Source organism: Lolium rigidum, chromosome 7, assembly GCF_022539505.1.
Source record: "Lolium rigidum isolate FL_2022 chromosome 7, APGP_CSIRO_Lrig_0.1, whole genome shotgun sequence".
Lineage (NCBI taxonomy): Eukaryota > Viridiplantae > Streptophyta > Magnoliopsida > Poales > Poaceae > Lolium > Lolium rigidum.
The window spans coordinates 192,332,417-192,394,630 of record NC_061514.1 but is presented as its reverse complement, the minus strand read 5'-3'; the positions used below and the strand labels follow the sequence as shown (position 1 = coordinate 192,394,630).

Sequence of the window (62,214 nt, the reverse complement as noted above, 5' to 3'; positions counted from 1 at the left end):
AAAAAACAATGCCAGAGAGGCTGCCATCTGGACCCTACATCCCTCGGCGGTGCGGATTTGCGTTGACTCGGCCGGCGAACCCGAGAATTCGCGATGCACCACGTCACGGGCCACCATACGCGACGTTTTGGCCGCTTTCGTCGGGCTAGGTGGCCTCAAAAACGAGAAAAAAAAAGTTTTGACATGCACCACGGAGGGACCAAAATCGTCGGCCATGGTACACCAGCAACCACGGCGCGACTTCAACTTCGTCGGCCATGGCAACTTTTCTTGTAGTGTCAGGGCATCAAGCATGAGTTTTCATCTCCATACACCCCTCAACAAAATGGTGTTGTTGAAAGGAAGAACCGTACTATTATTGAGATGGCAAGAACTATGTTGAGTGAATTCAATTCACCCCATAACTTTTGGGGAGAAGTCATCTCTACAGCTGTCCACTACTCCAACCGGCTCTTCCTTCGCCCCCTGCATAATAAAACTCCATATGAGCTTCTTACAGGTAACAAGCCTAATGTCATGTACATTCATGTCTTTGGATGCAAATGCCTTGTTAAGAACAATAATGGGAAGCTCGGTAAATTTGAAACTAGAACTATAGAGGGTGCATTTGTTGGATATGCGGAGAACTCTCACGCCTATAGATACTACAATGAGTCCACTGGGGCTATTTAAGTATCTTGTGACGTGGTGTTCTTAGAGGATAATGGCTCCCAAGTGGAGCAAGTTGTTCCATATGTTGCATGTAATGATGATGATCCTTCTAGTGCCATCAAGCTTATGGGCATTGGACACATCCGGCCCACAGAAGTTCATAATGATGATCAAGATGATGGAATAGAAGTATCAAGCTCAGCCCAAGTAGAGCCTATCTCAACTCAAGTTGAGCCATCAAGTGCAACTCAAGATTTATCCTCTACTCAAGATGAGCCACATTCCGAAGAACAAGAAGAAAGCCCTCAACCCACAGAGCAAGACCATGATGTTGATCAAGAAACATCCTCAACTCATGTTCAAGCTCAAGTTGTCCCTCATGATCGAGTACTAGTAAGAGATGAATTTGTTGATCATGAAGGAACCATTCGGAAGATCAAGGCTGCTACAAGGGCAAGTGACATGAAAGTAGATCAAGTCCTTGTTAGCATATCTCGAAAGGAGTGGTAACTCGTAGACACCATGCATTACTTATCACTTATTGTCAACACCATGCTTTTTTGTCTAGTTTTGAGCCACTCAAGGTACATGAAGCCTTGGTTGATCCGGATTGGGTAATTTCCATGCAAGAAGAATTGGAGTGTTTCACTCGTAATGAAGTATGGTCTCTAGTTGAGAGACCCAAGGATCATCGCATCAATGTCATTGGGACCAAATGGGTATTCAAGAACAAGCAATATGAGAATGGCATTGTCATAAGAAATAAAGCAAGGTTAGTGGCGCAAGGGTTTGCCCAAATAGAAGGTATGGATTTTGAGGATACCTTTGCGTCGGTAGCCCGTCTTGCAACTATTCTCCTTTTGCTTGCATTTGCATCTTTCCACAATTTCAAACTATATCAAATGGATGTGAAAAGTGCATTTTTGAATGGTCCCCTAAAAGAAACTGCATATGTGGCTCAACCCCCGGGTTTCGAAGACCCACGCCGACCCAACCATGTGTATCTACTCCATAAGGCACTCTACGGTCTCAAGCAAGAACGTGCTTGGTATGAGTTCCTTAGGGATTTCTTACTACATGATCGGTTTTACATGGGTACGGTCGATTCCACCCTTTTCACCAAGAGGGTTAAAGGGGATGGCTTATTTATATGTCAAATATATTTGATGATATTATCTTTGGTGGAACTAACCCCAATCATAACAAAGCTTTTGAGCTATTGATGTTGAGATGTCCATGATGGGAGAGTTGAAGTTCTTAGGCGTCCAAGTGAGGCAACTTGCAAAAGGCACCTTCATCTCTCAAGAAAAGTATGTGAAGGACATGCTCAAGAAGTTCAACATGACCAATGCAAGCCCAATGAAGACACCCATGCCCGTAAAGGGGCAACTTGGCTCATGTGACGGTGAGAAGGATGTGGATATAAAGGTATACCGCTCCATGATAGGATCCTTGCTCTACCTTTGTGCCTCTAGGCCGGATATCATGCTAAGTGTAGGGATGTGTGCTCGTTTTCAATCTGCTCCTAAGGAGAGCCATTTGATGGCGGTCAAACGGATTCTAAGATACCTTGTTCTCACTCCTACTCTCGGGCTATGGTATCCAAAGGGGTCAACCTTTGAACTCATTGGCTACTCGGATTCCGATTGGGCCGGTGATAAGGTTGACCGGAAGTCTACCTCCGGGGCTTGCCAATTTATTGGCCGATCATTGGTGAGTTGGTCATCCAAGAAACAAAACTCCACCGCTTTATCCACCGCCGAAGCCGGATATATATCCGCGGCATCTTGTTGCACTCAATTGTTATGGATGAAGCAAACCTTGAAAGACTATGGTATTTCTCTTGGTACGGTGCCTCTTCTATGTGACAATGAAAGTGCAATAAAGATCGCCAATAACCCGGTTCAACATTGTCGCACCAAACACATTGACATTCGCCATCACTTCCTACGTGACCATGTTGCCAATGGGGACATTGATCTCACTCATGTGGGGACAACATATCAATTGGCGGATATTTTCACTAAGCCTTTGGATGAAGCCCGGTTTGTTAACTTGAGAGGAGAACTTGGTATTCTTGATCCTAAAAACTTAGATTGAATAACTTCTTGCACTATATTCTTGCATTTATCTTGCTATCTAGCTTAGAGGCACATCACATATGGGGATAGTCATCTTACCATGTCTTGGTATGATGCATACCTATGTGTGCAACATAAATAGACCCAATGTCATTATATGGACCCAAGCATGTCTCTTCGAGGTCTCATGACATTTGCGCTTTCACATAGGGGGAGTAATCCCCCGCCTCTCATTAAGCCTCAATTGCAAATTGATTTCACTATATAAGGCTAAATGATCTTATTGCAAAAACATTTCAAAATAATCTATGACTCTTGATGTATTAATTCTTGCATTTAACTTCTTGCACTATATTAATTCTTGCATTTAACTTGCTATTTAGCTTAGTTGTGCAGCACATATAGTCATCTTACCATGTCTTGGTATGATGCATACCTATGTGTGCAACATTAATAGAACCAATGTCAAAATATGGACTCAAGCATGTCTCTTCGAGGTCTCATGACATTTGCGCTTTCACATAAGGGGAGAAATCCCCCGCCCTTTTATTTGCCTCTTATGCTATTTAGCCTACTCATCTTTTGGGGCCACATGATCTTAAGTGACATATCTTATCTCTTTGGTTTATGCTTAGTTCAAAACCATGCTCATTGTTGCAATTTGATCTTCTTTTTCCTACCAATGAGCATGTATAGAATCCAAACTGTCTCTAATCAAACCTACTCTATCCTTCATCTATGAATGTGCATGCCCGTCTTGAAACTTTAGCAAAAAGAGGTCATTTTTGAAGTTTCGGTTTCTGAGCCGGCAGACCGGGTGTTGTTACCAGAATTTCCGGTAGCCAGCCCGGTCCACCGGGCTGTGTACCGGGTGGGTCGGCAGCTGGTCCGGTGGTAACGGGTTGATTACCGGGTTCGTTCGCGAAAAGGGGGTACTTACTCCCTGGGAAGTTAGGGATACCTCTTGGATCCCCTTTCTTCCCCATGTCATCTCTCCACCATAGCCACCATTACCACACCTCCCTCCTCTCCAAGTGGTTGATTCAACCCTTGGAACTCTAGATCCATCCACTCCCCTTGCTCCCCTCATCATTTGGACCATCTCCACCTAAGGGATTCACGATTGGTCAAGCCATTTGGGAAGAATTTGGATTTCCACCCACCAAAGCTTCCTCCATTAGAAGCTCTTCTCCGCCAAGTTTGGGCAAGGAGAGCATGTCTTCGGGTAACTTCATCTTGTCTTCATCCCCCTCCTCAAGTGTTCTTCTTTTTGTTACCCAACATATGAACTTGAGGATTTAGGTTTAGAACTTATGCCATTGGGGAGTCAACCACTTCTATTCATGACTCTCACTTCATCATGAGTTAGTTTTGCAGAAGTATTGAGAAATTTTTGGAGCAAACAAGAGAAAATACTAGTTGGGGATTTTTCCTCGAATTTTTCGGTAGGTGACCCGGTGGACCGGACTACCTGCCGAGTTACCCGGTACCTAACCCGACCTGCCGGGTGCTGCTACCGGGTAATCCGGTATCTGGTCCGGCCCTACTGGGCCCCCTGCCGAGTTTCTCTGTTACCTCCAAACGTTCACTTTTGCCAAACTTTCTTCGTCTTTGGCCTCCGTTTTTCGGGCATGTACACTTATCCTTGCTGCTCCTCTATGCTCTCTTGTTCACAGGTGATGAGGCAAATGACTCGGACTTTGTTCCTCCAGAGACTCATAGGGGCAAAGGATCCATGGTTGAGACAGGTGGCAATCGAGGTACTGGTCGTAGCAAGAGGAATGCCAAAAGAAAGAAGGCCCCAACTCCTAGAGCTAGTTCCGGGGAAGATGCATATGAAGAGTTTGCTGAAGAAGGTGAGCGGTATGATCCCAACTATGTTCCCCCGGTTGATTTGAAGACATGTGAGCTGCACATTTGGACCAACATGCGGTAGGATGACCCATATGTGAATGACGAGCAACCATTCACCGAAGATAGACACTTTTGGACAAGAGCCCAATTTGCCATGTGGGAAAAGTTTTATGAGCCAGCTGTGCCAGAACCATCTGTGAAGCCCACACGCCTCAATGTTGAATTTCATAATATGGATATGAATGATGACTTCAAATATGTTGACATGGCTCTGAAGAAGATGAATCTATGGACGCTTGTCACCATTGAGCAAGATTATCTGCCAGACCTTGTCAGCCAGTTTTTCTGCACAACCTACTTCCACCCCACACCTTAGAGGCACATTACTTGGATGCCAGCTACACATCAGTGCAGTATTTCCTATGACCAGTTCCAGACTGCCCTTGGAAACACGGGAGATCTGCGTGGCGGCTTTCGCATTCATGGTGAAGGGTCTATGCAAGATGCCTCCATTGCCTTCTGCTACCCATCATCCGCTCCAGTTCCTGCTATACCACAGATCACTTCTATGTACTACTTCTACAACACCATGGCCAAGATTTACCGTTGCACTATTGTCAGCAAGGGGGGTGACTTTGGGGCTTGCCGTAGGTATGCCAAGAATCTCATGCTTTACACCCATCCAAATAATCAGCAGAAGATTGATGTGCCAGATTTTATCTACCATGAGATGAAGAGGGCAGTAGAGAAAAGGATGTTACCCAACTATGCTGCCTATGTCCAGTGTTTGCTTTGTCTGCCGCTCCTGCCACTGTGTTGGTCGGGCGTCGTGAGCGGCATGCACTTCTTGACTTGCCACTTCGTCGTGATGCTCCTGAGGTTCCATCTATGCGCCCGGTTGTAGGTTACTCGGAGGCCGCCAAGAAGCACCATCATGACCCCTTGATGGCCTCTAGCTCCAGCTCTGTGAAGCCCAAAAAGGGGCTGCCAAGTTCTTCAAGATTCTCTTTCAGATGTGCAAGCATTCCTATGATGTGAACTCCAAGGCTCTTCGGTTGGCTCAAAGCAACCGTGAGCTCACTGTTGAGGACTTCTGTGCTCGTGGCCTCGAAGTGCCAGAGGATCCACCTGAGATGGCCCCTCTTGCTAATTTCAACTATCGTATGCCACCTCTCGATGATGCCATGTTTGCTGGATATAGTGGTGCTGACATTGAAGAAGAAGAGGAGGAAACTTCTGAGGAGTCCTAGTCCTCTCCTTGGTCGTCGATGCAGCTGATCGTCACTTGGGATGCGCTAGTACCCATCTCACTCTGTCTCTCCTTTTCGGTGTTCCGATGCCAAAGGGGGAGAAGGGAGTAGAGTCTTAGTAGGTTTACGGGTTCCTTAACTTGCCGGGGTTTTTCTGGGGTTCTCTGTATGCACAAGCCTTGGCTTTTCCACTTGATTCTTATTGGCTTGTGCTACTATTTGCTACTTTCAGTTGGAACAATTTGCTTTAAATTTGTGTGATGGACAAGTATGTATTATGCTATGTATCTTGGATATCTATCTATGCTATGCTATATCTTTATGTCATAGATATCCTAGCTTTATCTTGTCCATGCCATGCATGTTTTCTAAAGATATTGGGGGAGTGCTGGCGTGCAGTTGACGTGGGAGTTAGAAATCTCTGTAGTGTAATTTTCCTTCACGTCCCCGGCAACGGCGCCAGAAAATATGCTTGATACGCGTGAAGCACACGTCCGTTGGGAACCCCAAGAGGAAGGTGTGATGCGTACAGTAGCAAGTTTTCCCTCAGTAAGAAACCAAGGTTATCGAACCAGTAGGAGTCAAGGAACACGTGAAGGTTGTTGGTGGCGGAGTGTAGTGCGGCGCAACACCAGGGATTCCGGCGCCAACGTGGAACCTGCACAACACAATCAAAGTACTTTGCCCCAACGTAACAGTGAGGTTGTTAATCTCACCGGCTTGCTGTAAACAAAGGATTAAATGTATAGTGTGGAAGATGATGTTTGTTTGTGAAGAACAGTAAAGAACAAGTATTGCAGTAGATTGTATTTCAGATGTAAAAGAATGGACCGGGGTCCACAGTTCACTAGTGGTGTCTCTCCAATAAGATAAATAGCATGTTGGGTGAACAAATTACAGTTGGGCAATTGACAAATAAAGAGGGCATAACAATGCACATACATATCATGATGACTACTATGAGATTTAATTAGGGCATTACGACAAAGTAAATAGACCGCTATCCAGCATGCATCTATGCCTAAAAAGTCCACCTTCGGGTTAGCATCCGCACCCCTTCCAGTATTAAGTTGCAAACAACAGACAATTGCATTAAGTATGGTGCGTAATGTAATTAACACAAATATCCTTAGACAAAGCATTGATGTTTTATCCCTAGTGGCAACAGCACATCCACAACCTTAGAACTTTCTGTCACTATCCCGCGATTCAATGGAGGCATGAACCCACTATCGAGCATAAATACTCCCACTTGGAGTTACAAGTATCAACTTGGCCGGAGCCTCTACTAGCAACGGAGAGCATGCAAGAACATAAACAACACATATATGATAGATTGATAATCAACTTGACATAGTATTCCATATTCATCGGATCCCAACAAACACAACATGTAGCATTACAAATAGATGATCTTGATCATGATAGGCAGCTCACAAGATCTAAACATGATAGCACATGAGGAGAAGACAACCATCTAGCTACTGCTATGGACCCATAGTCCAAGGGTGAACTACTCACACATCAGTCCGGAGGCGATCATGGTGATGAAGAGTCCTCCGGGAGATGATTCCCCTCTCCGGCAGGGTGCCGGAGGCGATCTCCTGAATCCCCCGAGATGGGATTGGCGGCGGCTGCGTCTCTGGAAGTATTTCCGTATCGTGGCTCTCGGTAATAGGGTTTTCGCGACGGAGGGAATAAGTAGGCGGAAGGGCAGCGTCGGTGGAGGCACGAGGGCCCCACACCATAGGGCGGCGCGGGCCCCACCCAGGCCGCGCGGCCCTGTGGTCTGGGCGCCTCGTCGCCCCACTTCGTATCCCCTTCGGTCTTCTGGAAGCTTCGTGGAAAAATAAGACCCTGGGCGTTGATTTCGTCCAATTCCGAGAATATTTCCTTTGTAGGATTTCTGAAACCAAAAACAGCGAGAAAACAACAGAATCGGCTCTTCGGCATCTCGTCAATAGGTTAGTGCCGGAAAATACATACAAATGATGTAAAGTGTGTATAAAACATGTGAGTATCATCATAAAAGTAGCATGGAACATAAGAAATTATAGATACGTTTGAGACGTATCAAGCATCCCCAAGCTTAGTTCCTACTCGCCCTCGAGTAGGTAAACGATAACAAAGATAATTTCTGAAGTGACATGCTATCATAATCTTGATCAATACTATCGTAAAGCATATGAGATGAATGTAGCGATTCGAAGCAATGGTAAAGACAATGATTAAACAACTGAATCATATAGCAAAGACTTTTTATGAATAGTACTTTCAAGACAAGCATCTATAAGACTTGCATAAGAGTTAACTCATAAAGCAATAAATTCTTAGTAGAGAGTTTTGAAGCAACACAAAGGAAGATATAAGTTTCAGCGAGCTTGCTTTCAACTTCAACATGTATATCTCATGGATAATTGTCAACACAAAGTAATATGATGAATGCAAATAAGCAAGTATGTAGGAATTAATGCACACAGTTGACACAAGTGTTTGCTTCTAAGATAGAAAGAAGTAGGTAAACTGACTCAACATAAAGTAAAAGATAGGCCCTTCGCGAGAGGAAGCATGGATTACTATTTTTGTGCTAGAGCTTTTCATTTTGAAAACATAGAAACAATTTTGTTAACGGTAGTAATAAATCATATGTGTTATGCATAAGACATCTTATAAGTTGCAAGCCTCATGCATAGATTACCAATAGTGCTCACACCGTGTCCTAATTAGCTTGGATTTACATGGATTATCATTGCATAACATATGTTTCAACCAAGTGTCACAAAGGGGTACCTCTATGTCGCATGTACAAGGGTCTAAGGAGATAGATCGCATTTGATTTCTCGTTTTTGATAGATCTCAACTTAGACATCCATACCGGGACAACATAGACAACAGATAATGGACTCCTCTTTAATGCATAAGCATTCAACAACAGATAATATTCTCATAAGAGATTGAGGATTGATGTCCAAACTGAAACTTCCACCATGATTCATGGCTTTAGTTAGCGGCCCAATGTTCTTCTCTAACAATATGCATACTCAAACCATTTGATCATGATAAATCACCCTTACTTCAGACAAGACGAACATGCATAGCAACTCACATGATATTCAATAAAGGTGTAATAGTTGGTGGCGTCCCTAGAAACATGGTTACCGCTCAACAAGCAACTTATAAGAAATAAGATACATAAGCTACATATTCTTTACCACAATAGTTATTAAGGCTATTTTCCCATGAGCTATATATTGCAAAGACAAAGAATAGAATTTTAAAGGTAGCACTCAAGTAATTTACTTTGGAATGGCAGACAAATACCATGTAGTAGGTAGGTATGGTGGACACAAATGGCATAGTTTTTGGCTCAAGGATTTGGATGCACGAGAAGTAATCCCTCTCAATAAAAGGCTTTGGCTAGCAAGGTTGTTTGAAGCAAACACAAGTATGAATCGGCACAGCAAAACTTACATAAGAACATATTGCAAGCATTATAAGACTCTACATTGTCTTCCTTGTTGTTCAAACACCTCACCAGAAAATATCTAGACTCTAGAGAGACCAATCATGCAAACCAAATTTTAACAAGCTCTATGTAGTTCTTCATTAATAGGTGCAAAGTACATGGTGCAAGAGCTTAAACATGATCTATATGAGCACAACAATTGCCAAGTATCAAATTATTCAAGACATTATACCAATTACCACATGAAGCATTTTCTGTTTCCAACCATAATAATGATGAACGAAGCAGTTTCATCCTTCGCCATGAACATTAAAAGTAAAGCTAAGAACACATGTGTTCATATGCAACAGCGGAGCATGTCTCTCTCCCAAACAAAGAATGCTAGGATCCGATTTTATTCAAACAAAAACAAAAACAAACAGACGCTCCAAGTAATGCACATAAGATGTGATGGAATAAAAATATAGTTTCACTAGAGGTGACCTGATAAGTTGTCGATGAAGAAGGGATGGCTTGGGCATCCCCAAGCTTAGATGCTTGAGTCTTCTTAAAATATGCAGGGATGAACCACGGGGGCATCCCCAAGGTTAGACTTTTAACTCTTCTTGATCATGTTGTATCATCCTCCTCTCTTGATCCTTGAAAACTTCCTCCACACCAAACTCAAAACAAACTCATTAGAGGGTTAGTGCATAATCAAAAATTCACATATTCAGAGGTGACATAATCATTCTTAACACTTCTGGACATTGCACAAAGCTACTGAAAGTTAATGGAACAAAGAAATCCATCAAACATAGCAAAATAGGCAATGTGAAATAAAAGGCAGAATCTGTCAAAACAGAACAGTCCGTAAAAACGAATTTTTCTGGGGAACTTAACTTGCTCAGATGAAAAAGCTCAAATTGAATGAAAGTTGCGTACATATCTGAGGATCACGCATGTAAATTGGCATATTTTTCTAAATTACCTACAGACGGGGCTGCTCAATTTCGTGACAGTAAGAAATCTGTTTCTGCGCAGTAATCCAAATCTAGTATCAACCCTACTATCAAAGACTTTACTTGGCACAACAATGCGATAAAATAAAGATAAGGAGAGTTTGCTACAGTAGTAACAACTTCCAAGACTCAAATATAAAACAAAAGTGCAGAAGTAAAATAATGGGTTGTCTCCCATAAGCGCTTTTCTTTAACGCCTTTCAGCTAGGCGCAGAAAGTGTGAATCAAGTAACATCAAGAGATGAAGCATCAACATCATAAATTGTTCTAATAATAGAATCATAAGGTAACTTCATTCTCTTTCTAGGGAAGTGTTCCATACATTTCTTGAGAGGAAATTGATACTTAATATTACCTTCCTTCATATCAATAATAGCACCAACAGTTCGAAGAAAAGGTCTTCCCAAAATAATGGGACAAGATGCATTGCATTCAATATCCAAGACAACAAAATCAACGGGGACAAGGTTATTGTTAACCGTAATGCGAACATTATCAATCCTCCCCAAAGGTTTCTTTATAGAATTATCAGCAAGATTAACATCCAAATAACAATTTTTCAATGGTGGCAAGTCAAGCATATCATAGATTTTCTTAGGCATAACAGAAATACTTGCACCAAGATCACATAAAGCATTACAATTAAAATCATTGACCCTCATCTTAATAATAGGCTCCCAACCATCTTCTAACTTCCTAGGAATAGAAGTTTCAAGTTTTAATTTCTCTTCTCTAGCTTTTATGAGAGCATTTGTAATATGTTTTGTAAAGGCCAAATTTATAGCACTAGCATTGGGACTTCTAGCAAGTTTTTGTAAGAACTTAATAACTTCAGAGATATGGAAATCATCAAAATCTAAACCATTATGATCTACAGCAATGGGATCATTGTCCCCAATATTTTGAAAAATTTCAGCAATTTTATCACAAGCAGTTTCAGCAGTTTTAGCAGTTTCAGGCAATTTTGCACGCTTTGCACTAGGAGTAGAAACATTCATAACACCAATTATTTTACCATTGATAGTAGGAGGTTTAGCAACATGTGAAGCATCAACATTACTAGTGGTGGTAATAGTCCAAACTTTAGCTACATTGTTCTCTTTAGCTAGTTTTTCTTCTCTTTCCCACCTAGCATGTAATTCAGCCATCAATCTAATATTCTCATTAATTCGAACTTGGATGGCGTTTGCTGTAGAAAATGACTTAATATCTTTATCTTCTTTAGGCATAACTTTCAATTTTAAAATATCAACATCAGAGGCAAGACTATCAACCTTAGAAGCAAGACCATCAATTTTATCAAGCTTTTCTTCAACAGATTTGTTAAAAGTAATTTGTGTACTAATAAATTCTTTAAGCATGGCTTCAAGACCAGGGGGTACACTCCTATTATTGTTGTAAGAATTCCCATAAGAATTACCATAACCATTACCATTATTAGAAGGATATGACCTATAGTTGTTATCAGAATTATTCCTATAAGCATTGTTGTTGAAATTATTATTTTTAATGAAGTTCACATCAACATGCTCTTCTTGAGCAACCAATGAAGCTAAAGGAATATTATTAGGATCAACATTAGATCTACCATTCACAAGCATAGACATAATAGCATCCATCTTATCACTCAAGGAGGGGGTTTCTTCAACAGAATTTACCTTCTTACCTTGTGGAGCCCTTTCAGTGTGCCATTCAGAGTAATTGATCATCATATCATCAAGAAGCTTTGTTGCTGCGCCTAAGGTGATGGACATAAAAGTACCTCCAGCAGCTGAATCCAATAGGTTCTGCGAAGAAAAATTCAGTCCTGCATAAAAGGTTTGGATGATCATCCAAGTAGTCAGTCCATGAGTAGGGCAATTCTTTACCAAAGATTTCATTCTTTCCCATGCTTGGGCAACATTTTCATTATCCAATTGCTTAAAATTCATTATGCTACTTCTCAAAGATATAATTTTAGCAGGAGGATAATATCTACCAATGAAAGCATCCTTACATTTAGTCCATGAATCAATACTATTTTTAGGCAAAGATAGCAACCAATATTTGGCTCTTCCTCTTAAAGAGAAAGGAAACAATTTTAATTTTATAATGTCACCATCTACATCCTTATACTTTTGCATTTCACAAAGTTCAACAAAATTATTAAGATGGGCAGCAGCATCATCAGAACTAACACCAGAAAATTGCTCTCTCATAACAAAATTTAGTAAAGCATGTTTAATTTCATAAAATTCTGCTGTAGTAGCAGGTGGAGCAATAGGTGTGCATAGGAAATCATTATTATTTGTGCTAGTGAAGTCACACAACTTAGTATTCTCAGGAGTATTCATTTTAACAGTAGTAAATAAAGAAAACTAAATAAAGTACAGTAAATGCAAGTAACTATTTTTTTTGTGTTTTCAATATAGAGAACGCAAACAAGATAGTAAATAAAGTAAAGCAAGTAACTAATTTTTTTGTATTTTTGATATAGAGAGCAAACAAAGCAGTAAATAAAATAAAGTAAAGCAAGACAAAAACAAAGTAAAGAGATTGGATGTGGGAGACTCCCCTTGCAGTGTGTCTTGATCTCCCCGGCAACGGCGCCAGAAAATATGCTGCTGGCGTGCAGTTGACGTGGGAGTTAGAAATCTCTGTAGTGTAATTTTCCTTCACGTCCCCGGCAACGGCGCCAGAAAATATGCTTGATACGCGTGAAGCACACGTCCGTTGGGAACCCCAAGAGGAAGGTGTGATGCGTACGACGAGCAAGTTTTCCCTCGATAAGAAACCAAGGTTATTGAACCGAGTAGGAGTCAAGGAACACGTGAAGGTTGTTGGTGGCGGAGTGTAGTGCGGCGCAACACCGGGGATTCCAGCGCCAACGTGGAACCTGCACAACACAATCAAAGTACTTTGCCCCAACGTAACGAGTGAGGTTGTCAATCTCACCGGCTTGCTCGTAAACAAAGGATTAAATGTATAGTGTGGAAGATGATGTTTGTTTGCGAAGAACAGTAAAGAACAAGTATTGCAGTAGATTGTATTTCAGATGTAAAAGAATGGACCGGGGTCCACAGTTCACTAGTGGTGTCTCTCCAATAAGATAAATAGCATGTTGGGTGAACAAATTACAGTTGGGCAATTGACAAATAAAGAGGGCATAACAATGCACATACATATCATGATGACTACTATGAGATTTAATTAGGGCATTACGACAAAGTACATAGACCGCTATCCAGCATGCATCTATGCCTAAAGAGTCCACCTTCGGGTTAGCATTGAAAGGATCGTATGCCGCACCTAGAGGGGGGGGTGAATAGGTGCTAACCAATTTTTAGTTCTTTTTCAATTTAGGCTTGACACAAAAGGTAAATTCTCTAGATATGCAACTAAGTGAATTTACCTATATGACAAGGATATCAACTAAGCAAGGTATAGCTACGCAATAGGAGATAGAGTGGGATAGAGGTAACCGAGAGTGGAGCACGCGATGACACGGAGATGATTCCCGTAGTTCCCTTCCTTTGCAAGAAGGTACGTCTACGTTTGGAGGAGTGTGGTTGCTACGCAAGCCAAACCAACAGCCCACGAAGGCTTCACTCGGATCTCCCGTGAGCAACGCCACGAAGGCCTAGCCCACTTCCACTAAGGGATTTCCTCGAGGCGGAAACCGGGCCTTTACAAAGTTCTTGGGGCACACATCCACAACCAAATTGGAGGCTCCCAAATCCGTAACAATACAACAATCAACAACAACACATCAACAACAAATCAACTAGGGAACCAAATAGGAACACTAGCATGAGATCCCTCAAACAAGAGAGGGGGAAATGAAGAACGCTTCGGTGAGGATGTAGATCGGTGTATTCTCCTTCGAATCTCCAAAGATCAAGAGCTTTGGTTGGGGGAGGAAGGAGATCTTGCAAATCTTGTGTTCTTGAGGTGGCTCTAATGGTGGTGAAGCTTGGCAGATTTTTCTTGCAATGATTGAGCAACTTGTCCCTTTGGAGAAGAAAGCTATTTATATGGGTGGAGCTTTCAGATCTGACCGTTGGGGACGAAATTCACTTACACCGGAAGTTCCGCCCAGGATGGCCGGAAGTTCCGGCTTCCACCGGAAGTACCGGCCGTTTGGGCCGGAAGTTCCGCTTCTGATAAAATTCCTGCAAAGCACAAAAGGGGGAGGAACTTGGGCGGAACTTCCGGTGACCGGAAGTTCCGACCAAGTTCCGGAATTGCCCGAAAACCTTACTGGACTATACTGAGCCACAAAACCGCATTTCCGGAACTTGCCCGGAAGTTGGGCGGAAGTTCCGCCGACCGGAACTTCCGGCCAACTTCACCGGAACTTCCGGTCAGGAAGAAAAGAGTTGTGGCCAAACTGCGCTGGGGAGCTTCTGCTGAAAACGCCAGGGCGGAACTTCCGCCTGCTGAGGCCGGAACTTCCGCCAGACTCATAAAAACTGCAGAACTTCAGAACAGCTAAAGCAATTCACCGAACCAACATAATTTTTGATAGCTTGTACCTGTCTACATCAACACACATAAAAATATACATAGTGTTGACGTCAAACACACAAAACCCAAAAGGGCGGGAAATGTTCTTTCAAGCATCCGCACCCCTTCCAGTATTAAGTTGCAAACAACAGACAATTGCATTAAGTATGGTGCGTAATGTAATCAACACAAATATCCTTAGACAAAGCATTGATGTTTTATCCCTAGTGGCAACAACACATCCACAACCTTAGAACTTTCACGTCACTTGTCCTGCATTCAATGGAGGCATGAACCCACTATCGAGCATAAATACTCCCTCTTGGAGTTACAAGTATCAACTTGGCCAGAGCCTCTACTAGCAACGGAGAGCATGCAAGAACATAAACAACACATATATGATAAATTGATAATCAACTTGACATAGTATTCCATATTCATCGGATCCCAACAAACACAACATGTAGCATTACAAATAGATGATCTTGATCATGATAGGCAGCTCACAAGATCTAAACATGATAGCACATGAGGAGAAGACAACCATCTAGCTATCTGCTATGGACCCATAGTCCAAGGGTGAACTACTCACACATCAGTCCGGAGGCGATCATGGTGATGAAGAGTCCTCCGGGAGATGATTCCCCTCTCGCGCGGGTGCCGGAGGCGATCTCCCGAATCCCCGAGATGGGATTGGCGGCGGCTGCGTCTCTGGAAGTATTTCCGTATCGTGGCTCTCGGTAATAGGGTTTTCGCGACGGAGGGAATAAGTAGGCGGAAGGGCAGCGCCGGTGGAGGCACGAGGGCCCCCCAATTGTTGTTCTCAACTTGTGACGTTGTGTTGGCCATTTGTTTATAAAGAGGATTTCGCCAAAGTCACATGTACACATAATCTTCACACCAAAAATGTTGAGAGGAAGAAATGCCGAGGAGAAGAGGATGTTCCGAAGCTCCAGGAAAAATCGGCACACAACCCGACAGACTAAGTGCTGCTGCTGGGCAGCTAGGCGCACCAGCCCGATCCACTGGGTGCTGCTGCCGGGAAAGTCGGCAGCCAGCCCGGTCCACCGGGTGCTGCTGCCGGACTGCCGAAATGAGCCGAAGCTCAGAAGATTCCAGCACACAGCCCGGTCCACCGGGTGCTGCTGCCGGAAAGGTCAGCTGCCAGCCCGGTGTACCGGGTGCTGCTACTGGACTGCAAAGAGGAACCAGAGCACATGAGCTTCCGGCAGTCAGCCCGGTCCACCGGGTGCTGCTGCCGGGCTGTCCGGCATGTGGCCCGGTACCACCGGGTCAGCTACCGGGTGGCTCGACTCTGAGGTGAAAAACAGCTACTTTTCCGGGACGACTATATAAGCCCCTTCTTCTTCATTGAAGGGGTAAGGAGACCAGTGCAAAAGCTCAAGACATTTCTCTCTCTCATACTCCATTGTTGAGCTCCAAATCCTTCGGATCTCCCTCCTCCTCCACCCAAACTCAAATCCCTCCGGGGAAAAGCTAGAGGGGGTCTTGATCTATAGTTCCACCAAGGAAAATCTTGTTCCCCCTTGTTTTCATCAAGATACTTGCTCTCTAGGGTTCCTTGGAAACCCTAGGTGGGCAAGAGTGGTCCGGAAGCATCCGGGCTGTGGATTTGCTCCTGACAAGATTGTGAAGGTTTGGAGGCTACCTCAAAGTCTACCACAAGTGAGTGAGCTATTCCTTCGTGGGATAGGCTCCGGAGAATAGGGTGAGTCTTCGTGGCGTTGGGGAATCCTTAGTGGGACCTCCACCCCTCCAAATGTGACATACCTTCTTGCAAAGGAAGGGAACACGGGAATAAACCCTCGTCTCCGCGTGCTATCGGTTATCTCTAACCGAACTCCTTACTTGTGATATAATTTCCTGTGAGAGCCTTCGTGCTTGAGTTACTTGTATCATCATATAGGTTGCCTCACCTAGTTTGCATTAGGCTCACCGTTATATTCCGCAAAGCCTAATATTGCAAAGAAAGAATTAAAATTTGTATAAACCTATTCACCCACCCTCTAGGTTTACCATCTCTGAACTTTCACATACAAATTGCATTTTCGATGAACCCGGGCTTTTTAAGAAGCTAGCAACAAGCTCAAGAACCAAGACGAAACAGGAATAACGAGTAGTAGTAAGATTTTTGTATTTCACCGCGCTACCACGCCCTTTTATGCTTGTCTACACAGGATCTTGAAATAATAAGGAACGATGAAATATCAATGAAAAATGTCATTTTCTAGCATTTTGACGTGATAGAAATCATTTTAGCATTTAATTATGCACCTGGGCGATAGGACAATGCGAGGACAACTTCCAGTAATTTTAACGGGCATTGGTACGGGCAAGGCCCGCCCGTACTGTAGAGCACCACGGCCTTCTAGAAGCACCACCTCGTCAAATACTTTCACCAGGCGCAGAGCTCCAAGACACACAGCTCCGAAAAACAGAGAAACAACACCCCAGATCAGATCTAGAGAAGGAACTTTGGAGAAGACAAAATCCGAGCTGCTACTTGGATCCTCGGAGGACAAGGCATCATCCCCTTCATCGTCATCAACCGCTGCACCACCATCATCATCCACTTCCAACCATAGTTGTAATCTTGATTGTTATTGTGGATTTGTATTCTAATTCATTCCATTCCTTTAATCCCCTCCATAACAGATTATGATGATGTTCTTGATTGCTTCCATGTGTGAGTAGTCCCATTAGTTCTTGGGGAGATGGAGAAACCTTAGCATGAATATGAGATGAATCTAAGATGATTTATTGTTTAAGTATTAATGTGTGTTAGTTCTCTCTCTTGATATTGTGTGTTGTGCACCGGCCATGTAATATTTGCCTTATGCATGGTCTCGAGAGGGAACTACCCTTTGAAGTGTGGTAAAGTGAATGGCGAGAAGTGACATTACCGTATCGGCACTTTAACACATGGATGAGGGGGATAAGAGGGACTCACCAAGCTCATATCGATAACCACGAGATAAAACCCTTAATAGCAATAGTCAGTATGTGGCTTGCAGAAGACTAGCTGCTGTGCTTATTTAGAGATGCGATGACCGATGACTTTCTGGGCGCATCTTATTACGGAGCTCTCCCACACAATATATGATTAAAAGCATACTTTATCTTGATTAACATGAATCCTAATGCTAGAGGTGGATCCAATAATCCCTGAGAACACTTTGTCTTATTAAGTTTCAACCCACTTCTTCTTATAATGCTTTTACTACTTTATTTACTTTACACTCAACCATTTACAACACCCCCGTTAAAAACATTTTGAGATTAGAAAACAATTTATAAGTAATATTTAGTAGATAGTAGCAAAGGGCATTAAGACCGTAACTACTAGCTCCTCATGGTTCGATACTCTTATTTCGAAACTAGCTACAGTTGATCTGTGTTCTTCCATTTATCAAGCTCCCTAAGACGATGCGATCAAGTTACCCAACCGAAAGCCCCTCTGGATAGTGCGGCTATCTAACCTATAACCCGGTCTCCCAACAACCACCTTGAAACCTGTAAAATAAAAACCTAGCAAGGCCATACCTTTGCCTTGCACATCCCGCTTGATCTGGATGATGATGCTTCATGCTTCATTCAAGCTGGAAAGCACCACTTGATCATTGTTGCTTCGTGAAGATTCGCAATTAGTTCCCCCATACACCGCTATGGGATAGCTTCATTAAGGCACATCTTCACAAGTTCATTATCATCAAATGGACGAAAAGGTTCACGCATGTGATCTTCGGTAGATGCTTATCTTGAACTTTCTCTTCTCAACCTTGATGACCATCAACACTTGACGCCATCCTCTCATGGGCTCGACGGGAAGCTCCTCCTCTTCTTCTGGCACGTGGAGGGGCTCGTCCTCAACCACGGCGGTGTCAGCTTCGGCTTCCTCCCGTCGCCGCCCCGTTATAAATTAAGGAGGAGGATCTGTTGCTGTCGAGGAAGCGGACGGGCGGTGCCCGCGGCAGAGGTGGCATCGTCATCCGCGAGCCGTGGGCACCACGCGAGGCATCGGTTCCGCGTGGTCACATCCGCCTCGTCAAGCCGGAGCCGGAGGAGTGGGTGTTGCCGCCGTAGTACGCCGCCACCTAGATCTCTCTCTGATCGGAGGAGTTCCTGGGGCAGCGTATGGCGATGCGCGCCTCCTCCAAGGACGTGCCACCGGCGTCCCTCGAATTCGCGCTCGATTGGTCCCGGCGGGAGCGGAGGCGAAGCAGTGGCACCACTAGATCGAGGATGCGTAACTGCTCGGTCTCATCATGGACGTCGACGACTACGGGCAAGGCAACAACAGCGGTGGTGATCCCGAGCAGGGCAGCAACCGCCGTGGTGATCCAGGCCAGGGGAGCAGCAGTGGCGCCGGTGGCTAGCCGAAGCCCAGCTGTGACGAGAGCGACGAGGAAGACTACACCGCCTTCTACCGCCGCCTCAGCGGCATGTAGAGCTGTCGCCGCTTTATGCTATTTATCTTGTTTTTAGTTAGGTTATGTCGAACTCGCCTATGTATGAATAATATCGCCTATGTTCGTCCAAATGCGCCCCCTTTGGTTAAATTATGCCTAAATTTTAAATATATCAAATTCATTTTGGGGATGCGCCTGGGAGAAGTGCCCCCTCCATTCGCACGGTACAACGGCTTTGCCGGACGCCGAATGGGAGAAGCGCCCCTCTAAGGATTGCAGTGAAGGGCTCTAAGGATTGCAGTGAAGGGATGGGAAGGCAAGGCTTGGGCCGTTCCTTCTTGTGGTTGCAGCGAGCCAGGCCTAGTGGAGTAGCACATGTCCCTGTCAAGTGACCTTGCTCTATTCAGCCCGAGATCAGCTGGAACACCTATTTCATGTGTTTAACAAATGTTCCATATAAACGCAACCGCACAAGAGTGATATGACATTGACAATGTGATGGTGATGTACCATCCCACATGATAAACACCGCTGTTGCCAATCACTCTGCGTGCTGTTGTTCCTACAATCTTGCAATGTACTGAAAAAAGATCTGAACATTTCATTGGAAGCAATATGTTGTGTGGTTTATTTGCCAGTCACCATGCTTGACAGATGTGATTGATGCTTAGCGATTACTGGATGCGAGATCAGAACAAACATAGCAAATCAGTTGTAGGAGTAGAAAGGAGGATTTGTGTTTGGTGGTGCCATCGGGTCAGGCAACGATTCAAAGCTGATAATAAGACACTAACACACCAACCTCCTTCTGATCCAAAGGACATCAGATTAGGAGTTCTTCACTAGAACCACCACCACAACAAGGGAATCCTAAGTTGCTTCAGTGAGAAATCCCTAGGGGAGCACTCCCAAATTCCAGATATTATGTAAAGAGGAATTCTAGCTACGAATTTCATTTTTTTCCTTAATCACCCAATTAATTACCAGTATCTTTTTCATCAACCCACCAGGTTTCATGAGGAATCTGATTGATGGATCCATGTAAGGGTTCTGACATGGACATCTAAACTAGCATACACACATACATCACATGTATATATGTAGTTCAGTTGAACACAACCATAAAACAAAGATAAAACATACAGCTGGCATAATATATGTACATGACAGGCCAACCACTAAATCAAATTGCACACTCAACCCCCAAAGTGGTACCGTGTCGGTAATTAAGTAAGAAAGCAGAGCAGGTAAGTGGCAATTAACCGCTGCTCCGTGATAGTTAATTTGCTTGACTTTCAGCTCGGGTACGAGCAACGCGTGCACATGACGAGGCCGTTCTCGTTGCATCCGCCGCACCGGACACCGCCGTGCTCGCCGTCGAACACCTTCCGGCTGCCGTCGCACTCGCCGCACACCACGAACCTCAGCCCCCCGCACGCCGCGCACTTCCCCTTCTTGGTGTTGCCGCTCGCCGCCGTCGCCTGCGACGACAGCTGGAGGAGGGACATCAGGCGGCCGTCCTCGTGGAGCGCGAGCACCTGGGCGGCGCCGCCGATGTCGCGGCCGTGGACGAAGAGCCGCGGGGGCACGGCCTTGTCGCCGGTGGCGGCCCAGAGCTGCTCCCGGAGGCCCCTGTCCATGGACACGTCCCGCTCCTGGAAGGACGCGGCGAGGTTCTCCAGCAGCGCGCGCACCTCGTTGCAGTCCTCGAACGTCTTGCGGATGCCCCGGAGCGTGGTGGTGTAGAGCACCACGGACTCCTCGCCGCCGGGCGGGCACCTGGCCGGGAACTTCCGGAGGAGGTCGTCGAGATCGGGCGCCCACGCCGGCGCCGAGGCGAGGGAGTCTTGGTCGTCGCCGTCCTGCTGGTCGACGAGCTCCCAGTCGTCGTCGATGGGCCTGGCAGGGAGGTTAATCTTGGTGGGGGTCTCGTGGGCGTCGAAGAAGGAGGCGTCGTCGGAGAGCGCGTCGGCGGCGAGGACCACGAAACGGTCGGGTTTGGTCGGCGACGGCGGCGGGGATGCCGAGGCGGCGGGGGCGGGGAGGGACGATCTGAGGACGCGCAGGATCCGAGCCTTGAGCGTCTTGATAGTCATGGCAGCGCGCTCCGGCGAGGCGGAATGGGGAGAGATTGCTTGGGGTTGATTGGTCCCTTTGAGTGCTCGCTTTTGGTTCCGGATGCGTGTGGGATTGGCGATGGTGGTGGAGAAACTGAGAAAGAGCGAGGAAGAAGCACAAGGAGGTTTTTTTTTTTTTGACAATCAATACCACATATATTCATAGTAACAGATAGTACATGGTAGAGATACATGAACTGACTCCAAAGATTACAAAATAAAGTCTAAAAGATAGTAACAAATCTTCGAGGTCTTCAATTTCTTTCTTCTTCCAGAACACAATCTTGTACTCTTCTGAAGGCAGCCAAAGATAGATAACGAACCATAGACTTGTAGATACTGACGAAAGTTCTCCCATAATTTTTTGAGCCGCAATGCCAAGGCTGCGTGCACGCACGCAACCATTAAAGCAATCATACAACATCGGCAAGAGTACCAACACCGAGTATATCAGGGAATAATAACCAACTAGCTTTGTCATCGTCGATGGAGAGCCGAGAGTACGAATCACCATTGTCGAGGACGTAGCAGCCGGGACAAAAACTGCGAGGATAATCCTCCTCGCGGCAACAACGAAAAAAGATCCAAAATCGATCTGGCGAAGCAAGATCCGAAGACCCATACCTAGAAAATTGTGATTGTTCAACACCATCATTGACGCCGGGAAGAAGATCTCGTCGCCGAACAAAAGGCCGAAGATCACTTATTGCAGACGATGCCATCTCCATTGAGGGGAAACCAACAAGAAGGCGGCTACCAAAATCCTAACATAATCTAATAAAAATAATACTTTTATCTGAAACTCCACGCATAGATCAGGTTCCCCACTCCTCCTAACGCCGGCGAAGCCGACCGGAGGAGGGGGAACCAATCTATGGAGGAGGATGAACTGGAGGCGGCTAGGGTTAGGGCGGCGGCTGAGAGAGAGACCACAAGAAGCACAAGGAGGTTGGCTTGGCTTTTAACCGCCTTTTTTGATCCCGTTGAAAGGTAGCTTTGGGCTCCCACCTCGAGCACAAATGCACGGAGGAAGAAACACTATGCCATGCTGTTCCAAAGAAAATCACAAGAAATGGTTCAATGTTTCAGAATTCAGAGTCATCTAAAAATATGTTTTAGAAAATAGGACTTCGCGTTGAGCGAATACCATGTTTTGGCAGGGCCACTCTTTTTTCTACTTGTCAAATAAACGGAGAGGTTGACAAGCAATAACGAAGAACTAATTTCGTGCTCAGTCAAATCTTATACCATTTGATTTGCATCTTCATTCGTGTTAGTCATAACTTATGAGTTGCAACTGAAATTTAATTGCATCATCTAATTAAAAACAAACTTAGTTCTCAGGTGACTGAAAAATAATCACACCTTTTTTAACTTAATAATAACAATCCATTTTACTCTTCTACTTTAACAAAGCAGGGACGCAAAATAAAAATGGGTTACAACGACCTACTAGGATGCAATTTTCAACGGATCAATCTTCACGTGCAAGCTTGAAGAGCAGGGGTGGTATCTGCCAAGATTTTCCATGTCGTCAGTCACTAAGTCAAATACTAGTACATGAATAGTTGTCCCCCTCCACACACTCACACAAAAATACTGCATCAAAACATCACACTGTGTTATGTGGGTTTTTTTAGATAAAAATGTGGGTATCATGTTCGTAATAATTTATAAGTACCGAGAAAATTTGCGACAAAAACCACCATCGTGTATACGTTTATGAATGTTTAAACACACCCAATGATTCATCATGCTTGTAATATTTATTTATTCATTTTCACAAAATACTTTTATCGTAGTGCTCAACTTTTCTGAAAAATGTATTCGTTGCAGATAGGCTGTGTTAGACTTAAAACTCCGCGATGCCAAATTTTTTTAACTCATCATAACTGGATGATCTTTCCATATGTTAATCACAAGCTGTGAGAGGCTGAGAGCTGCCACGGAATGCTAGAGTACATATTTGTGATCCGTCTATCATCCGTACTCATCTTAGACGACATGAATGAACATGCACATACCCTTAACCTTTTAGGTGTGATTTTTGATAACATGACAAAGTATCATATCATCCTCGTGAAGATGGCAGAGATAGAATCTAACGAGCAGCGGCGAAGCTCCCCGTTGGGCAAGGTACGGTAGTTGCCCTACCTTAATTTTCGGCAAAAAAAAGTCGCATATATATAGCATCTTTGGACATACAAATAGTTTTGTACAATTTATGTGAGTTTCCAAAGAAAAACAAAAAAAAAAGAGAAACACAAAATCTATTTCTTGTTTTGGCACTCCCTTGTCTTAGACAGTGTTCCCTCATCTCCTCCGTCGCTTCCTCATCGTGCGGTCCCGAAAGAATCGTCGCTTCCCGACAAAATAGGTGTCGGTTTCCTGTTCGAACTCCACCTCCTTGTTCTCGCTTCATCCCCAACCTCTCGTCCTCCCGTTCTCCTCCTCGCCTCCCTCCAGCGACGATTCGAGGTCTCGCGGCGATTTTCCTCTAGCGGGGAACCACGGCCGGATCCTTGAAAGCAAATACAACGCGAGATGGATACAGAGCAAAACTTCACCGAAGTAAAAAAAGAACTTCACATCTTTCAAGGATCCTTAAAAGTATAGAGTGGAAACGGGAAAAAGTTTATACGCTCCATTTCTATCCCTATTTGTTAGTGCATGTCAATCCAACTTTAAATGATCCTGTGCACGTATCTATGTGAAACCTTCACATCGTGGAACTTTACGTCGATAAATAGTACTCCTTGAATTCTCTAGAACGAGAAAGTCGACCAGGAAAAACGAGGTTGATCGTGATTCAAGCTTGTTATAAACATATCCAATGATGATGATAAATCCGGGCCGGAGGCCATTTCTACATGCATAGAGATCCACACCTAGGGCTCCTTTGTTTGGACGTGTTTCAAGCACTCTTGATTCAAAGGGACTTCATAGGAATTACAAAGGATTTCAATCCTTAGGCATTTTTCCCCTAAATATTGCATTGCACTAAATTTTGGAGGAAATTTTCCATCAGCTTGAACCTCTTCTTTGTTATAATTCCTTTGTTTTCTCCTCTGATGTGAAACGGTACTTGATGCAAATTCTTCTAGTTTGCTAAGCATGTAAGATTGAGCACGACATAACACTAATCGAACGTGTTTTTCTATTATCTAAGAATCATGCGAATCAAATAGGCACATCATGTGACTTTTAGAGGGCCCTATGTAGGTTGTTTGATTTATGCTGGGCATGGGCAGCTCGGCTCGGATGGCCCGACCTAAAAATCCCAGGCCAGGCTGGGCTTGCATGTTGGGCCAGGTTCATGCCTGAATTTGAAACTCGAACGTTAGGCCATCCCAGGCTTGGGCTTGCAGAAAACATGATTTAGACTTATTTTAGGCCGGGCTTTCCTCTTTCTAGGTTTGTTCGGGCCTGGAAATTTAGGATCGCTTTTGAGGCCCGACCCGAAACCCAGCCCGGCCCAAGGAATGGCCAGGGGTAGTTTGATTGGAATGATTGCAATCTTAGGATTGTTTTCTAAGGATTTCTTTGGGCTCTATTTCAAAAGCATTTTCATTCACTTAAATCTCTCAAAGTTTCAACTTCTTATCCGTGATGTCAAATATTTGTTTTTCCCATGGTGTTAAACATTTCCATACTGGAGGTGTCTTACCAGTCGGATTCTGCATGTTGATTCCTCCAAATGTAATATGCATGTTCTTATCTTTTGTCGTAATAGTGTAACAGTTAGGCCATCTCCAGCGGCCTAATGCATTTCGGTCATAAAAGCGTCGTGCCGCGGAAATAGTCACCGCGTCACGATTGTTCGTTTGCATCTGGAGGCGTCCCCAACGCCCATATGCATTTTGTCCAGCGAGGCCGGTTTGGGTTTTTCCACCGAAAATATGCAATATATGGAACATGTTGGCCATACAAAACAACGAAAATAAAGGTTCTAAATACTTTATCATTACATACAAATAAATATGAAAGTCTACATGTATCAAGCATAAAAATACGTAGAGCGTAGTCCACAATTAACAAATGAAAGTAGATAAGATTGGCTACTCTCCATCTGTTGATGCCCAGCCAAATCCCACTGATGGTCAATCAAATTCTTTTGTGATGGTTGAAAATGTTGCTGTCAGAGACTTCAACGTTCATATTTAAGAACTCCTCCCCAGGTTCCTGCCCTGGGGTTTGGCTCAACCAACTCACGCTAAAAGTTTCATCCGTGTTCATTGCAGCTACCATCGTCTCGATGATCAAGTTGTGCATGATCATACAATAGGTCATCACCTTATGCATGGTCTGAACTCTAAAGAGACCATGATATAGCTGGGTGACGGAGAATAACCCACTAAGATTGGAGCACACCAAATGCCAGCTCCACATCTTCCTCGCAAGCCTCTTGCACCTTGGCAAAGCTCGTATCTTTTTCTGTTTGAGGATTACTGATTATCTTCACTAGTGTGGTCCAGTCAGGATAAATGCCCAACAAGATGATATGGCTAGTCGTATGCATTGCCATTGATCTCATAGCTCACCTTAGGAACAATGCCTTCCATAAACCTATTGAACACCAAAGAGCAGTTGAGCACATTGATGTTATTGTGGGAACCGGCCATGCCAAAACAAGAATGCTAAATCCGCAAATCTTACGATGCCACTGCCTCAAGAATAATAACAGTGCATCCCTTGGCATGGCCGCTCTACTAACCCTACCATGGAAGAACTGTAATGCATGCAATCGATGCTACCTGCAGATGCGCGACCTACGAGGACACGAGCAACGCAGGCACCACTACCCTAGCTCCGAGCCTGGACCGAGGAGGAGGCGTGGCACAAAGAGACTTGGTCAACTACGACGGTGTGGCGCGGCGGTTGTGGGGTGGCGGTGTCGCCCTAGGGCTGCAAAGAAGAGGTGGGGACACGAGCGCACACTGTTCGATTTCGATGTCCCTGGCGTGCGAGGCCGGCTAGGAATATAAGGTCACGCAATGCGTCGGTGGAGACACATTTTAACCATGAATGTAGGCCGTGTTTACGTCCATACGGACATATCGGACATTTTTCATCTGAGGGCATCTCCAGCTGCGCGACGCAAACGGACGCGGAGCGACCGTTTTCGTCCGCCGTGACCGGAAATGCGTCTGGGCCCTGCTCCAGCGGGGCGACGCAAAGTGACCGGGCCGTCCGCGGAGACGCAAACCTGGCCCAAATATGAGCCAGGTTTGCGTCTCCGCGGACGCGCCGAGCATCCTCCATTTCTTACCCGGTCCCGCAAGTCAGGGACAGCGAAATCGACCGCTTCGATTTTCTTCTTTTTCCCCTTCTTTGCTGCCCTAGTGTGACACCACCACCCCAACCCCACCCGCCGCCGTCCCGCCGCAGCGCCGCAGTACTCGCCGTCGGCTCCGTTGTCGCCGCGCGGGAGAGCAGGATCGTACTCGGGGTTGGCTCCGGCGCGTACCTGCCGGCTGTTTTGGGGCCAAACGTTGCCGGTTCCGCCGCCCTTCCGCGCCGCCCACGACCTGTTCGGTCAATTGCGCCGATAGGTTTCTTCCCTTTTTTTTTCGGCGCTATTTGTGCGCGGCCATTGATCAACAGTTCGTACCCACGCAGATGGACATGTGGCATATGGTGGAGAATTTCCGCGCGGAGGTCGTTGACTCCTCTTCCGACGAGGAGTCTGGTCAGTCGACGCAGACATTGGCAACTACTGCGGTCTCCATGATCCACGAGTTCACCTCAAACCCGGGGCCGGAGCACCGGGACTCTGTGAAGGGGCGCTCGAAAAACCTGCCGCGCAACAGAGTGACAGGGCAGGCCCGCCTCCACAAGGACTACTTCCACCTCACCAATCCGGTGTTCCCGGAAAAAGTGTTCCGGCGCCGGTACAGGATGTCAAGGGACCTGTTCTTGGTCATTCTACGGAGTATTAGTGGACATTGGCTGACCATGAAGATCATGGCTAGAGGAATACTATCTTATTTCATGTAGACTTTTCAAAATTTGAATGTAATAACTATGACTTTGTTGAATTCTTTATTTTGTTGTTTGAAAACTTCATAATTGATGAAAACGTGAAAATGCGTCTGGCCGCTGGAGCCACCCTTAGACACAAACGGACGCGCGAACAAAAATGGTCTGTCTCGCGTCGCCGCGCGACGCAAACGGACGCTAGTGGACACCAAAATGCATCGCGCCGCCGGAGATACCCTGACTGCTGGGCTGGGATGCAGTCCTATATTTCGACCGCGCGGAGGCAAAAGACGATGCCCTCCATTGTGTTTCGCGGGGCCACATTGTCAGCAGCAGGATGCACTACTTCCTCACAGTTCCTGCTGCCACACTTTTGGTCAGCCAGCTGTCAAACCGTTAGCTGGTCAAGCAGAATCGAGTGACGCCGGCCACTGAGCTACGATCTCGCTTTCCCCCTTGCGTCTTCTCCAAAGCGCCAGCCCGACACAGCAAGCAAAGGCAGGCCAGCTCTCGATCCCGAATAAAGGTAAAAATCCAGATCAAATCCATCTCCAGCACCAGCAGCAGCAGCAAACAAAAACAAAACGCAGCTAGCTGCTGCCTGGCCTGGCGCACCAGCTCACTCCAACACGCTTCCCCTCATCTCGCCCGCCCCACCCCAGATCAGAGATCCCATCTCCGCCAGCAATGGCCACCGCCGCCACAGCCTCCGCCCCGACCTCCGCCTCCACCTCCACCTCCGCCGCCTGCGACGCCCCGGCCGCCTCCCCGACCAGCCCCGCCGCCGTCTGCCTCGTCCCCTTCAGGTACGCTCGCACGCGCGTCCGTGCTCAAGCTCCTCGCTCGCTGAACACGCCCGGGATTGATTTGCTGACAATGTGCTGCTAATTGCCCGGCGCAGGTGGTGGGCGGGGGTGCGCGAGGAGGCGGCAGAGGAGGGCGGGGTCCGGTACGCGGCCACGCCCGCGGCCTCGCCTTCCTACTACGGCCTCAGGCTCCTCCACAGCTTCCTGCACCCGGATCTCGTGCTGCGCCTCGACCGCGGGGAGCGCCGCGCCGGCGCCGCCGCGGGAGGGAGCCGCAGCTACGCGCTCGTGCCGGCAGACGAGCTCTCGCGGGCGCTCGCCAGGTGAGTCCGCCTCACAGCCGCATTGCTTACTCCCCGTCTCCTTAATTTCTTCTTAATTTTGGTGCGTCTGTTTTAAAAAGTGTGACAATTCCGATGCTGCTGTTGTTACTCGATGCTATGCTGCTGTAGCCTGTAGGGAGCAGCATCTTGATTCGCATGAGCTAGTTGCCGTTTCATCTGGCACTAGTAGATCCAGCTCTAGTTGTTAAGCTTAAGCTTTCTTACTGCGCAAGTGTTTGTACCAACGTCTCGAGCTTTATTACTTTTACGCTATTCTTGTCTAGGCTCGCGAGCTTAAGCAAGCACATAATCTATGCATTCAACATTTCAAATGGGAATGTTCCCATGCCCAGGGGTGCAAGTCCAGGCTATCTATTTGCGTGTGTTATCAATGGCCTGTTGATGCCAAACTTCAGTAGAAACTGATATTATCATCTGTACAACCTCCAACATTATTCAACAGTTTGGCATGTAAAATACATATGACTTCTAAATTATTTGCATTTGAGATGTGACACCACCCCATGATTATCTGGGAAATCATTACAGATTGAGATAACCCGATATATATTTTTTGCGAAAATTCCACTGATCTATTAATAATCATCAACAGTAGTACAAATAGCCCAAAGAGTAACAAAAATTACACATAGATACTCGGACCACCTAGCGACGGCTACAACACTTGCACGAGCCAAAGGCGTGCCGCTGTCCTTGCCCCTCCATCACAGGAGCCTGGCAAAGCTTGTCGTAGTAGAGCTTGTTGTAGTAGATAAATGGGAAGTTGTCGTGCTAAGGCCCCAAAGGACCAGCGCACCAGAGCAGCAACCATCGCCAATGATAAGCCACACAAACAAACACGAAAAACGGCCGGATCCTAGGAGATCCGCCGGGCACTTGACTCCACGTGCCCTCCGCCAGCGCTGGACACACCACCGGTAGGGCGGGGAGGACCTTATTTTTGACTTCAGGATGTAGCCGTCGCCTCGCCACCCCGAAAAAGACACTGAAAAACAACCTAAATTCAGAACGGAAACTCCATGCCGGCAAGGGGCTATGGTCCGCCACACCTCCAAGGCCCCAAGGGCACCGGAGGCGGAACGAACTGCCAGCATTGCCGGCATCGCCGGCAAGGAGAACGGAACCCTAGATGGGTTTCGTGGCCACCGCCGCTCGTGATCGCCTCTCCTGGCTCACGTACGACCAATATATTGTATGTTGGGTCATTTTATCATAGGCATTGTGGTGCTTTGTACATACAACTTTTGGACAAAAGATATATGCGAGTTTGTACTTTCTTATTGTATTATATCAGTTACCTCTTCATATTTTTCTAACCTAAGAGAGCACGGATATTTTTTTAGAGAGAGTGGTTAGGAGTTTTGACTTCTTTGCTTTTCCTTTCTTACAACTTACAAGTTACAAAGTCTTTCAAATATATTGCCCATCTTTTCCCAACAGATTAACCTTCTGGGTGAACTTGTTAGGTGCATGCAACTAAATATGTCACCATAGCCAAGTGGGCAGCACACAATTAATAAAGGTAATTATAGCCTATATTGATCCCACGCTAATGCTTGGTTGAGCCTAGACGTGAAGAGAGTGCTGAAATATATTGCCTACTTTCCTAAACAACTTGAGCTTTTGGGTGAACTGGTTAGGTGCATTTCATTTCAATTCAAGAAAAACAAGTAAGGACTATCTAAAAATGATTCCTCCCTATAATTGCTATAGTTCTTTAGTGAATACTTAATTGGTGGTTGAACTATCACTTGTGGCTCAGTGTGGTCCTCAAACTAATAAGCTATCCGGTCAGTCCCTAAACTTCGATTGTTGGCTCGTTTGACCCATCTTCCTATGTGGCTCCACCTGTGGCCTTTGACTCAGCTGACTAGTTTCAGGCTATGTCAAATATCCTAATTGCCCTTCCCAACCATTTTGCTCAAGACCATCCAAATCACTACCTCTCCTTCTGTGGGACACTGCTGCTGCCTGCCATGCTGGATGCTCTTGGACCACGACTAACTAGGTGAACACTGGATGGTCCGTGGGATGGAGAGATACAACATCCTTTTACCTGTCCAGTGTTCTGCAGAGCAAACCCATTACCATTGCAGCATAAAAGGGGGAGCACTAAATTCAGGAGCAATGGTGGTGAGAGCAAGAAGAAATTGCAATGAAGCTGGGCGCAGAGCAATCGTGACAGTTGCATGCCACATCCTCTTGTTCTCTCTGCCCCCTCTTCCTACTCCCGTGGTGCTGTTCTTCCTGGTGGCATGCACACCCAAACTGATCCAAATACCCACAAAGTGTTCTTCACCATCTGAGCATTTTGAGTATCCAGATTCCAGCATGTAAAGTACTGTTGCATTTAAATGTCCTGGGCATGGACAACGAGACATGTGATGAGTTGCTCAGATGATTTAGAGGTAAGGTCCATGCTGTCACTGGGCTGAGCCCCATCCTGCAGATTCAGCTTGTCAACATGCCACATGTGCATTGTGCGGCGGTATGACAGTGAGCCAGAAATGGAAATTGGAGGGACTGGTTTGCTTTGAAGACCAAACTTTGTCGCAAGGGATAGTTCAAGGACCAACATGTGTACTAAGTATTAACTCTTATCGTTTCATGATCTTTCTTAGTGATGTGCTGAGGGTTTCAGTGTCCTCCCCGTGCTTAAGTTCGTGCCATGTCCCGTGTTACTATTTCTTAAAATAGTATCAAGAGTACTCTACTACTACATTAATTATGACTCACCGTGTCACCGGAATCAAGGTATGCATATTGATTTCTTTGGGTGTAGTTATCAATGTCTATGAGTTGTGGTCCATTAAAAATACGAGTCTGCCAGAATAACTCCCAGATTTTGTTCAACTGCTATATAAAGATATGTTGGTTGTAGTTCATACAAAACAATAGCACACCCAATTAATGTCCATGTGCATGATCTCGTCATACACTTGTCAATATGTAAATCTGCGAGACAGCAAGCTGTACATGGAAATCTATACCCGTATAGGAAAAGAAAATCCACATCTTAACCTTTTCTTTTGAGGGAATCATTAGCTTGACCTAGTTAGCTGGAAATCATAAAGGATGACTCTAGGTCTTCTTTGTACCTATTTGGGCTGATGGCCAAATCAAACTGTTTCTGAATTTATCCATTCTCGATGGATGTGAGAATCTATGTGCCACTTAATGCAATCTAACCGTTATGATATAATTGTATCTGCTATGTATGAACCCATTTATTAGAGTTCTTTGATTATCTTTACATTTTAGATCTTTTTTCTATCAAGCATGGATGCAATAGATATTTTGGAGACAAAATCACACAAAAATTTGCTGTTTTATGCTTCTAATTTCATTGTCTGCTATATTTTAATTTTACTTAGTAGCATACTAAGTATGATGTCTCATCTGCCTGTAGTCGAAAGGAGCCCGTTACTGTCTAACATAGTCTTGTCACCTTTTTTTTAAAAAAAATTCTGCACAAAAGATGGTAGGGAGTAAATCACACCTTTTGGTAAGGGTGTAAGGCGTTCTGAGTTTTCAATCGATTGCTGGTAGCAATGTAATTTAAATTCCCTGCTTCTTTGAGAATTAAGGGCCTTGTTGGGAGGTAAGCCTGATATGATCAATCATCTTGACAAGCATAAGTGTCGTTGCCTATTCGACGGTTCCCCGGAGGAGGGATCCTCACGGAGGGGGGAAGAAGTAGGGGCCATAGGGCGGAGAGCACTCGGGACGGTGGTACGCGATTTACCCACCTTCGGAACACCTGCTCGAGGACATGGCCTACTGCTGCTTGTCTGGAATTATCTGGGCGCTTTCGCGTTGTTACAATGAGTTGTGGTTGTGCCTCTAGGGCTCCCAGGATTTGGCTTATAAAGGCGCCCGGATCTAGGGTTTACACGAAGAGTCCTAGCCGGAATACAAGATGCCTAACTACGGAATACACATTGCCGTGCACGTCAAGGATCCACCTAGATCTAACTTGCCATCATGGATCCGGATACTTCATGGGCCTCCATGGATCCGCCTACTTGCATAGGTCGGTTGGGATCCGGCTCCTGTTCCTGCGTTGGACTTCATCCATCTTCTATCAACATCAACTGGGCCGCCTGGTGGGCCATATGCCACCACCACCATCTGTGGGCCACCCGGGCTTGCCGGATCTTGACCATGTCGTTGACATACCCATAAAGTATACCCACAACATTAAGTATCCTTAATATTTACTCCTCTCTTCCATATTATAAGACGTTTTCAGTAGACTATAGTATGGAACAAAGGTGGTAGTAATTCAAATTTTTAGCAGCCTAGCTTTTATCCACCCTTAGATTTGACAATTTAAGGTAATCTGTCTTCTCATGATCTTGAGAATCAAAAAATTGCGCAAAACAACCATCAAATCTAGTTCTGAGGTTAATTATTTGCCACAGGTCAAATTAGTGACATCCCTAATGTTGTAGATGGGAAAATATCCTTAACTGCATATAACCAGATTGCAAGGTCATCTGTTTATAGAATATCCTGCATTAAGAGATCCAATCTCAGTTGATATTTCTGTGTTGATTATGTTAGTTTTCACTTGCTCGGCAAAGTTAAATATCTTTGACTGCATATGACCAGATTGCGAGGTCATTTTGAATATTCTGCATTAAGATATACATTAAACTCATCTGACTGATATTCTGAGTGTTGGCCATTTCACTTTTCACCATCTCGCAATTTTAAGTCTAGACTCACGTTTCGTCAACAATTCTATATTTTACATTATTGGTAACTCAGTGAATAGGATGCCATCATCATATACCAGTGGCGGGCACAAGCTTATTCATGGGTATTCAGGTGAATACCCATTATATTCAGCCAAGAAAAATTACATGGTTTCAACCTGCTGAGTTGAACCAATATAGCTGTCCTCCTTTCCTATAATATCTACACTAAACCTTTTATACCTACAGTAGCAGTAGATTGATCCGGTGCTAGCCTCTTCAGGTCTCCAGCAGTCCGGCTCCAAGTTCGATTCAGCGGCACAACAAGGCCGAGGCTGCAAACGATTTTATTTTGCCTGAATTTGAATACCCATTGTACATACCATGTGCCCGCCCATGTCATATACATACATGTCAATAGCTAATACCTACATTACTTTCCGTACCTGAAATATTAAATTGTTGTATTCATGTTCTGCAGTGTGCCGATGCTTGTTTAGTACTTGAATGGCAAAGATGGCTCTTAAGTAGACCATACTATTAGTTAAACATAACCAGTTTATCTTGTTTGTCTGGGTCGTGTCTGCCTATTGGGCTCAGGCGCGCAGTTTATAACTTCATCTTGTGATCTTTGATGTTCATATCCCCTAATTTTATCTCTCTTTTCTGTTTTCTTCTTCAGACAGAACTCTAGTTTGGCATTGCATAATAAACATTCATTTGCTGGAGATAGTGCTGGTGCTTATCCTTTGGTGCTTAGGATATCTGTGCGTGAAACAAGCATTTTGACTGTTAAGATCAGCAAAAAGGTAATAATATGAAAACACATCTAAACGTGTGTCATTTTGTATTAGATGAAGGATGCTGAGAAGGTGTGAAGTAATAATAAATAAACAAACAACAGAATTAACAGAAGTGGCAAACAGAAACCATTGAGAAACAATATATGACTGGTCAAATTATGTCTTTTCACTATCCTTACAACTTTCGTTCTTTTTCAGGATAATCCAGTCGATAACTATAAGCGGGCAAACAAGATGTTTAACATTGATTATCAACCAGTAAGTTGCTGTTTGTTGCATTTCCGATTTTGGAAATACACTTCTGTTACTGCGGTTTACTTAATGTTTCTGTATCCAGGTTCATGTTTGGGATTTTTCAGGGCAGACAAACTTAATATTAATGAATGAATGGAATAGACCACACCAAGACTATTGCCATTCAGAGCAAGAGGTGATACAGTTGTTTACACTTTTCCTACAACAGCATATTAATATTGAATTGTTGACCAACAACCTCACCTCTGATTCATAAGCCTGGCATAGGATGTTCTCTAGAGTTACCTGCTTACCCTTTTCTTATATTTTGCATGTGCAGAATCTTCTAGAAGTTCAAGTCTATGCTATGTCTGATTCCTTAACATTCAAAATTGGTGGGACCAACATGAATATTGATTTCTTTTGTGGGAGCTTTGGAAGAGCTGGCTCAATGGGGCTAATCGGATTGGAAAATCTCGGGAATACTTGCTTTATGAACAGCTCAATCCAATGTTTGGCTCACACAACAAAGATTGTTGATTATTTCCTTGGAGATTATGACAGAGATATTAATCGAACAAATCCACTAGGACTGAATGTATGGAGAGTTTGTCATGAGAATTTTGCTTTGTTAATCACCTAAATGTTTACTGATACTTACATTGACCAGGGGGAACTTGCTTTGGCATTTGGAGAACTGTTGAGGAGTTTATGGACCAATGATCAAAAACCAGTTGCACCACATCGTTTTAAGGAAAATATTGCCTGCTTTGCTCCTCAGTTCAGTGGCTTTAACCAGCATGATTCACAAGAGCTTCTTGCTTTCTTATTGGATGGTCTTCATGAAGATCTTAATCAGGTCAAATGCAAACCATATGAAGAAGCTAAGGATGCAAGTGGCCGTCCCGACGAAGAAGTAGCAGATGAGTATTGGAGCAACCACTTAGCTCGAAATGACTCTGTAATAGTTGATACCTGTCATGTAAGTTTAGAACCCTGTTCTCTAAAAAAATCAACATTTTACAACAATTTAATTTTTTTTTCTTGTTCCTACCCTTCTCTATGTCAATATGATTTCATAAACAAGAAAACAACCATATTGTAGATAATGGTGAAAGTGCTCATATGATTCTGCAAAGCAAGCACCTATAAGGGGTTGAGTGGTTGACCTGGAAAGACTACAAGTAGACATAACAGCACTTGATTTCTGCTTTTTTTTTTGGAAAAACATAGATGCATACATTTGCTAAATATTCATTTTCTTGCGAATCATTTGTTATTACATTGAAACCGAGCTATTTAATACAGTAAAAACTCAAGTATAATGTGGTCGGTTTCTGTTGTTAATTTCCTTCTGGTTATCAATTTGCAGGGACAATACAAGTCTACATTAACTTGTCCTACTTGCAGTAAAACATCTGTCACATTTGATCCGTTTATGTACTTATCTTTGCCCGTGCCTTCCACGGCAAGTAGGGCAATGACTGTGACAGTTTTCAGCACTGATGGTAGCAGAGAGCCATTCTCATATGATGTCAGCGTGCCACAGTTTGGCACTCTTAGTGATCTTGTTCAGGCTTTAAGTGCTGCTTGTACACTTGGAGATGATGAGACCCTGCTGATAACGGAGGTAAACTTTGCCTCTCATCTGGACCCTTTTCGATGCTGCAAACTTTCTATGCTAGTTAAGCAATACGAGTTCTACTTACTGGAATTGACTATACAGGTCTATAATAATCGCATCATTCGATACCTGGAGGAGTCTTCAGATTCAGTATCCTTGCTGAGAGATGGAGATAAATTGGTGGCATATCGGCTACCGAAGCAATATGAAAAATCCTCACTTGTGGTTTTTACACACAAACACTTTGTTAAGTAAGAACCATAAGATATATTTGTGTATTATTTGTTTAATTTACGTGTGATAATGCATCTAATAATGTGCCTTTTGTGATCTTTAATCTTAACATTTTGCATATCATTGAATTTAGGGATTCTGGTGTTGATAGTGTAATTCCGCAAATGAAGGAATTTGAGGCTCCACTTTTGGCATGCCTTTCTGGGACACTCAATGGATTGACTCTTCAAAGTATCTATCTGAAGTTGCTGAATCCATTTCAATTTTCCAAGAGCACAAGTTCGATTAGTGATGGTGAGAGGTGCAATGGTGACCGTACCATTGACCTGATGGATGCAACACCTTCCTATCCAGATGAGAGTGTTCCATTTGAAGATAACCCTGAAAGAAGTCACTGCAATGCTAATGGATGTGAAGTGACGGAAGGACCTACTGAGTCTTCCGGTGGGTTAACTGCTGTTTCTGACATGGAGGAACACACGGAACAGTTTGAATTTTATTTAACAAATGAAAGGGATGATATCCAACACACAAAAATAGAAGTGAATGATCTAAAATTAATTGAGACAACACCAAGCCGGCTGCATGTCAGTGTCCATTGGCATCATAGTGCGTCAAGACAATATAATACCTCAGTCTTGAACAATCTACCTGAGATACACAAGCTTGAGCTTATCCCGAAAGAATCCGAAGATTGTGTTGCATTACATGGCTGTCTAGAAGCCTTTCTAAAAGAGGAACCACTGGGGCCAGAGGACATGTGGTGAGTGCTCCTGAGCAACAACTGTATTTCTTTTCGCCACTATTTGCACGATGTGTATGGCATTCCTCTCCTCTTCTCTTAGAATGATTTTTGCACTGATTTTGCAAATATTACACTGAGGGTTAAGTTACAAATAAATTTAGCCAATGCATATCTTACCTCAAAATATGCTAAGGAATCTGAATTGCAAGAGTTGTGTTGGGTTCATATTTGAGACTCACTATTTTTCTTTTTTGTTTTTCAGGTACTGCCCTTGCTGCAAAAAGCATCAGCAAGCTATGAAGAAACTAGATCTTTGGAGGCTGCCTGAAGTTCTGGTCATCCATCTGAAAAGGTTCTCATATACCCAGTTCACAAGAAACAAGCTCGAGACATTCGTAGATTTTCCCATTAGTGATTTAGACCTATCAGCTTATGTTGCCTCCAAGACTGATCAACCAAACAGCCGTTATCACTTGTACGCCATTAGCAATCACTATGGAAATATGGGAGGTGGACACTACACAGCAAGCATCTACGTGAGTTCCTGCGCTCAATTGCTTAATGCTTCTCAATGAAGCATCTTACTAACATGTTCTATCTTTCTGTAGCAAGAAGGGAAGGGATGGTTCAAGTTTGATGATGAATGTGTAACACCTATAAGTGAGGACAATCTAAAAACACCAGCTGCTTATGTTCTATTCTACAGACGAGAGTGAGTGTACAACTGCAGCACAAAGCATGTTTTGATGGAGGTTTTTTTGGCAAGCTTGGAGTTTTCCTATATATTCAGCTACCTCTTACATATTTGTGGACAACATATTGGCACTTGAATCTCTCAAGTCACTAACCCTATATTAACAGCCTGTACAGATTCAATTGCCAACATGAGGACCTAGCTAATGCAATATTCTTTTTCCTACCAACCCACTGTATTCTTTTAGTACATGGCTGGGTCCGCTTTGTAATTGCTCAAGTTGATTAGCAAAAGGGCCAGCAATATTCTTTTCTGCCACCAAATTGTTTTGCCAGAAATGCGAAATGATGTAACAGCTCTGTAAATTAACCCTTTGATATGTTCTTGTCATGAAGGCTGCCGCGAGGTTGACGCCACAGCCACTCTCCATGTGTTGCTCCATCGATTCGTAGTCCGATGACACATGATGAAAAATGTTACAGTAAATCTTTTCATGGTATCACCCTGTCCCCTGGCCCTGTCCCCATAACTCAACTGTTTGACAATTAACAGAAGGTGAGTGCTGGGCTTGGTGCTGCTGTTTGCATGTGTGTTTCCACAAATATTCTGTCTCAGCTCAAGACGTATTGTTTCCGTCTATCATGGGACCAGACCAGGTTGGATTGATGCCAGTCCTGTATGTGTCACTTGTCCTTATGAACTGTTCTGAATGACGAGTATGTGTAACTTGTCCTTATGAACTGTTTGAATGACAAGTCCGTGTCAGGGGACAATGAAATCTTGTGCAAGCTCAGACCCGCCATTTTCTGTGTCACGTTTTTGCTGCTGATGGCGATAATATCCACTAACTCAAATAATTAAGCTGGGTTGTTAGTGGAATACTTTGCAGGTCTTTATTTTCTGGATTGGACCATCCATGCTGCTGCAATCTAACCTAAAGTTTGATCACAACAGAAGGATATATCAATGGTGTCATTTGCTATGGTCGGAGAACGAACTCTGAGGCTCCACAAGATGAGCACGAGCTAGAGTAGCTCATTGAGTAAATATTTGTAGTGACTATTACAGGGAGCGGAGATAAAATTTCTCCCAAACTCTCTGGCGTGTTATCTTGACATCCTCTTGCTTGTTTGGGGTGATGAAGACGTACGTACGGCTACGGATGTGTAAAAGCAAAAGAGGCGCCGAGACCACATGAATGAGTGGCTTTGATGCGTCAGATGGATGGATCGGTGACAGGAGTGGTTGATTGGATCGGATACCTCATTCAGGTGAGGCAACGGGCCCGGCTTGTCCTCTCCGGATGGGCGACCAGGCATGCATTTGCTACGCCTGCAGCGTCCTTGTCCAGAGTCCAGACCCCTCCACCCTCACATACCTGCTCCCAAAGTACACGTACAGTACCAGCCAGTCAATACGTACTACTACAGTTTCTCTGGCATTCAGGGCATCTCCAGCGGCGCGACGCATTTTAATGTCCGCGAACGTCCGTTTCCGTCGCGCTGCGGACGCAAAAATGACCGTTTTTGTCCGCGTGTCCGTTTGTGTCTGGGTCTGCTCCAGCGGGGCGACGCATTTTTTTCTTCCTTTTTCCCTCTTCTCCATTTAAACATAGTTTCAAATATAACATTTTGAAACATGATTTTACACAAACTAACACATAGTTTGGAACATGGTTTACACAAACTAACACATAGTTTGAACCATGGTTGACACAAATATAATTTTTTTTTAAAAAAGAAGCCAGTTGTGTTGATTTCCGTATGTTCGCTGCCAAGAAAGAACATTCAAGGGCATTCAGTCACCCAAACTGGAAAATCCAGCGGGAGGAGATGGTGCCCTTGTTGGTTCTACCGATGAAGCGAACATCCGAAACCTCGACTATCGGCTTCGTCCGGCCCGTAGCCGATTCGCCGCAAAGAAATAACACTCAACGTTCTAACTATCGGTGTCGGAGCCGGAGTCGTCGGTGTGGTAGTGCTTGCGGCAGGCTGTGTCGTCGAACACCTTGACGATCATCTCGCCGTCCCCCTCGTAGAGGAAGGTGAGCTGGCAGCCGGGCTCGAGGTCGAGGTCACGGGCGAACTTGTCCCACCCCGTGTGCGGTACATCTTGCCTCGCCCGTCGAACAGGACCTCCACGGTCCAGCGGCGAGAGTTGCGGCCGGCCTCCCGTAGCCGCAAGTGCGCCGGCTCGACGCCGTCGATGAACTCGGCAAACTTGTCCGGTGGCCGCTTGATGGCGAGTGAGTCGTCGTCGATGCGGAGGAGGAACTCGAAGCAGCGCTCCTCCTGCGAGGACGAGGAGGGCGCAGGCGACGGTGAGCGTGGGGCCGTAGCTGCTCCACCATGGCGGCCCCTGCCCCGGCCACGCGGGCGCCCAGGGCCGCGGCCTCGACCGCCTCGCCGGCCACCAGGACCGGCCATGGACTTCCTCGCGGGCTTGGTTGCGTCGCAGGAACACCTAGGCGGCGCTACGCTCGAGCTTTGTGGCGATTAGGGTTTCTTTGGAGGAGTGGATGAGGAAGAAGAACGCGCGGCCCCTTTATATAGGCCGGCGGCATGCGGTGGCCACGGGACGCGTGGCGTCGCCATTAACGTGGTTGGCGGCCGCTCGGCAGCCGAGACATCGTCGCCATTAACGTGGCGCAGAGTGCCGAAACGACGCTGCGACGGAACGACACAGTCGCTGGCGCGTTTGAGAAGACGCATCGACGCAGGGTCGCTGCCAGGCGGGCCAGCCGAAACGTCCGCCAGACACAAGCGGACGTTTCCGGGCGTCCGCAGAGATGCATCCGAGGCGCATATTTGGGCCAAGTTTGCGTCTCCGCGGACGACCCAGTCACTTTGCGTCGCCCCGCTGGAACAGACCCAGACGCATTTCCGGTCACGGCGGACGAAAACGGTACAGCGACCGTTTGCGTCACGCCGCTGGAGATGCCCTCACGTTGAGGGTACGTGCCTGCGTATGATTGACGACGGTAAATAAGTTTTCTTTTTCTCCGGGTATGTAAGGTAAACCAGATTGTTGCTACACATATATAGCTGGCGACGAACAAATCACCATGTTCGTTTAATGACATTGCTAGAAACGGTATTTTGTGTTCACTTCCAGAACACGTAAACATATAACCAATATCAATATCCAAGGAAATGGCGATGTGGTCCCAACCGTGTATGGTGCATGAGATAACTTATCACATTATTCCACATAGTGACATAGGTATGTCAAAATTGAGGAGGTGCTTATGTCATCCCTTCTAAATGTCACTTTTACATGCGATCTATTAGGTTATCTGTTGCTAGCTAGGAATGCTTTATTTGAGCGGTTACACAATGTTGGTTTAGTGCATGGATATGCTTTGTTTCGCTGGAATTTGCATAGGAACGGTATGCTACCGGTCAAATTATTGTACCAGGTGGTAATTCACGTGGATGAACAATCAATAATAAAAAAATGGAAAATGAAGCCCCATATTAGCACCATTTGGGCTATCGAAGGCGGGAAGCCATTTTAACAGTTATTTTAACAAAAGCAACCCATGAGAAAATATAGAAAAATAAGGTCCCATCAATGACATGAATGAGTGGCGCATGACATGATTTATCACATTGTTCGACATAAGTATGTCACAATTATGGAATTGCTTGTGACATCCCCTCGAAATGTCACTTTTAGGTGAGCTTTATTAGTTTATAGGTTGCTAGCTAGAAATGTTTTTTGGAACGGCTACACAATGTTGTTCTAGTGCATGGACATGATTTGTTCCACTAGAATATGCATAAGAACAACATGTTACCGGTTAAATCCTTGCACTAGCCGATAATTCACTGATGAAGCAATCTTATTAGAAAAAAATGGAAAATGAAGCCCCCCCCTCCCTAAATATTAGCATGTTTTTTTGGTATCTAAGGTAGGAGGTCATTTTAACAAGAAACAATGCATGGGTTATTTTAACGAAAGCAACCCATGGCAAAATATAGAAGAATAAGGTCCCATCAATGATATGAATGAGTGTCGCATGACATGATTTATCACATTGTTCGACATAAGTATGTAAAAATTAAGGAATTGCTTGTGACATCCCCTCGAAATGTCACTTTTAGGCGAGATTTATTAGTTTATAGGTTGCTAGTTAGAAATGCTTTTTGGAATGGCTACACAATGTTGTTTTAGTGCATGGACGTGATTTGTTCCACTGGAATTTGCATAAGAGCAGCATGTTACAGGTCAAACCCTTGTACTAGCCGGTTATTCACGTTAATGAACCACCCATAATAGACTGGAAAATGAAGCCCCCTAAATAATAGAATGGACTAGCATCTTTCTGCGGTATCTAAGGAAGTAGGTAATTTTAACAAAAGGCTACCCGTGAGAAAAATTAGAAAATTAAGTTCCCGTTAATGACTAACATCACTTTATGGAATTTAAGGCCGGATCCGGATGCCATTTTTAACAAACGCAATCTCGTGAAAAGTAATTGACATGTGAATAAGAATGCAAGTCCGCTTGCGCAGTTTATTCAGCTATCCAGCTTGCAGAAAAGTTCTATGAACTCCATGGTGTTACTAATAAACTGGCTAAGAGGTATGTCCCGAAATTTAAAAATCATACTTACTTGTTGGAGCGGCAGCCCTATGCCGAGCTTTCTGGCTATGTAGAAATGTCATCTTTTGGTTTAAAAAATATGTGTCCCCACTGATTATCTACTCGTGTACGTGTTGGCTCTGTACTTGGCTCCATCATTAGTGCTTGGAGCACACCATGTTTTTGGACGGCATGCACCCAAGCGGAACGGGCGACCAAAGTGGTATTCGCCCAGCATGGCAAAGAGTGTCTTGATCCACTCTTTAAAAAAACGAGGCAAAAGATTTATCATTTTCATAAATAGAGTCTTACAAGCCGGAATTGATCGAAAGGTCAAAAACAACAAAAATCTACTCTCGCAGCATTACATTACTTAAAGCTTTAGCACCCGCCCAGCTCCACAAAGTGACCCCATCTTTGATTTAGAAACAAGCATGGTAGCGGTGAAAGCATTATTTCGAAACACACACGGATTTCATTCATTCCAAATTTCCCAAGAAATTAACATCGCTAGCTAGGCCAAGGCATTCCTTCCATGACTACCCTTGTGGATCTTCTCAAGCCACCAATCTTTGACGGAGCATCTAATATGCTAAGAGCTAGGGTCGATGCCATGAAGCCCAAACCAATTCTTCACGCTTGACCCACACACGAATGGTGAATCGACATTGAAAGAGAAAGTGTGAAGCCGTTTCTTGGAGTTGGTTGCATAGATTTCCAAGGTGCACCCAAGGCTTTGTTTCATCTTTTCACTCATGCCATTACCATCTCATTCTAAGTGCGAACGCAAATTTCACTCTCATATGCCCTAAGTTGTCTTGTCTGTTTTCCTTTGGAATCTTGTGTTTGAAGATATTTCTGTGTTTGTTTGCATCTTCGTACATCTTAGTTATGTAGAGGCTGGACGTAAACTCTATTACTTGTATCATCTTGGTGGTTAATAAAATAATCCTTTATCAAAAAGAAAAAGAATGCTAATGGGCATGGCACGTCTACTTGGTCAACGAATGGTTGATGCAGATGCTGTTATGAAGATTAGAGCTTGACCGCCATGTCAGAGAGAATGCCGTCTTTGCACGGTATCTGTAGAAATCGCGTACTACTCTCCGATTATGCCGTGTACGGTTCCATGCAGTGATGTCATGGATGAACGCTAGATTTATGTGGGAGGCACTCAGTTCTTGCAGGTTGATCGGTTGACTATGGAGGATGACGATTCTTATGATTGTCTGTTATAATTTGGTAATTGCGTAATGAGCAGTGACCTAGATAGTTGTGACTATGGATGAGCACATGATGATTTTTATGATTATTAGGGGACCTGCAGTGAGATCTAGCGAAAGAAAAAGGAGTGGTCAGCATGCCGCATGCGCATAATTGCCTGGCCTATACCGTCGCGACAGGGCTCAGGATAAACGGCATCATATATATTTATTTTTTTATATTTCTTCTTGATGGTTCTCTTGCTGAGCATTAGGCAATAAACTTCGACGCCTATACATGCAGCGCATCAGTGGATAAAATCAACATCACCAGTTCACAGAGTGTTAGACGTAGGTTTTGGGGGAACTTGCTCAACCTCTAAGGTGGCATGCATCTCATATATATAGGGGTACAAAGTACCAATACAAGATTATAATACAATGACCGTATATGGTATGTACAAATACGTATAGCTATACAAATCTAACACCGTCCCTCAATCTCAACTCACTCCTGAAGCATCTAAAAGGTTGAGATTACGCCTACAAAACTCAAACATGGGCAAAGGTAGAGGCTTGGTGAAGATATCTGCAAGTTGATCCTTTGAGAAGATAAATTTAATTTGTAATAGCTTCTGTGCAACACGTTTCCACACAAAATGATGATCAATCTGGATATGCTTGGTCCATGCATGGAACACCGGATTAGACAAAATAAATGTGGAACCGATGTTGTCGTTTTTACCGGCAGATGATGGTTGGAAACACCCAATTCCTGAAGTAAAGACTGAACCCATATAAGTTCGGCAGTTGCATTGGTAACAACCTTATACTCGGCTTCAGTACTATTGCGGGAGACAATAGCCTGCTTGCATGTACTCCAGGCGATCAAGTTAGGACCCAGAAATATAGCATATCCCCCCGTAGAGTGCATGTCATCTGGACAACCAGCCCAATCAACATTAGAGAAAGCAGGCAATACTCCTGATGAACTGAAGACCAAAAGCCACAGTGTGGCACACATAGCGCAATATGCGTTTAGCAGCAGACCAGTGGACGGCAGAAGGTGCATGAAGATACTGACACACCTTATTGACCGCAAAGCACATATCTGGACGTGTCATTGTCAGGTACCGCAAGCCTCCAACAATACTTCGATACAGTCGCGTCTTCAGGAGACAAAGGAGCACCATCAGCTGCGGATAGCTTGTCAGTAGAGCACATAGGCGTACAGGATGTCTTGAACTTGAGCATACCAGCACGGCGCAAGAGATCAAGAGCCTACAATCCCTAGTTTCTCGTAGATCATGCTACCGAGATTTATCAAAATCTGGATGTCTAGATATATTTGAATCTTGATAAATTTTAGATAACTTTCATGAGACGGAGGGGGTATATTCCTTTGAACCCGGCTCTCGAAAGTGTTGGAGATAGTGCATAGAGGCAAATAATAAGGAGTATTTATTATTATATCTCAATTGTTCATAGTAGTTCCGTGACATGCTATAACTGTATTAATCGGTAACATTGATACACATGCGGTATTGTAAATAAATCAGGGTCCCTACTAAGCATATGTATGCGAAATAGCTCATTGTGGTCATTCGATGGTCGAGGTGTCCCAGTCATGGACATACACACCATTTGACAATGGGGTCATATCATTAGGTGAATGATATGATGGACATACCCAATATATAATATTGTAATGCGATCAAGTGACAAAGTTCAACGTTATGATGTTTATGAAAGCTGAGTGACCTAATCCTTAGACCGTGAGATCATATCTAATCACTATCACTCGAGGCTACTTGGATTGCATCAACTGTCACACCGTTACAGGGTGATCATAAAGGTCTAGTTGGGTATTCCGAAGAGATGGGTTGAGGAGTATGTATCAAAAACATGATTTTTTCATCCGCGTGATGGAAACACACCGCGGACCCACTTGGTGAGATCACATCCATAAAGTTGTGCAGCGTATGACTAGGTCATGGGGATGGAATCACACGGGAATGACTTGAATGGCCTTGTCGGTAATGAGATCGAACTAGGTATCACGATACCGATAATCACATCTTAGACGAGTGCCGGTGTCGAAAAACAAAATGAATGGGACTCAACATAATGGTTCAAACGACCAAACGACCATCACATCTTCGTAGAATACATAGGGATCATCATGGTTCTCTAGATTCCCCTGGTGATCATTGATCAGAGATGCGTCTTGATCATGTCTGTGTTGTTCTCGAACTATAGGATAACACACTTAAGGATTCAATGAAACTTCAGATAGTTTTGGATTCATCGAAAAATAGAGAAGACAGAACCAGAAAGGGTTCTGGTAGTAACCGAATGATGTTTGGAGTGATTCGGGAGGTGTCGGATCATTGGCAATTCAATAATATATAATATACATTAATTAAAAGAATTAATATATAAAATTATGATTTATTTAATTAATAAAGGCTTCCCACCCTAAATGGGCCCCTCGCGGAAGGGGAGCCCATTAAGGGGGGATGGCCAACTGCCCCATGGGCCAAAAGGGGCCCGACCTGGCCAAGGTGTGTGTGTGTGTGGGGGGGGGGGGGGGGCCGGGCCCAAGGAGGGCTAGCCGGCCACACCATCCTCCCCCTCCTTTTGTCCCACCTTGCCAAGACAAGAGCCCCTCCCTCCCCTTCCCCCAATATATAGTGTACATGTGGAGGGAGAAAATACAACAAATAAAATAGAGATTTCTCTCTCTCCCTCTCTCTCTCTCTCTCTCTCTCTCGCTCTCTCTTGTTTTTCTATCGCGCAATTCCTTGAAGAGCTGTGCCGGGAGGGAGGCAACCCCACCCAGTACGCGGGAGCGCTGCTGGGATCGGGATCCAGAAGATCTACTTCCGCAACTCTGCTGGATCGGAGTCGGAAGTGTTATTGGGCACCGTAATTGTGCGAAATCTATGAGGTGCGGCAATTGCGGCACTCGACATCGTTGAAGAGGGTGATGTACCCTCGTAGGTCGGAAGTGGTTAACGTTCCGCTAGAATGTGGTTGATGTAGTGGTACTTGTCGCCAATCTCAGGGTCATGTTCCTGCTGTAAGGATTAGAACATTGTAGCGGGACTTTTCCTTTTTTAGCTTCTTTTTCTGTTGTGTACATCCGTACTACCATTATGGTATTGCGTTGTTGCAGAGGCGGGTGAGGGCAATTTACACAACAAAATCAAATATTTTTTTAATATAATTTAAATATAAAAATTAAATAGTTCACACAAGAATTCAAATAGACCAAGAATAATCATGCGAGCTGTGGTGATTATACGGCTCATCATCAACCACTGTAGCTCCGCCTCACTCTCGATTACCATGCTGTTGTGCACGATCACAAAACCATTTATCACCTCCCACATATGAGATATTAACCATGCAAGGGCAGGGTACCTGACAATAGCAAAATGGGCTTAGACCACATCAAATGCCCACTCGACATCCTAGCAGGTGGTGCTCCGATGGCATGAAGAAACCAAGCTTTCTTCTCAGTACGAGGGCCGTGGTTTGTCTTCACAAATGTCACCCGTTTTGATAAATGCCATAGACAAGGTATTACCCTTTGGTGTATGTGTGGCCATTGACATTATAGTTTACTCTAGGGGCATGTCCTTGAGAAAGTCAACCAAACACTAGAGATCATTGTTGCGCATTGAAATCACTGTGAGATCAAGCCATGAAAAAGAAAGCATGCCAAATCCACATGTTATAATGTACCGCAACTTCAAATACCACACTACACTTGATGAGCTGGGCTTTCTGTGGTGACACAACATACCACTGCATGTTGTAGTACGCACGTCGTTGACATAACACAAGTGAAACACCGTTCCACTCATATTACATACCTCAGAGTGGTACAACAGAAATATATGCGAGTCCCAGGTATGTCTATAGAAGGGTACACAAACTGTTTACAGAAGATCAACACAGCCTCCTACTTTACAGTGAGGTAAAACTTCAAATAAAGCTCCAGAAGAACGACTCGTAGTCTAACTTACTAACCCAAGCTTAAGAGCTACTTCGCTTGCTATAGAACTCTAGCTACTTAGGTGCTAGAATTAAGGAAAGGTTCCCTTCTATTACTAGTCTAAGTTTCCACTCTAGTTGCTGCAGAAGTTGACTTCATTGACTTCTTTGCTTGGATTCTTCATCTTGTTGCAGTTGACTCCTTTGTCTTCGAGTTCCATGGTAGTTTCTCCTTCGGTGCCTTGATCTAAGAAGGGGGTTCAAATGGGAGGGAATGAGTACGAGCGTGCTTAGCAAGTTCATATTAGGAAATATGTGTATCATGCACTAGCTACAGCCATAGACCAGAAAGTCATAGGCCAGTGCAAGTTTTCATAAACATTTCTTCAAAAGGTTTATTTTATTCTGAAAAGTATGCCCGTCAGTCTTCACAGATTGAACAAAACTTCGTGGAGTTCCTTTCCTGTTGCGTTCGCAGTTCCCTTTCCGGAACAAGGAGCGATAGCCACAGTTTGATACCGTCTGCAGAGGTGCGTTACTTTTCCCATAAGAGACCTCATCCTTTTTGCCAACCGGAAAAATTCGTCCCCGTCCACACTTCCTTGGTGTGAGGCCAGGAATAAGATCCAAGCCAAACACCACCTTCTCCGCGACCTTGCATACCCACCCTTTTGTAAGTATGTCCTGCCCTTTATCTATGGAGAGACCGACCCAGGCATTTGTTCTCCCCTATACCAATAAGGTAGACCGTTCCGAACAATTAGTATGCCCTGTCCTATACACCATAGATAGACCGACCCGGACAACCCTTACAATCCATCATAGACCTTTAATAAGTCTGCCCTCTTCTATATCTAATGCTAGACCATTACGGACCACCGTCCTCACCTTTACCAATAGATAGACCGATCCAGGCAACCCTTATCACTAGTCCGTTGATATGCAAGAGGGAAAAGATACATCTGGCTTCCCCAGAGCCATTATAGATCTTATGGTCAACGCGATATGTACGGCGCTAGAATCACTGGACGGCATTGGTACTTAGTTCTAAATGAGTAGTACCCATGCAATGGAACCTCCACCAATCAACACATACCATGGTTCCATTGCCCACCACATAGTCATATTCATAATTGTAAAATAATACTTTGCTTTTCAATGCAAGAGTGATAAGTATAGTACTTTGCACATAGTTTGATAAAAATAATCAAATGACATGAGCAAGCGATGAACTTGCCTTTCTTGACTGCAAGATTATGCAGGCAAAAGCTTCGATACGTGATAACTCCAAATTCTGAAATACCATTATCGTCCGATAAGGACAATGTTTAAAGAACTGGCAAAGATGCTATAATGCATAGTATGAGATGCAATCGTCCCGAGCGTAACCTAACCCCGATGATTTAGGATTGGTGAGTTGATTTCTTTAGGGTGTGTTGCATTTTTAGGATGGTTCTCAAACAAGGTTCTTATTAGGGTTTAGTCATATTAGTACCATAAACAAGTGATATAATGCATCATAACAATTCTACACACAAAATAATGGTGGTTGCACAACAAATTAACAGTAGTTGTCGGTTTTAAGTTCTACAGGACATGGTTGATGATTACTTATATGATACTTCAAAAGAATAACTTTTGAAGAACATGTTGATTAAGAAACAATAAGTACTACAAGTAAGATCTATTTGTTTCTCTGGTTTGCTTAATATTTACTTCAAAAGAATAACTTTTGAAGAACATGTTTGATAAAGAACAAGAACTAATGTAAATAGGAGCTGAGTGCTACTAGGTTTTACTATTGGATTCATTTAATTCATTATTATGTGCAATTGGGTCTTAAAATTAGTATTAAAGGAACCTTACATAATTGAGTTTATAAACATCTAAGGCTTGCAAGATTTGGTTAGGCATTAGCAACATGAGGTGATACTAGTTGGTCAAACAAGGTTTAATCAAAAATAAAGACATGAAATGATGACTTCATGTGAAGTGGTTTTGCATTAATAGATCATGAGCATGCATTCATTTGTTTCTTATTAAGGTTCTATAAGTATAGGTAAAGCTTATATGATCATATGGGCTAAACCCCTAGGGTTTTAGAATGGCAACTAATTTAGATGCACACATAAAATAATGTGATCAAGGTCTTACTTATATTAAAATTAGGGTTTCTAAAGTATGATATAACTCTTAAACTTATAATTGACAATGGAGGTGTGTTCACTAATTACTTTGAAAAAAATTTAATAATGGTTTGACATTTTATTAGTTTTCACAAGAATTTAATAATTAGGGTAACCCCTATTTAGGTTTAATTTAGAAATCAAGGTTTAATAATTGTTATTAAGTTTTAAAAAAATTAACTTGTTAACTAAAGATGTTTAAGTAAACAAGTTTTGAATTACCATAATAATATTAGCCTTTAATATTTTCTTGCTTTATTATTATTTAAAGAATATAGAAAATAGCAATTTGCAAATTAGGGTTTATAAATTATCACTAATATTTAAGTGGATGCAATTATGATAAAGAAAACTAATCTTAATATTTTATTTAGTTACTGAATTGCTATTATTTGTTTTTGAAACTTAAGTAATTATTGGATTCAAGTTGCATTTAAAGTAAATGAAAAGACATAATTAATAAAGGTAAAAATAAGTGAATTTTTATTTTGACACACATTTTTATTTTATATTTTATTTGAATAGAGTTTATTTCTGTGAGGATTTTGATATATTATTTATATTTTTCTGACCTAAAATGAATCTTATCTATTTCTGCAAATTTTCAGGTTTTTAAATTAAAACAGAAAACTAAACGTACCCAAACGGTACACACCCACAGTCACTAACTGGTGGGGCTTGTGTCCACGTCGACTACCACGCAAGAAAGGACTGGTCAAAGTTGACCAAGACCTTTGACCTCACCGACGGTTAAACACCGGCGGTCAGCAGATGGTGGCGCTGCCGATTTACGGCCTCCCGAGATGCGCGGCTAGGTGCTTCTGAACGAGTACAACTAGACGAAACGAATGGTGGTGTTGGTTTTGCAAGGGGATCACCGGAGCTACGCCGATGACAAGCTCTGCGGAGGTGCTACTCCGACGAGAATCGAATCGGAGGCTACAGGCGATGCTAGGAAGCGAGATTTAGCTCTACAGATGTGTATGCTCACCCTGAAGCTCAAGGTGTGGTCGGCTCCGGCGATGGTCGATGGAGATGACGGCGATTGGCGATTTCCCGGTGATGTGCTGCGGAAGGGATCGACGAAATTAGTCCTCCACATGGCTCCCCTTGATGCTGGGCTCCTCCGATATGCTCCTTGAGTCCAGGCGCTCCTTCTAGACCGCTCAATTGAGCTTGCGGTGGCCTCCTCCGTCGACTTCGTGCTCGACTCCGGCGAGGATGCACAGATGGTTTTGGGAGATATAGGGCTAGAGAGAGAGCGAGAAGAGGTGGTGCGGAACTAGGGTTGCGAGGCGCTTCTCCTCGACTATTTATAGAGCTTGAGGTGGTCTGGTTCGTCTGCTCGCCGACGGCAGTGGCTCAGATGCGACGGCGATAGTGAGGTGCATATGGGCGCGAATCTTGGCGAGAAGTGGATGAGACGAATGCGAGGACGATAGGGAGAAGTTCTGGAAGTTCTCTGGCATCCGGGGCATCCTTATCGGCTTCGAGGACGTGGCCGAGCTCCTCCTCTGCGCTGTCGTCTCCGGAGAAGAAGACGACGACGCAGGCCTTCTTTTTAATCGTGAAGCGGTACGCGACCTTGGGCTGGGCCGTGATGGTGGGTTGGTCCTGGGCTCAGCTGCTGGGCTGCACGGCCAGGTAAGCCTCCTTTTCTTTTTTCTCTCTTTTCTATTTTCTTTTTTGAATTTGCTATTTGAATTCAAATTGATTTCTGTTTTGTTTTGTAGGTTCTAAATTGTTTGAATATCAATACAATTTGATAATAATGCTCACTGCATAGTTTTGTGATTTAATTAGATATTTAATATTTGATTCAAATTTGTGTTTTAGTGAGGTAAAGATAAAATAGATATGGGTTAAAAAATTTATCTCAATTCATTTTCAATTTAGGAACCAATTCTGTTTCCATGATTTGAAAATTTATAACATGTGCATGGTAAACACATTATTAGGTTTTGCTATTACTTAACAATATGGATTGTCCACATATTTATATTTATAGCTAGAGCTTAAAGTTAATGGTAATGAGGATGGGGTTGGACCATAATTTTATGTGGTTAATTTTTTCTAAGTGTTTAAGAAAGGTGGTGATATAAATGAATGGATCATAGCGAACAAGAGGGGGGGGGGGGGTGAATGGTTGCTACGTCAAATTTTAGTCTTTTTCAATTTTAGCGGTGCGGAAGGTAAAGGTAATTGCTTTAGTGGTGTTGGTGTTCCTACAATGATCCTAGAACAAGTGCAACAAGCAAAGGAACAAGCAAGATAGTAAGAGTAAGGAGCGGGACAACCGGATGGCGCGGAGACGAGGCGAGGTTTGTTTCCCGCAGTTCCTCTCACAAAAGAGAGTACATCTGCGTTGAGGTGCTAGCCTCACACAAGAGACTAGGCGGCCACACCACGAAGGAAGGCCTCACCTTCTTCCTCAAGAGAGCTCCACAAAGGGGCTCTCCCTTCTCCACTAAGACACCGGTCGAGGCGGTGATTCCTTCACAAGGTTGGGGCGAGCTCCACACCACAAGGAGGCTCCCAACAACCTATGGGGCTAGCACAACACCAAGCTAGCCTCCATAGGTGCACTTTCTCCAAGATCCCACCATAGGAACCCTAACACCAAGATCCACTAAGGAGTAGCAAGTATTGGTGAAATCTCTCTTGGTAGAACTATAGATCGGGGTCTCCTCCACCACTCATCAAAATTTGGGCAAGATTGGTTGGATGGTTGGGGAGATCCTCAAGGTTTAAGCTCAGCAACAATGGAGGAGAGAGAGAGAGGAGAGATAAAAACGAGTTGGGGAAGAAGGGCTCCTTAAATAGGCTCCTCCAAATCCAACCGTTATGTCCAGTTTTTGCCTAAGCGGTACTACCGCTTTGGGTAAGCGGTACTACCGCTCTGAGTTCGAAATCCCACGAGATCTGGTCCACGTGGACACGGAGCGGTACTACCGCTCGTGGTACCGCTCGAGGTACCGCAATAGGGTCCAAACCTTACTTGGACTCAAAGCGGTACCAGAGCGGTACTGAAGCGGTACTGCCGTAACTAGTTACGGTACCAGGCGGTACCATGGGCGGTACTACCGCTCCAGGTACCGCAGAGGTACCGTAACTCGTACTGTGGGTCAAATCCAGCGCAGAACTACAGAGCGGTACCGTGGGCGGTACTAGTAGGGGTAGCGGTACTATCGCTACTACTACCGGTAGTACCGGTCTGGCAAAAACTGGTTTTCTCCCCTTTTTCTCTCCAGCCATGTCACCTCGCGATACACACACAAAACCAGAAAACCTATAAGCTACGCTTCAGTCCTCCGATCTTGACGTGTCCAGCGAGGTCACCGTGCACTTGCAAATCTAACAAAGATACTCAAGGACACGGTGAGATAACTCAAGTGTTGTCATCAAACACACAAAACCCGGGGTTTAGACTTTGCTCTTTCAGTATCCCCCTTTTTGGTGTTTGATGACAACACAAGACTTTTCAAAAGCATATGATATATGATGAGATTCTTAGATTTGCAAAAGCTCGACGGAGCTCCCCCTAAACATGTGCATATTTTGAATATGTATTTGAATACAAATACACACGTCCTAGAGGCATAAGTCCCTCTAGATTTTACAAACCAAGCACATATGCAACAAGGATACAAGATCATGTTCAAATAACATATGCGCAACATGGAGGCAACACAAGATCATGCAAGGAGTTTTGGGTGAAGTTATCATACTTTTGCCTTGAGAATACCAAAACTCACCGTAAGATGCCTCCATAGATTTGATGTAGCCACAAGAAAAGATAAACAACGAGAATAAAAAGGCCACAAACAACAAAGGTCTCCATGCAAAAACCCATCAAAATAAGAACTTCTCCCCCTTTGGCATCGAAACACCAAAAAGGAGGGTAAGGAAACTATAAGGATGGTAAGAGAGAACATACAACCAAGCTTGCAAAAACCAAAGGGAAACAAAGCTTGATTGAGACTCTCCAAGAACATGGAGAAAAAGATAACAAGGAAAAAGGAAGGACAAAAAGAAAATCACAAAGAAACACAAAGAACCGAAAAACTCCTCAAGGAGGAGGTTGGTGGCCGAAGCCACCGTGTAAGAGTATAGTAGTGTGAGGTCACGTAGATGTATCTAGGACTCACGACTACAACTCAACATGAAGCTCATTAGTCACTTATTTGACAAATAGCATATGTTTTGGATTTTTTTATGCATTATGGGGGGAGGGATAGCTCAATAAGTTTAAACCGCACTCCCCCTATGTTCATGCGTGCCTTTCATCTAGATATATAGTTTGAGAGTGGTATGTGCGCACGACGGTCAAGCAAAGTTCGATGGATCAATGATATTTAGCTCATGCCTCAACTCAATGAAACGCTTCTCGTCCAAGGGCTTCGTGAAGATGTCCGCCAATTGCTCCTTGGTGCCAATGAAGGATAGAACAATATCTCCGCGTGCAATGTGGTCCCGGATGAAGTGGTTCATTATCTCAATGTGCTTCGTCTTGCCATGAAGAACCGGATTGTAGGCGATCTTGATTGCGCTCTCATTGTCACACAAAAGAGGCACCTTGCTATACTCGAGTCCATAATCCCGCAAGGTTTGCCTCATCCACAAGATTTGAGCACAACTACTTGCCGCGGCAACATACTCGGCTTCCGCGGTGGAGACAGAGACACAATTTTGCTTCTTCGAGGACCAACACACGAAGGATCTTCCAAGAAAGTGACAAGCTCCGGATGTAGACTTCCTATCAACCTTGTCGCCCGCCCAATCGGAGTCGGTGAAGCCAACCAAATCAAAGTCCGTGTCCCTTGGGTACCATAGTCCGAAGTGTGGGGTATCAACTAAATATCGAAAGATCTTTTTGACCGCCACAACGTGGATTTCCTTCGGGCTTGCTTGAAACCGTGCACACATACCAACGCTAAACATTATATCCGGGCGAGAGGCACAAAGGTAAAGAAGCGAACCTATCATCGAACGGTAGAGCTTGGGATCCACCGCCTTGCCGGTCTCGTCAAGAGAGATTTGACACTTGAGATGCATCGGAGTTCCAATGCCCTTGGCGTCCTTCATGTCGAAGCGCTTGAGCATGTCTTGGAGATACTTTGCTTGATTGATGAAGGTGCCTTGTCCCATTTGCTTGATCTCAAACCCAAGGAAGTACTTGAGTTCACCCATCATTGACATCTCAAACCTATTAGTCATCAACTTAGCAAACTCATCATTAAACTTTGAGTTAGTCGAGCCAAATATGATGTCATCTACATAGAGTTGCGAAAAGCTCCCCATTGACTTTTCTATACCTAATAATAAAGAAAATAAGGCTTCTTGTTGGTCCGTCTTTTGTTGCCCCTAACGTTCTGTTATCACCAGATTTTGGCTAAATCAGGAGATGGGCCGTAGGTGAGATGGGCTTGAAGGTTAAACGCGTGGAGGATCTCTGAAGCGGCCTGACACGAAGAAGTTGGGCTAAATTGCCCATGTATCTGTATTATAGTAAATCGCATCTTAATTTAGAAGTTAGAGTTTTACCCGTGCACGGTTAGGTGCACGCCTGAATTAGAAAGTCCCCGGGACTATAAATATGTATCTAGGGTTTATGAAATAAACAACAACCAACGTTCAACACAATCAATCTCGGCGCATCGCCAACTCCTTCGTCTCGAGGGTTTCTCCTGGTAAGCACCATGCTGCCTAGATCGCATCTTGCGATCTAGGCAGCACAAGCTTCACGTTGTTCATGCGTTGCTCGTGCTTGAAGCCTTTTTGATGGCGAGCAACGTAGTTATCTTAGATGTGTTAGGGTTAGCATTGTTCTTCGTATCATATGTCTGTCGTAGTGCAACCCGTATACATCTAGCCGCCCTTACACCTATCTTAGGTGTAGGGGCGGCACCCCGCTTGATCATTGTTTAGTAGATCCGATCCGTTACGGTTGTTCCTTGTTCTTCAAGGATTAGTTTAACATCCGAAATAGTTAGGCCTTACAAAGGGTTGGAGGATCCAGCGGCGTGTAGGGTGTAGTTTGCTAGCCCTAGACAGGATGTTCCGGGATCAACCTCGTGTTGGTTTTTAGGCCCTGTCTAGGATCGGCTTACGATCACCGTACGCGAGCGCGAGGCCCAATCGTGAGTAGGATGATTCGATTATGCGGTGAAAACCCTAAATCGTCGTAGATCGTTTTAGCTTTATCTTGATCAAGCAGGACCACCATATATTCGTACACCTCGTACGAATCATGGGTGGATCGGCTCTTTGAGCCGATTCACGAGACAACCCGAGAGCCGATCGAGGCTCGTATTTAACGTTTACGTGTATGCCATGCAGGAGACTAAGCGAGGCATCATCCAACACCTTCCCGACCGGTATAGGTCAGGTGGCACGCCCTTGCGACGAGCATCGGACGTGTGACCGGAAGGCTTTGCGGGCCGTCGCTCCGAGGGACCGGGGCCAGCCGCAGCCCTAGTTGTTCCCGGCTCTATGGTGTTGCCGGTCGCTGCCCGCCGGTGGGTTTCGACCGCAACACATTCTCGGCACGCCCGGTGGGACAATCTTCGACATCCACCGCATCGCCATCTACATCCGAGATGGCGGAAAGCACTCCGGTCAAGTACGAGGATCCGACCGACGAGCTCAAGAAGAAGCATGACGAGATCAAGGCAGTCCTCGAAGCCGAACTCATCGGCTCTTTCCAACGAACCCGCTCCCATGGCATCAGGTGGAAGGGGTTCTCACCTGAAGGCGCGCTCGATGGAGTGGACCTGTCCGCCCCGTCAGAAGAACGCACCAGGTCGCTGCGTCAGGAGATCAACTTCATGGTGGCTCATTCGCCGCACCGCCACTCTGAGAGCCTGGTGAACACTTTGGAGTGTGTCGCTCTGCGCGTGATCCAGGAAATCATGAGCCATCGGTATTCTCCGTCGGGACCAGCTCTGGGGACTTACAAAGGAGAGATGCCACTCCAGTCCCATCCACCGCTGCCGTTCGCGTTGGCAGCACCAGAAGTGCCGAACTCATCGGCATACGTCGTCTACAAGATTGGTGGTGACCCTAGTGACTACCAATTCTTACCTGAGGCACCCAAGGAGATCCCGCACGGATACGCGTGCGCATATGTGCCAGACTGCAGTACTTGGGCACTCTCGAACCAGGCTGCAACAGCAGGGGCCTCTGGAACAGCAGGAGGAACGTCGGGAGCAGATCTCGAGAAGCAGACGTGGCTGGCTAAGTACGCTACTCCGACAAACCTCCAGAGTCCAGCTCCTGCGGTTGGCTCGGAACCGGAAAAGCAAGCATGGCTGGTTAAGTATGCCACCCCGGCGAATCTTCGGGGTTCGACACCTTCAGCCATCACCGCGGATCAGATTTGTACAATTCGAAAGATCGGTTCGGCATGATGCCGAAAAGGAAGGCGTTCGGCTATACCAAGCCGTACCCCAAAGAGTACGAATTGATCCCGCTACCACCCAAATATCGGCTCCCGGACTTCACAAAGTTTAGTGGATCAGATGGTTCCAGCTCCATCGAGCATGTGAGCCGATATTTGGCACAGCTGGGCACGATCTCAGCATCAGACGAGCTGCGTGTGAGGTTCTTCGCACAAGTCCCTCACAGGATCGGCTTTCGGGTGGTACACATCGCTGCCACCGAGCTCAATCCGGACTTGGAAGCAGTTGGAAGAGCAGTTCTATGAGCAGTATCACTCGGAGGCTTCCGAGCTCGGCATTGCCGATCTAGCACAAGTACGACGAAGCGCGGGAAACAGGTGTAGAATACATCCAGCGCTTCAGGACCGTGAGGAACCGATGCTATTCGGTTCACGTAAGTGAAAAAGAAGCAGTCGAGTTGGCGGTGGTGGCTCTCATCATCGATCAAGGACGTGGCCTCCCAAGCAGACTACCCTTCATTGGCGCACATGGTGCAGAAGCTGTCAGCATATGAACAGCGCCACCCAGATGTTTACCAGGACAAATTCAAGCATGCGGTGGCCCTGATTGAGGCAGACGAGGATGAAGGTGCTGCGGGTCCGACTGCACATAACCGAACCGAAAATGAAAACCGAACCGAAAAAAACCTAACCGAAACCGAATTTCAGTTTTTATGGTTTTATGGTTAGGTTTCAGTTAGCAAAACATCAAACCGAAAGGACTTCGGTTAATTCAGTTTTTAACCGAAAAACCGTGGTTAAACCGAAAGAAACCGAACGTCTAACCTAGCATAGAATCGCGCACTCTAGGCCAGAATAACTTTGCTCAGATCTTTAATATAGCACGTAAAGTGAGTTAATTACATGTTAGCTGCTGTAGCGTGTTGGTATGTTCCCTGGTTATTCTCTCGATAGGTTGCTAGTTCGAATCCTACATGCAGTATATCTCATCTTGGTCAATTTTATTTTTTGTTGTTTCTATCCCTCTTTTGCAAAACCTTTAGTATGGTCATACAAAATACATATATATTATTGTTTGTCCGAATTTTTTTTATTTCTTGTTTCCCTCTTTTTCAAAATCTTTAGTATGATCATACAAAATACAAAAATGAAATATATGACCATAAAAGTTAGTTTGTATTCTAAAATTCGCGTCAACTTTGGTTAATTTGGTTATTACCGAAACCGAACCGAAGTTTAATGGTTATTACCGAAACCGTACCATATTTTTATACGTAACCGTATTAACCGAAGTATTGAAATTGTATTTACCGTATAACCGAATTAACCGAACCGAATTAACCATATTAACCGAACGCGCAGCCGGAGCTGCGGGAGATCGAGAGGTAGCAGTGGCCGAATGGACTCGGGCGACAGGCCCCGTGTCCTGCAAATGGGTTAAGCCACAAGGCCCTCCAAAAGGGTTCGACTTCGACGTGACCAAAACTGAGCAGATTTTCGATCTCTTACTCACGGAGAAGCATATAAAGGTACCCGAAGGCCACAAGATCCCTACGGTGCAGGAGCTGAACGGAAAGCCATACTGCAAGTGGCATAACACGTTCACCCACACCACTAACGACTGCAGGGTGTGGCGTCAGCAGATCCAAATGGCGATAGAAAAAGGGCGGTTAATTTTCAACCGAGTACGCCATGAAAGTCGACACACACCCCTTCCCCGCCGTTAACATGGTGGAGTATACTTACCATGGAGGGTGCCAGCCAGATTTCTCGTGCAATATCAACATGGTGGGACCTGGGCACCACTCTGGTAAGGACGGAGATGAGGGCAGCTGCTCTCATAGCGAAGACACAGAGGAAGCCGCTCCACGCGATCGGCTCCGCCACGACGGCAAGCGCTATGTCACAGAGGGAGAAGTGAAGAACATAAGATATCAGCGACCTCTCTCTGATCACCTCCTCAACAAGTATGTGAGTCAGTATGACCAACGCCGATGATACGACGACGAAGATGAAAATGATCGTCTGGCTAGGGACGACAGGAGACGTCGTCGGCATGATCACGACGAGGAGCGATATGAGCGCCACGCCAAGGAAAAGTCGAGGGAGCAAGACGACGTGGATAGGCACTCGGGACTGCCCCTTCTTCGGACACTCGCTGGGATTCAGGAATGAGCCGATTGCCTACAATCGGCAATTGCCCAGAATGTAAACAGAAGAAGAAGGATGCATCTAACGTGTCTGTGTTCAAGCGTCTAGGGCCTCTTCCGCCTCGGAACAAGCATGCTGAGTCCGCTCGGGTGGAAGATCTCGAGGAACTAGAAGACGATGATGAAGAAGACAAGTATCATCGGCCAAGGTGGTGCCCTGATGGGCTCAGCCGTTCCCAGAAGCGAAGGGTTCAGCGTCTGCGTGGGTTGGAGGAAGCTGAAAGGTTATACCTGCACACGTTGAGGAAGGCACGGCCTGATCTGGCCGCCAAAATTCAGCGAATCCTGGACGAAGAAGGTCGGCCACAAAGGAAAGAGTGGCGCCCCAGACAAAAGAAAGCCGATGATGAGACATCGGCTGGCACAAACATGGTGCTCATCCTCCCAACGGAGTTTACTGCTCGAGGATTAAACGGTGCACTCAAGGTGGACGACGGCGAGCGCATCGACATGACAAAGGATGAAGTTAGGCTGGTCTTATCCACTGGCCTGACCATATAGCTGGAGCAAATCAATGAGCAAACGTGGAGAGGCTGATCCTTGTGATCGGCCCCAAAAAATCTATGAAGGAACATTACAAAACCTTCATTGAGCGATTCAACGTGGAGGCCGATTCCAGCAATCGGCCAAAATTATCCTCACTGTACATTCTACCTGGCTTCAACATTCGATCTAACAAGGGATACCGAAGAGCCGATACCATCAAGTCCCTTGAAAGAATCGGCTCGGGGGCATCCAGGTGGATAAAACACGAGGATATGCAGTAGAAGCGTCTGTCAAATGCCCAGCAGTCCAAGATATCCTTTGATGATGGGTATTGAAGTATGGGGGCCGATACATAAATCGGCCGTAAAAAATTCAAATTTTTTTAAGCACAGCCGATGCGCAGACATCGACTTAAGGATACATCGAAAGCCGATGCATGGCCATCGACTCAAGAGATACAACTGAGCCTGGACGTGCAGATCAGGTTAGGGATGGGTTGCATCAGATCCGCCAAAGGAAAGGACCCGATCTGACCTGCAAGGCGCGAGAAGTGGACTGAAGAAGCTCGGGGGGCAGCTCACCCTGAAGGTTCTCTGCTCTGGGGAGCCGATTTTGTTGAAATCGGCTGGCTCTGCATCATGACTTGGAAACCGATGGTGACACGTTTGGTTAGCCCACTGCTGTGCTCGCCTTGATGAAGGCTCGGGGGGCAACTGACGGCATAGATATTCTGTTCTTAAGAAGCCGATTGAGATTTCATCGGATGGCCCTCCATCATAACCTTTTTCAAGGGGATTGGGCAGGTTGAAGAGTATCACTGAATATCTGAATGTCCAGAAGTATCGGCTTCAACATCAAGTCGTTTCAGCAGCGGTTCTGGGGCTCTCTTAAAGGCGTTGGTCTGCCTCGTTGTCCACCAGAGCTCAAAGTCATCGGTCGGAAAAGGTAAAAGATAGATCGTGAAGGATTGGTATGGTAACATCAGCTTTTGAGCATTGATCAAATTCACGATCACTCCGACGTCAAAGGGATGAAGAATGGATCATGAGAGACCGATGCGTTGTCATCGGCTCATTGGGCATTGGCTAAGTGACGATCGGCGGGATCAGTATGAAGGAAATCGGCAAAATCAAATTGGGGAATTTCTTCATTGATAAACGAGATTTCTTACATAGAAGAGCTGATTGCTCTCAAAAGAGAGTACTAAGGGGATACATTACCCCGTCTACTACTACTGATCCTATGCTAAAGGGTCCTATCTACGGGCCGTCGCTGCCCTCGTCGTCACCCTCATCGCCGCTGTCGGTGCTGCTCCCGGCGGGCTCGTCGTCGCTGCTGTAGCGGCCGCCGGCAGGACCTTCGTTGTCCTCATCCTCCTCGTCGTCGTCGTCGCTGTCGTAGTCACTGAGATTCCCCGGCCAGGGGGGCAGTGGCGCTTGGCCGGCGGCTCGTCGGAGGGGCTGTCGTCGTCGTCCTCCTCCTCCTCCTCCTCCTCCTTCACCTCCTCGGAGGAGGTGAAGTCATCCCAGGAGAAGCGATCGTCATCGCTCTCCTCCTCCGATTCCCCGTCGGCGAGGAAGCGGAGGTCGCTCTCCCCGTCCGTCGAGGACTTGTCGTCCTCGGACCAGATGGAGAAGTCATGGCCGGGCTCCTCCCCGCCCTCTATGGCGCGGCGGGTGTTGGCCGCATGGACCTCTTGTGGGTCCCATTCTGGCGTCGGCTCGTGGGAGGAAGAGGACTCGAGGGAAAGTCCCGATGAGGCGGAGGAAGAAGAAGACATGGTGCGCAGAAGGGCTTTTGGAGTGCTAATGCGGAGAGGATGAGGAGGAGAACTGTTCGGTACGGTTAAATAAAAGAAGTGAGGATTTAATGTTCGAACGGTTTTCGAGGAAGTGGTGCCAAAAAACTGTCAAATCGTGCAGAGAAGTTGGGAAGGCAAGTCGTCATGATGAAAAATACTGCGACGGTTCTACTCTGCCACGACATGACCCCTCGGAGAGAAAACAGAGTGGTTTTGAAATTATCATTACCAAAACCAGGGGGGCATGTGTTATCACCAGATTTTGGCTAAATCAGGAGATGGGCCGTAGGTGAGATGGGCTTGAAGGTTAAACGCGTGGAGGATCTCTGAAGCGGCCTGACACGAAGAAGTTGGGCTAAATTGCCCATGTATCTGTATTATAGTAAATCGCATCTTAATTTAGAAGTTAGAGTTTTACCCGTGCACGGTTAGGTGCACGCCTGAATTAGAAAGTCCCCGGGACTATAAATATGTATCTAGGGTTTATGAAATAAACAACAACCAACGTTCAACACAATCAATCTCGGCGCATCGCCAACTCCTTCGTCTCGAGGGTTTCTCCTGGTAAGCACCATGCTGCCTAGATCGCATCTTGCGATCTAGGCAGCACAAGCTTCACGTTGTTCATGCGTTGCTCGTGCTGAAGCCTTTTTGATGGCGAGCAACGTAGTTATCTTAGATGTGTTAGGGTTAGCATTGTTCTTCGTATCATATGCTGTCGTAGTGCAACCCGTATACATCTAGCCGCCCTTACACCTATCTTAGGTGTAGGGACGGCACCCCGCTTGATCATTGTTTAGTAGATCCGATCCGTTACGGTTGTTCCTTGTTCTTCAAGGATTA

At 45.0% G+C, this 62,214-nt stretch overlaps 2 protein-coding genes across 3 annotated transcripts; one reads left to right on the top strand and one right to left on the bottom strand.

Moving 5' to 3' along the window:
* Positions 1 to 20,327: 20,327 nt before the first annotated feature.
* LOC124679252 (uncharacterized protein At5g39865-like) lies at positions 20,328 to 21,452 on the bottom strand. Its single transcript, XM_047215048.1, has one exon. The coding sequence runs from the start codon at positions 21,312 to 21,314 to the stop codon at positions 20,514 to 20,516; it is 801 nt and encodes a 266-aa protein (XP_047071004.1). The 5' UTR covers positions 21,315 to 21,452; the 3' UTR covers positions 20,328 to 20,513.
* A 6,944-nt stretch (positions 21,453 to 28,396) lies between these two features.
* Positions 28,397 to 37,927, top strand: LOC124675269 (ubiquitin carboxyl-terminal hydrolase 8-like). 2 transcript variants are annotated; one of them, XM_047211335.1, is made up of 11 exons: positions 28,397 to 28,443; positions 33,847 to 33,973; positions 34,166 to 34,225; positions 34,305 to 34,397; positions 34,542 to 34,799; positions 34,872 to 35,183; positions 35,574 to 35,831; positions 35,928 to 36,076; positions 36,193 to 36,822; positions 37,067 to 37,340; positions 37,413 to 37,927. In XM_047211335.1, the coding sequence occupies exons 3-11, from the start codon at positions 34,202 to 34,204 to the stop codon at positions 37,518 to 37,520; spliced, it is 2,106 nt and encodes a 701-aa protein (XP_047067291.1). In that variant the 5' UTR covers positions 28,397 to 28,443; positions 33,847 to 33,973; positions 34,166 to 34,201; the 3' UTR covers positions 37,521 to 37,927. The 2 variants fall into 2 exon arrangements, with proteins under 2 accessions (XP_047067291.1, XP_047067292.1); XM_047211336.1 differs by having other exon boundaries at positions 28,427 to 28,443; positions 33,851 to 33,973.
* The last annotated feature ends 24,287 nt before the right edge of the window (positions 37,928 to 62,214 follow it).

What these genes read in the sequence shown, in the direction of transcription:
- LOC124679252 (XM_047215048.1), bottom strand. Translation starts at nt 21,314, where the DNA reads ATGACTATCAAGACGCTCAAGGCTCGGATCCTGCGCGTCCTCAGATCG.
- LOC124675269 (XM_047211335.1), top strand. Translation starts at nt 34,202, where the DNA reads ATGTTTAACATTGATTATCAACCA. An exon ending in CAAATCCACTAGGACTGAAT is followed by an intron (nt 34,800 to 34,871) that starts GTATGGAGAGTT and finishes TACATTGACCAG; the next exon opens with GGGGAACTTGCTTTGGCATT. An exon ending in AGACCCTGCTGATAACGGAG is followed by an intron (nt 35,832 to 35,927) that starts GTAAACTTTGCC and finishes TTGACTATACAG; the next exon opens with GTCTATAATAATCGCATCAT.